We start from the raw sequence: 72,089 nt of genomic DNA, 5'->3' as shown, positions 1-72,089 counted from the left end.
GTGCCGCCCGCCAAATCGGACCCAGAGTGGCGCCACCCGCCAAATCGGACCCAGAGTGGCGCGCCCGCCAAATCGGACCCAGAGTGGCGCCGCCCGCCAAATCGGACCCAGAGTGTCGCCGCCCGCCAAATCGGACCCAGAGTGGCGCCGCTTGCCAAATCGGACCCGGAGTGGTGCCGCCCGCCAAATCGGACCCGGAGTGGCGCCGCCCGCCAAATCGGACCCAGAGTGGCCCCGCCCGCCAAATCGGACCCAGAGTGGCTACAACTACCAAACCAGCGCCTGAGGGGCACCCAAGTGTGAAAGTCTTGCTGGGGCAACCCGGGCACCATTCCAAAGCACTATCTGTAGTTCCTTCAGGAAATACCCATCTAGTATTCTATTTGCCATTCGTTTTATTTTGAGGCCTCACCAAAAAGGAAGAGAAAACAAAACACAAAAATAATGTTGGATACCATCTAACCTGCCTCTTCCACCTACACCACAATGTCCACCTACTGCTGGTCCACCTACACCACCTCCTCCCCCACTTAGACATCTGAATACTATATCTACATTGTTCTTTTTTATTTTATTTTCTACTATGATCTTTTAAGTGCTGTCCCTAAGAAAAGAAAAGTAATAACCCCTCCACAAAAACTGGGTTGAATACCTCATCCCCTGCCTCTTTTACCTTCATACAAATTTGTTTTCAGGGCTATTGTCCTGCTTGCCCCCATTTTGTTCCATTTTTCAGGTTTACCTCTTACTACCCCCATTTTATAGCATGAAAGTTCGAGACCACGTTGGCTTCTATTGGCTGTGAGCTGGTCTCATTATGCTGGGAAGGGCTCAATAAACATGAAACTTTTCAGCCTATTAGTCAGTCAACAGCTGTCTGCTTTTTCTTTGCTGGTTATTAAAAAATGGGTGGATTCCCCCAAAAAATTAATTGGGGTCCCCTCCATTTTCAATAACTAGCTAAGGCAAAACAGACAGGTAAGGGCTGATATTAAAAAGCTGTGAAGGTCCATGGATATTGGCCCCTTCCCACACTAATAAGACTAATCCTCAGCCACACGAGAAATGGAGCATCTATTAGATACGCTAATTATTGCGCTTTCCCTCAGCTATTCCTGATTGCTTTTGTGCAGTGGCAATTGGGGTAATATATACGTATAATTACAGCAGTGATTTGTCAAAAATCACAGCTGACATCAAGCCCAGGGTTAGTAATAGAGAGGTGTCTATGAAACACCCCGATTACTAACACTGTAAGTAAAATAAAGAAACACAGATTAAAAAAATGTATTTTAAATATAAAAACAGACACCCTCTTTCATCCATTTACCAAAAAAAAAAACACCTGCAGGTCCAATGTAATCCACAAGGTGCCGTGTAATCCACATCGAGGTCCCAAGACTATCCCCGGCTCCAATACATACAGAAGCCACAGTGACATCATAAAACGTGACCTCTCCTCGTGTTCACCGTACACACAACTAAGGGTGGCATGGAAGCCGCCACCTGTGAGGTCACCGGAGATTACAGTTTGCGTTATCAAAGTACCCTCTGTGTGAGCCACCAACTGTCACTTGAGGTGAACTCAAGGAGCACAGCGACACGAGTAACCTGGTGGAATTACTGTAGTAGATTGGATTGGTGAACTGCCCCCTGCGGTCACAGCAGCACTACAGTATGGATGTCCGACAGTGAACCGGTGGAATTATTAGAGTACATCAGATTGATGAATCACTGTTGGACTGCATTGCCCACTAGAATTTGTTATATAAAGCAAGCTAAATCTAAGTGGGCAGAAGGACTTGGTCCTTTTGTCCACTAAGTCTGGTATTAAACCACTGGGTCCTTTAGCCCACTTGGATTTAGCTTTCTCACAGTGAGCAGGCTAAATCCAAGTGGCCAGAAGGATCTAGTCCTGTAGCTTACTAAGTTTGGTATTAAACCACTCCAAGGGAACTGGTCCTTTTGCCCACTAAGTCTGGTATTAAAACAGTGTATAGCAGCAAGGTAAATATACAGGTTTCAAAATTTAAAAATTAACCTTTATTAGATCCCACTAAAATACCGTTGGGTATAAATATCCAGTCGGTCTATGAAAAAACAAATAGCAAAAAACAACACACCAAAGATAAATCAAACCGTTTTAAAATTCCACATAACACCCCTCCTTTCAAAGTAAGTGGATGTCTGTCACAATAGCTTCAAGATTGTGCTCTATCATAGAAAAAAGGCCCAAAGGCCAAACAACACCTTGTAGCTCACAGGCCACAGAAATACCTCTATTTTATAGAAATAATAAATAACAGAACGATCTCACCCAGCGTTACTGTTTTTTCTTTCTTTTAAGAAGCATCCATAGGGCTCCAAGAATGTCCGTGAATTCCGGGGGAGGCTTTTAAAAAACATCCATACAGTACCCCGATCCTTAGGACAGATAGAGGGCCCTGATTATAAAATCCCCAGAAGTGTGGCTCCCGACGCGTTTCCCTTGGCTCTGTTCATCAGGGGAGACAAGCCTTTCATAATGTTATAGGGGATAGAGGCGCGGTATCCATAACTCCTCTACTATGAGCGAGCGGGCCTGTTTGTGCTGCTTTCAAATAGGACGCCAGATTGAAAAGCGAGTCGTTATATCCGATGCACCCCCATGTGGAGCGCACCGGTGACACGCACACGTCACCACCGCTGCGTCCCAAAAAGGGACGCCTCAGTGAAGCGCTGTTCTTAGAGGCGAGACGTCATATCCGGTGCGCCCTCCGTGGAGCGCACTGGTGACGCGCACACGTCACTACCACCGTGCCCCAACCTGGGACGCCTCAGTGAAGCGCTATTCTTGCTCCCTGTTTGAAAGTGGTCATGTGATCATTATTATTCTGCCGTCACCAGCCGGTCCGTGACAGATGAGATACATAGTATTACATAGATGTAATTTATAATACAACACATGTTAGAAATCCGGTATGTTTGTAAAATGTTATAATGTGGGCTTTGCAGCCCATTCAGAGTAATTACTTAAAAATTTATAAGGTAATGCAATCAACCTTCACTAATATTTAACCCCAGGATGGCAGATTCATTTCATCGACCATTTATTTAACCCATAAAGGGGGGACAAAAAGTATATAAAGTCCTACTACTTGTAATCATAAAGGAGGACATAAAAAAAGGGGCATTGGTAGTCTCATGGTCTCAAGCAGAAAAACCAGCATAATAGTGCCGCGGCTTTTAAGCCTCTATAAGATGGAGAATTCAATATAGTATGTGCGCAAATATATATGAAAATATAAAACAGAGGATTGGACATTGGAGAGAAGGTGGGGAAATGGGAGAACTAGCCGATTTCCTATCTGTACCTAAAATAAATTATCAATAACCCTGCCTAGACAGTGGGGGTTGGCACCCTAGAATAGAGACGAGAATGGCGCCCCCAACTCGGCGACGACTATCCCTAGGGGCCCTAAATATCCCTATTCTGAACAAATACTATCTAAGTGCAGGAAAAGAGAAAGATGTTTCTTGCTGCAAAGAAGGAACAAATAGAGAGGTGGTGTCCGTGGGACAGGGGATACATATCAATGCATGTCCTGCATGTCCTGAGGGAAACGCGTCGGGAGCCACACTTCTGGGGATGTTATAATCAGGGCCCTCTCTCTGTCCTAAGGATCGGGGTACTGTATGGATGTTTTTTAAAAGCCTCCCCCGGAATTCATGGACATTCTTGGAGCCCTATGGATGCTTCTTAAAAGAAAGAAAAAACAGTAACGCTGGGTGAGATCGTTCTGTTATTTATTATTTCTATAAAATAGAGGTATTTCTGTGGCCTGTGAGCTACAAGGTGTTGTTTGGCCTTTGGGCCTTTTTTCTATGATAGAGCACAATCTTGAAGCTATTGTGACAGACATCCACTTACTTTGAAAGGAGGGGTGTTATGTGGAATTTTAAAACGGTTTGATTTATCTTTGGTGTGTTGTTTTTTGCTATTTGTTTTTTCATAGACCGACTGGATATTTATACCCAACGGTATTTTAGTGGGATCTAATAAAGGTTAATTTTTAAATTTTGAAACCTGTATATTTACCTTGCTGCTATACACTGTTTTTTTGATTGGTAAAGACTTATTTGGGGTTTCTGGTATTAAAACACTCTTAGGGACCTGGTCTTTTAGCCCATTAGTTATAGTATTCATCCATTAACAAAATATGACGCAGTTAAGTCAGATGTCAAAAATATACATATAAAAAAAAAATTCAAATCCCCCTTTTGCACCATTTAAAAAATAAAATAAGAAAATACAAATATCAAATATCTGGTATTGCCATGTTCAGAAATGTCCGATCCATCAAAATAGAAAATAAATTAATCCAATTGGTAAATGGCGTAATGAGAAAAAATATCAAAACATGAGATTTACATTTTTTTGGCAGCCACAATATTGCAATAAAATACAACAAGAGCCGATCAAATCATTGTATCTACCCAAAATGGTGACAGTAAAATTGTCAGCTTAGGATGCAAAAAAATAGCCCTCATACAGTGATATGGATAGAATAATAAAAAAGCTATGGCTCTTGGTTGGAAGAATGGGAGGAAAAAGGAAAAGAAAAAAAAAACTGGAAAATCTCCCGGGGGTGAAGGAGGTGGGGGAGCTGCATAGAAAGATCTGCAGTCGTCTGATCCACAAAAATGATTAGTGGTAGGTGAGGCGGGATGCGGATGTAATGGGTGCAGTGTATTCTACACGCTGAAATCAGTGGGAAAATTTGGGTGTATTAAAGTAACCGAAAAATAAACATCGGTGATCAGACTTTATATCTAGTCGTTTATGTACTATTACTGTGGGGAAAAAAGACAATAAGTATGTACAATAAGTGTCCTATAGCCCACTGGGAAATAGCCGGCTCACTGTGAGAAAGCTAAATCCAAGTGGTGTAAAGGACCAGATCCCTCTGTCCACTGGGAAATAGCCACAACCCTGTGTATGCAGGACTCTGCTGTGCTGGTTGTCATGGTGCTGGATGAGGGGAAGTTTATGTGTGGGGTCAGGAGGGGTTTACAGTGTGGATGTAGCAGAGCCGTGTGTGTACAAAGTGTACGGAGCGGAGCCGCGTGTACGAGGTGTAGGGAGTGGAGTCGTGTGTGTACAAGGTGTACGTAGTGGAGCCGCGTGTGTATGAGGTGTACGGAGTGGAGCCACATGTGTACGAGGTATACGGAGTGGAGCCGCGTGTGTACGAGGTGTACGGAGTGGAGCCGTGTGTGTACGAAGTGTACGGTGCAGAGCTTCAGGTGTACGAGGTGTATGGAGCGGAGCCACATCTGTATGAGGTGTACGGAGCGGAGCCGTGTGTGTACAAGGTGTATAGAGCGGAGCCGCGTGTGTACTAGGTGTACGAAAAGGAGCCGCGTGTGTACGAGGTGTATGGAGCGGGGCCGTGTGTACGGAGCAGATTTTCAGCTACTAAACATGCACCGATTGCCTGACAAATCACAATAATGCTATATCCATGTTGGCTACTGGCAATACTGTGATTGGCCAGCAGTAAAGTATCATCGGGTATATATAAGACCCGGTGACGTCATGTTCAGCACATTGCACCCATAGTGTAAGGAGAGTTTGTGCTGCAGAACTGACAGTGTGTTGCATAGCTTTCCTGTTCCTGCTGGAGCAACTTTAAATCAACAGCGCTTTTCAGGGCTAATTCAAACATATTCTATTCTATAGTAAACCAGTGTGGCAATACTTTACTGAACCACAAAACAGGCTGATAACACATGAAACTGTCCCAGCACAGTCCCCTAGATGATGCACATTACAGAGTCTCACTCTTCCAGTGACTCGCCGAGATAAGAGCAGCTGCGACTTCAGAGCTTCCATAGCCGACTACCCCACCTGTGTCACACAGAGAGAGGAGGTATAAAGAAAAGCACAGGAAGATGACAGTCCATTCAGGTACAAGGGCCAGTTGACCATAGGGTCACAACCTGACTTCCATGGAGCTCAAGTGACCGGTGGGTCCAAATCCTGAATACCCCAAATATATCCAAGGATTTGCAATGGTCAATGAAACAGATCTGTAGGGTGCATGGGAATACACCAGAAAAAAGAGGAACATTTGATTTGGCTTTATGTTCAGCTGGCGTCATCTGCTGGGGCTGAGAAGTCTGGGCCAATCCAAGCTTTCTTCATTTGAGGTCAGTCTGTCAGCATTTGTAGTTGACAGGCGAATGAGCATATCAGTTATTATGCCCCCGATAGCAGTAAAAACCCACAGAATCAATAATTGTCTTCTACCATCTTAGCTTCATGTCTACCTCTATCTCAGTGAGAGTATAGTATGTTATTACAGCTCCCTATTATAATATAGGGGATCTGTAAGAGGCCGACAATATTAGTGAGAATTGTATGTATGATTATCCTGGAATGTGGTGGTGGTATGTAGTTAGAGATTTAGTAATAACTTACAGAACAAACATACGTACTTTAAAAAATTCCGAATTTGATCCAGGTGTATTTGCCTCTCATTCATATACAGCCAGCGAAGGGTGACTTCTGAATCTTGAATAAAGTGCACAATACCTCTGGCTACCACTCTTAACCTGGGACGGTATATCACTGAATATGGAATGTGCAGATCTCGCAGAGGTTTTTTTGTTATCAAGGAATCTGGCACTTTGTTTCTGCCCTTCTGTAGAATTATCTGAAAAGGTCGAGATTATGGATCCATTAATCATAAAATCTGAGTCATCCCTTGTCTGTCACAGGGGAATATCTCTGCCAAGGTAGTGTAAAATTTTAGCCAGCACAGGTCTTGGTGGAGGCCCAAGAGGAAGAGGATGGGTCGTTCTACAGCCTAAACTGAGGTTAGTGTTTCAGGACAGATTATTAATTTCAGCCAGCTTTTAAAGTTAACCTGTCAGCAGGATTGTGCTCAGTAACCTACAGACAGTATGAGGTTGGTGCTTTTATACTGGTTAAAGGGATACCTTGGTGGATGAAAATCCATCTTGTGGTTGTTGTTTAATCTTTATTTTTAAAAAACGGTGCGCGGCACTCCTCTGGGGATGGGTGTACGAATAGGATACTACTGCACAATAGTATAACAATTAGATTTGGCACTTCGAATTTAAATACAGAAAAATGAAAATACTTTATTAGTACAGGTATATCCGCTGTATGGAAGACATTGACGTTTCGGCCAACAACTAGGCCTTCATCAGAAATTCTCTTCTACTCTTGATGGCAATACATGCAGGTAATTTTCATCTGAGCAGTGGAAGCTTCCTTGAGCCAGTCTTAAAAGGCGCTAAGGTTATACACTGCTGTGCAGGGGATATGGCGCAGTGCATAACCACAGCTCCTTTATTTTCAGCTTTAATTTAATGATTTGCTTGTGTCCGGGGCGGCCTGTGGGGGTCTTCATGTGTTGCTCTGATTATACAATAAATAAATATAATCTATAATATAACACTGGGAGCGTCACTCTGTCGGAAGTCTTTATAGACTGCGGAAGCGCAAGCACCTGTGCAGGCTGGACCCCACAGAGTGACGCAGCCCAGGAGATCACGGTTTGCGTAAGCACTGAACGCATACCGTGATCTCTGACAGAGAAGCAGGGTCGTGCCAGGAGGGTGAGTTTGCTATATTCACCTGTCCCCGTTCCACCGCTGAGCGCCACTCTGTCTTCCGAGTCCTCTGGCTGTGACGTTCAGGTCAGAGGGCGCGATGACGTGGTTAGTGCGCGCCCTCTGACTGGACAGTCACAGCCAGAGGACCCGGAAGACAGAGCGGCGCAAAGCGGTGGAATGGGGACAGGTGAATATAGCAAGTGCCAGGGGCCTGAGCCAGCAGCGACTCCGGCACCTGACCCCCATAGCGCGCCGGTGTCCCCGCCTGCTCAGGCCCCCGGCGCCCAGCGATGAGAGGTGAGTATGTCTTTTTTTTTTTCATCACAGCAGCATACGGGGCATATTATACTATGGAGCATCTTATGGAGGCCATCAACCTTTATAGAGCAGCATACGGGGCATATTATACTATGGAGCATCTTATGGGGGCCATCAACCTACAGTGGGGCAAAAAAGTATTTAGTCATTCAGCAATAGTGCAAGTTCCACCACTTAAAAAGATGAGAGGCATCTGTAATTTACATCATAGGTAGACCTCAACTATGGGAGACAAACTGAGAAAAAAAAATCCAGAAAATCACATTGTCTGTTTTTTTATCATTTTATTTGCATATTATGGTGGAAAATAAGTATTTGGTCAGAAACAAAATTTCATCTCAATACTTTGTAATATATCCTTTGTTGGCAATGACAGAGGTCAAACGTTTTCTGTAAGTCTTCACAAGGTTGCCACACACTGTTGTTGGTATGTTGGCCCATTCCTCCATGCAGATCTCCTCTAGAGCAGTGATGTTTTTGGCTTTTCGCTTGGCAACACGGACTTTCAATTCCCTCCAAAGGTTTTCTATAGGGTTGAGATCTGGAGACTGGCTAGGCCACTCCAGGACCTTGAAATGCTTCTTACGAAGCCACTCCTTCGTTGCCCTGGCGGTGTGCTTTGGACCATTGTCATGTTGAAAGACCCAGCCACGTTTCATCTTCAATGCCCTTGCTGATGGAAGGAGGTTTGCACTCAAAATCTCACGATACATGGCCCCATTCATTCTTTCATGTACCCGGATCAGTCGTCCTGGCCCCTTTGCAGAGAAACAGCCCCAAAGCATGATGTTTCCACCACCATGCTTTACAGTAGGTATGGTGTTTGATGGATGCAACTCAGTAGTCTTTTTCCTCCAAACACGACAAGTTGTGTTTCTACCAAACAGTTCCAGTTTGGTTTCATCAGACCATAGGACATTCTCCCAAAACTCCTCTGGATCATCCAAATGCTCTCTAGCAAACTTCAGACGGGCCCGGACATGTACTGGCTTAAGCAGTGGGACACGTGTGGCACTGCAGGATCTGAGTCCATGGTGGCGTAGTGTGTTACTTATGGTAGGCCTTGTTACATTGGTCCCAGCTCTCTGCAGTTCATTCACTAGGTCCCCCCGCGTGGTTCTGGGATTTTTGCTCACCGTTCTTGTGATCATTCTGACCCCACGGGGTGGGATTTTGCGTGGAGCCCCAGATCGAGGGAGATTATCAGTGGTCTTGAATGTCTTCCATTTTCTAATTATTGCTCCCACTGTTGATTTCTTCACTCCAAGCTGGTTGGCTATTGCAGATTCAGTCTTCCCAGCCTGGTGCAGGGCTACAATTTTGTTTCTGGTGTCCTTTGACAGCTCTTTGATCTTCACCATAGTGGAGTTTGGAGTCAGACTGTTTGAGGGTGTGCACAGGTGTCTTTTTATACTGATAACAAGTTTAAACAGGTGCCATTACTACAGGTAATGAGTGGAGGAAAGAGGAGATTCTTAAAGAAGAAGTTACAGGTCTGTGAGAGCCAGAAATCTTGATTGTTTGTTTCTGACCAAATACTTATTTTCCACCATAATATGCAAATAAAATGATAAAAAAACAGACAATGTGATTTTCTGGATTTTTTTTTCTCAGTTTGTCTCCCATAGTTGAGGTCTACCTATGATGTAAATTACAGACGCCTCTCATCTTTTTAAGTGGTGGAACTTGCACTATTGCTGAATGACTAAATACTTTTTTGCCCCACTGTATATGGAGCAGTATACAGGGCATATGGATGGGAGCAGCACATGACAGAATGGGGCACAGGATACGGACAGCACATGACATGATGGGGGCGCAGGATGGGAGCAGCACATGACAGGATGGGGGAGCAGCACATGACAGAATGGGGGTGCAGGATGGGGGCAGCATATTACAGAATGGGGGCGCAGGATGGGAGAAGCAAATTACAGAATGGGGGCATAGGATGCATGCAGCACATTACAGAATAGGGCGCAGGATGGGAGCAGCACATGACAGGATGAGGGCTCAGGATGGGAGCAGCACATGACAGAATGGGGGCGCAGGATGGGAGCAGCACATGACAGAATGGGGGTGCAGGATGGGAGCAGCACATTACAGAATGGGGGAGCAGGATGAGAGCAGCACATGACAGAATGGGGGCGCAGGATGGGAGCAGCATACGACAGAGTGGGGGCGCAGGATGGGAGCAGCACATGACAGAATGGGGGCGCAAAATGGGAGCAGCACATGATAGAATGGGGCACAGGATGGGAGCTGCACATGACAGAATGGGGGCGCAGGATGAGAGCAGCACATAACAGGATGGGGGCGCAGGATGGGAGCAGCACATGACAGAATGGGGGCGAAGGATGGGAGCAGCACACGACAGAATGGGGGCGCAGGATGGGAGCAGCACATGACAGAATGGGGGCGCAGGATGGGAGCAGCACATGACAGGATGGGGCGCAAGATTAGGGCTCATGATGGAAGCAGCACATACCAGGATGGAGACCATATACCAACATAAATGCTCGCCACCTGGGCGTAGAACAGGTTCAATAGCTAGTAATATTACAATATAGTATATATACTGAACATGGACAAAACAGAATTCATCATCTTTCCCCCATCTCACTCTACCCCTCCACCAGACCTATCCATCAATGTCAATGGCTGCTCACTTTCCCCAGTCCCACACGCCCGGTGCCTCGGGGTGATCCTCGACTCTGCCCTCTCTTTCAAGCCACATATCCAAGCCCTTGCCTCCTCCTGCCGCCTCAAACTCAAAAACATTTCCCGGATCCGCGCATTCCTTGACCGTGACACCACAAAAACACTAGTGCATGCCCTTATCATCTCCCGCCTCGACTACTGCAACCTCCTACTCTCTGGACTCCCCTCTAGCACTCTGGCACCACTCCAATCCATCCTACACTCTGCTGCTCGACTAATCTACCTGTCTCCCCGCTATTCCCCAGCCTCTCCCCTATGCCAAGCCCTTCACTGGCTTCCTATTGCCCAGAGACTCCAGTTCAAAACCCTCACAATGACCTACAAAGCCATCCACAACCTATCTCCTCCATACATCTGTGACATGATCTCCCGGTACCTACCAACACGCAACCTCCGATCCTCTCAAGACCTCCTTCTCTACTCCCCTCTCATCTCTTCTTCCCACAACCGCATCCAAGACTTCTCCCGTGCTTCCCCCATACTCTGGAACTCTCTACCCCAGCACATCAGACTCTCGCCTACCATAGAAACTTTCAAAAAGAACCTGAAGACTCACCTCTTCCGACAAGCCTACAGCCTGCAGTGATCCTGAACCTACAGAACCGCCGCACAACCAGCTCTGCCCTCTCCTAGTGTATCATCACCCATCCCCTGCAGATTGTGAGCCCTCGCGGGCAGGGTCCTCCCTCCTTATGTACCCGTGTGCCTTGTTTTTTGCTCATGTTTAATGTATTTGTCTATATTTGCCCCGTATTTCACATGTAAAGCGCCATGGAATAAATGGCGCTATAAAAATGAATAATAATAATAATAATAATATTATATATATATATATATATATATATATATATATATATATATATACATATACATACATACAGTACAGACCAACAGTTTGGACACACCTTCTCGTTTAAGGATTTAAAAGTGTGAAACAGTTGAAATTATGTCTTATATTCTAGGTTCTTCAAAGTAGCCACCTTTTGCCTTGATGACTGCATTGCACACTCTTGGTATTCTCTTGATGAGCTTCAAGAGGTAGTCACCGGGAATGGTCTTCCAACAATCTTGAAGGAGTTCCCAGAAATGCTTAGCACTTGTTGGCCCTTTTGCCTTCACTCTGCGGTCCAGCTCACCCCAAACTATCTCGACTTGGTTCAGGTCTGTTGACTGTGGAGGCCAGGTCATCTGGCGTAGCACCCCATCACTCTCCTTCTTGGTCAAATAGCCCTTACACAGCCTGGAGGTGTGTTTGGGGTCATTGTCCTGGTGATGATGGTCCAACTAAACGCAAACCGGATGGAATAGCATGCCGCTGCAAGATGCTGTGGTAGCCATGCTGGTTCAGTATGCCTTCAATTTTGAATAAATCCCCAACAGTGTCACCAGCAAAGCACCCCCACACCATCACACCTCCTCCATGTTTATGGGAACCAGGCATGTAGAGTCCATCCATTCACATTTTCTGTGTCGCACAAAGACACGGTGGTTGGAACCAAAGATCTCAAATTTGGACTCATCAGACCAAAGCACAGTTTTCCACTGGTCTAATGTCATTCCTTGTGTTCTTTAGCCCTAACAAGTCTCTTCTGCTTGTTACCTGTCCTTAGCAGTGGTTTCCTAGCAGCTATTTTGCCATGAAGGCCTGCTGCACAAAGTCTCCTTTTAACAGTTGTTGTAGAGATGTGTCTGCTGCTAGAACTTTGTGTGGCATTGCCCTGGTCTCTAATCTGAGCTGCTGTTAACCTGAGATTTCTGAGACTGGTGACTCGGATAAACTTATCCTCAGAAGCAGAGGTGTCTCGGTCTTCCTTTCCTGGGGCGGTCCTCATGTGAGCCAGTTTCTTTGTAGCGCTTGATGGTTTTTGTCACTGCACTTGGGGACACTTTCAAAGTTTGCCCAATTTTTCGGACTGACTAACCTTCATTTCTTAAAGTAATGATGGACACTCGTTTTTCTTTACTTAGAATTTGTATTATGGCAAGAAAAATGCAGCTAACAGTCTATTCAGTAGGACTATCAGCTGAGTATCCACCAGACGTCTGCACAACTGATGGTCCCAACCCCATTTATAAGGCAAGAAATCCCACTTATTAAACCTGACAGGGCACACCTGTGAATTAAAAACCATTCCAAGTGACTACCTCTTGAAGCTCATCAAGAGAATACCAAGAGTGTGCAAAGCAGTCATCAAAGCAAAAGGTGGCTACTTTGAAGAACCTAGAATATAAGACATAATTTCAGTTGTTTCACACTTTTTTGTTAAGTATATAATTCCACATGTGTTAATTCATAGTTTTGATACCTTCAGTGTGAATGCACAAATTTCATAGTCATGAAAATACAGAAAAATCTTTAAATGAGGTGTGTCCAAACTTTATATATATAAATAAAAGGGAAAATGAAGACAGCAATCCATAGTATCCAGGCTATCAATTTGGATACTATGGAGTGCTGCCTTCATTTTCCCTTTTTTGTCTGATTTTGGGCAAGTGTTGGACTCTGTTGCCTGGGAGGCCTGGCACCCGCTGGTGAGCATTGTGCTGTTTCAATTTTCTGTATATATGTGTATATATGTGTATAAATATATATGAGCAAAAAAGGAAAACAGCACACAAAAAAATAGAAAAAAGTGGGCTTTTAATGCCTGAATGGCGTGGCAACGTTTCAGATATGGTATCCTTTTTCAAGCTTGAAAAAGGATACCATATCCGAAACATTGCCACGTCGTTTAGGTATTAAAAGCCCACTTTTTTCTATTTTTTTGTGTGCTGTTTTCCTTTTTTGCTCATATGATTGAAGCCATTGGACCACTGGTTTGGAAAGCTCTGCACTACGATTGCGGTAATATTTGATACTGTTCCCATTTTGTTCTCTCTCTCTCTCTCTCTCTCTCTCTCTCTCTCTATATATATATATATATATATATATATATATATATATATATATTTATTTATTTATTTTTTTAATCGCCTTCTGCAAAAGAATGGTCAACGGACCTAAGGGAAAAGGTAGTTGAGCTGTATAAAACAGGAAAGGGATGCAAAAACATATCCAAGGAATTGATTATGCCAGTCAGCAGCGTTCAAACTGTGATTAACAAATGGAAATTCAGGGGCTCTGTAAAAACAAAACCACCGTCAGGTAGACTAGCAAAAATGTCATCCACAACTGCCAGGAAAATTGTTTGAGAGGCAAAAAAAAACCTACATATAACTTCAGCTGAAATACAGGACTCTTTGAAAACTAGTGGTGTGGCTGTTTCAAGATGCACAGTAAGGAGGCACTTAAAGAAAAATGGGCTGCATGGTCGAGTCGCCAGAAGAGAGCTATTACTGTGGAAATGCCACAAAGTATCTCGCAAACAATATGCAAAACAGTACACAGAAAAGCCTCAAAACTTCTGTAACAAGGTGATTTGGAGGGATGAGACCAAAATTTTACTTTTGGCAACAACAAGGCCTATGATTAAAGGAACACCATTCCTACTGTAAAGCACGGAGGAGGATTGCTGATGTTTTGGGGATGTGTGAGCTAAAAAGGCACATACAACTTGTGAAAGTTGAAGGAAAAATGAATGCAGCACGTTATCAGCAATTACTGGAGGCAAATTTGCACTCATCAGCCCGGAAACTGCGCATGGGGCGTATTTGGATGTTCCAATATGACACACAAGGCCAAGTCGACCTGTCATTGGCTACAGCAGAACAAAGTGAAGGTTCTGGAGTGGCCATCTCAGTCTCCTGGCCTCAATATCATTGACCCACTCTGGGGAGATCTCAAGCGCGCAGTTCATGCTAGACATCCCAGGAATTAACAGGAACTGGAGGCTTTTTGCCAAGAAGAGTGGGCAGCTTTACCATTTGAGAAAATAAAGAACCTCATCCACAATTAGAACAAAAGACTTCAAGCTGTCACTGATGTTAGAGGGGGCAATACACGGTATTAAGAAATGGGGTATGTGAACTTTTGATCAGGGTCATTTGGATGTTTTGGATTGTCATTATGATTTAAAATGAGAAAACACAGTAGTTTGACAGTAAATGGCTTCACCCAACCACTAAACATGAGAGGAGAAAAAGTTGTGGTGTTATCATTCATATTCTCTGAAAAAAGACCAAGAAAGGAAAAATTCTGCTGGGGTACGTAAACTTTTGAGCACAATTGTATATATTTTGAAACCTTTTATCATAATTTCTTCTTAAATTATTTACAATGTTAAACTGCCCGAGATGAACTCTTGACATATCATGTGGTCTTTTTTGGTGCCACATTTTTTCAACTTCACCAGTGCATGTATATATGGCTACGTTCTGTCACTTTCCATATTTTTTTTTTGTCCTGAGGAGGAAGCATGATACTTCAAAAACGTGCAAACAATAAAAAAAGCATATTATTAGTGTGGACTTAGATTTGCTGTTATATACCAGAAGCGTAGATTTTCGTCTTTTCTTTCCTTTCCACATACTACTGGTTCGGGAAACCAACTGCTCGGCAGCCGGTACCAAAGTCATAACTACAGATTGTAGAACAGAGCTTTGGGAAGCACTCATAGTTCTAGAAAACCGACCCTGAAGATCCTAGTTTCTGGTATTCCCTTGCCAGATTCACCACCTGATCAGAGAGTGTACAAACTGGATCCATTGGTGGTGGAAAAAAAAGTATAGGCCAGACATAATGTGACGCTAGTCACCATTCAGACGTTCTGGGGTCAGATACCAAGAGAACACGTACAAAAACTAAAGTGAAAAGATGAAGGCGAAGTCAAGTCATGTTCTGAGGTCAGAATATCAAGAAGAGAGCGGATTAGAGAAAAGGGGCTAGGGCAGATGGATGGTCAAAATGATCTCCAAGGTCAGCAAAGGATCAACAGAGCACAGAAATATAAGGCCAACCACTGAGCAGATGCTATTTCTGTCAGAGGTCTGAGACTGACAGCTTAGCTAAGTAATTGGGTAATCATCTGGAAAAGGGAACACCTGAAAGCACCACAGCACCTATTAGACTCAGATTGGATGGCTGAACTGTCTAGCAAAACGCTGACAGCTCAGCATACCCCTGCACCAGATTGGATGACTGAGCTGTCAGTCACAGCGTCCAAGACACACCAAGCAGAGGAATCGTGACACTCTGTTTATTAAGCAGTTGTTTATTAAGAGTTGATTTTCGAGTAAAACATTTCCCACATTAAGAATATGAAAAAGGCTTCTCCCCTGTGTGACTGCTCTGGTGGCTAAGAAGAGATGATTTCTTCACAAAACAGTTCCCACATTCTGAACATGAAAAAGGCTTCTCCCCTGTGTGTGTTCTCTGGTGTCTAACAAGATGTGATTTATAGCTAAAAGATTTCCAACATTCTGCACATGAAAAAGGTTTCTCCCCTGTGTGATTGCTCTGGTGACTAACAAGAGATGATTTCTTCACAAAACATTTCCCACATTCTGAACATGAAAAATGCTTCTCCCCTGTGTGCGTTCTCTGGTGTCTAACAAGATATGATTTATGGCTAAAACATTTCCAACATTCTGAACATGAAAAAGGCTTCTCCCCTGTGTGAATTTTCTGGTGATGAGCAAAATTTGATTTCTGTGCAAAATACCTCCCACATTCTGAACAAAAAAAAGGCTTCTCCCCTGTGTGGATTCTCTTGTGCTTAACAAAATCTGATTTCTGGTTAAAACATTTCCCACATTCTGAGCACGAAAAAGGCTTCTCCCCTGTGTGAGTTCTTTGGTGTGTAATAAGATTCCATCTATGTATAAAACATTTCCCACATTCTGAACATGAAAAAGGCTTCTCCTCTGTGTGAATTTTCTGGTGCCTAACAAAATTTGAGTTCTGTGCAAAATACCTCCCACCTTCTGAACAAAAAAAAGGTTTCTCCCCTGTGTGAATTCTCTGGTGCTTAACTAGATCTGATTTCTGGTTAAAACATTTCCCACATTCTGAACACGAAAAAGGCTTCTCCCCTGTGTGAATTCTTTGATGAACAACAAGATCTGATTTCTGCTTAAAACATTTCCCACACTCAGAACATGACAAAGGTTCTTCCCCTGTGTGTGTTCTCTGGTGACTAACAAGATCTGATTTCTGGTTAAAATATTTCCCACACTTGAAACAAGAAAATCTATTTTCTTCTGTGTGAATTGTTTGATGTTTAAGAAAAGACTTTTTGTTGGGAAAACTATTTCCATATTCTGAACGTGAAAACAGCTTCTTTGCTTGATGAGCAATTTGTTTTTTAATGCTTATATGGTAACTTTGATTTTCCTTAGTAGTCGATAATGAATCAGAAGACAGTACCAGATTTAAAGGACCAAATGACAGATCTTTGCTGTGAAGGGATGATGGTATATCTGGAGTACTGGCATTCACTTCAATTGTAATCTGTGGGATCTCAAGATCATCTGATATAAAAATTGAAGATGTTAGAGGTCCCTCTGGTCCGGTTGTACAATCATCTGCTAAGAATAAAACCAATTATTATTTTTGAATAAAATGTTCTTGAATTGTATATTTTTGAGCATTTCTACTTAAACTGTCTGCAAAAATGGTAAATTATGTAAAAAAAAAATGGATTATTCACGAAGACAATGACAGTTCACACCAAGTATTAGAAAAGACAACGCCTCAAACGTTGGTGAAAAAGAATCACATTTTATTCCGCCTCCTGTGGCAACGTTTCGATCGAACAGATCTTTCTCAAGAAAAATCTTTTGGATCAAAACGTTGCCACAGGAGGCGGAATAAAATGGGAATCTTTTTCACCAACGTTTGAGGTGCTGCCTTTTCTACTACTTGGTATGGACATTTTTCCAGGATGAACTACCTGGTTGTGACGTGCATCCTAAATAGTGTCCTGTAGGACTCTGGCTATATGAGGTGCGGTTTAACTTATTATTTTTTGATTGAATGATGGTTCACAGTCTAATAGAAAACCTCATAGGGTGAACCTGTAGAGCGTAGTGTTAAACTGTTTGTTAATTCTGCCTCCGAAATGTGTAATAAAAAGCAAACAAATCATGTTATGTAGTTAAAAATAATACTAATAAAAAGTTCTACTCATCTCACAAAAACAAGTCTTAATAAGGTCCATCATTGGTCAGTGGAAAAATAGGTCTCCACATTATTAGTGGCTCAAAGGCTCTTGAAAAACAACAAGGCTTCCATAAACCAATCCAGCAATATCCGCTCTCCCAAAGTCAAATACCCCCCTCACTAAGCCTTTCAGTGTATACAAACCACATTTAGCATCCATGTATTTGGCATTACCATAGTGAGAAGAACCCACATAATGCACAATCTGGGCACTATGTGTTGAGTAATAAAATGGCAAATGTGCAATTTTCACTTTTCAACATCCACTGGTTGCTAATTTTCAGAAAGTGGCTGTGGAGTCAAAATAGTCACTACCAGGGCTGTGGAGTCGGAGCCCATTTTGATGGAGTCGGAGTTGGAGTCGGTATACAATGGACCGTCTCCAACTCCTAAAATATATAATAAATTGGGTACAGTACTTCAATGCAGTTTGTGGGGAATATTTTTTTCATAAGAATTTGGGAAACTTATGAAATGTCCTAAAATTGTCTGTCCTATTCCTTATGTAAGGTCTAGAATTTTAGCTGAGATGAATCTGTGCTGCAGTTTATGTTCATAAGAAGTAGTGAAGCTCCTCCTCTACAGATAAGGGGAAAAAATATCAAAACACACTTCATCTCAGAACTTCTGGAGTGAACATGAAAGCAGGATTAAGGCAAGTACTTCTTAAAGCATATCTAAACTTTCAATAAACTGTGCATAAAACAATAGTTCAGTATATGTTGTCTCTGTATGCTTGATGTTTTTGTTTGTTTCCCTCTTAGCTCTTGTTTGGAGAAATTAGCTGCACTGATGACTTACTGTATATACACTATATATAGAATATACTGTAGGAGGAAAAAACTGTTTTCTATCATCTCAAATTTGGAAATGCAGTAACAGGATCGATGAGGACATATATACATTTGTGTGTGTGTGTGTGTGTGTGTTCTGGAATATAATTCTGCACAAACATGCTCCCTCTCTCCTCCCCTCTTCATAGACTGTGAAGAAATATGATGTGAAGCATTTAGTGAGCAGTACCCTGAGACAAGCCTGACATTGAAAGTTCAGAATAAAGCTATCTAACAACATATTTTAAAAGCTCTATACTTTTTTGTCCTACTGATTTATACAAAGAGGACCAAACAGATAATACTACAGAAGAACAGCAAAATGATTCTTCACAATTAGATGATCTTGTTGAAGCTGCTTCGCACCTCTTTCCTATTCATCACATGCGCTGTGTTGTGCACATGCTGCAGCTGGCAATAAAAGACAGCCTGCAAGAGGGACATGCTGGAACTATGACTAGCAAAGTGAGGAAATTGGCTATTGCTGCCAGAACCGCAAAAATTAATTCTATCTTGAAGAGACATGCTGGAAAAGGGGCAAATGTGGTTCAAGCCACTGACTCGGTGGGGCAGCACCTATTTAATGATTGAGTGATTGCTTGAGCTGAAATCCTTCCTTGTAGATAAGGCCATCCCTTAGGTAACACTACATGAAGGTCAATGGACGCAGGTGGCTGAATTGAAGGAATTGCTTCATCACCCATTTACTGTGACTAAAAAGTTACAAGCTGAGGATTTAACTCCTGGCATTTTTATAAAGAAGTGTAAGAACTTGTTGTTTTGTCTGTCCTAAAGAGGAGGTTTAATCGCATATCGCATTGCTGCTTCAATGAAACGGAGAGAGACTCTGCTATTAAAAAATAAAATTCTTCTGGCAGCTGTTTATGTAGACCTGAGTCATCGTATATTGCAGGATGATCAACAGCTTACTAAAGGAAAAGAGGTAGCAGGTAGGATGAGTAGGCTACAGGACGGCCAAGAGCAAGAGGACTCGGGTCCTGCCAGCGCTGCTGCTGCTGTTTCTTCATCCTCATCAGATGAGGAGTTCGATTTTGAAAAGTATTTGGACGACATGGAGCAGGCAAAGCATTGCCGCAGGGAAAAAGATTCCACTCCCATAGAAAACAGAGTGACTATATTTCAGCAACATTTTTCACTTGCTCTCATAGAAGTAGAAGAGTTCAATCGTTCATCAAAACTGACTGTGCACAAGGCAATTCCTTTAGACCCAGAAATTGATAGAGATGTTGCCTATGTGGTTACTGCTTTGCCACCAACCCAAGTTAGTGTAGAGAGGTTGTTCTCTAGCCTTAAAATAATTTCTCAGAACAAATACATAGACTGCACAAATGTTATTCTGTACTTTTTTTTGTTGAAAACTGTTTTTCCTACATACTGCAAAGTGTCTAATAAATTGTAAATATGCAAAAAAAAATTGTTCCAAAGTTGTATTCCAATAAATATATTTTATTTTCTATCTAAGTGGCTTGATTATTGTATCATATAAATGCCTGATGTTACCATTTTACTACAGTAAATTTATCACAAACTTAAACATGAGCCCTGTGTGAGGGAGTCAGTGTAATGGAAACAGAGGAGTCCGAGTCAAAAGTTTGGCTTACCGACTCCACAGTCCTGGTCACTACCCCTATAGACTATTTCCCGGAGGGTTATAATTTCCAAAATGGCGTCAATTTATGGGGATTTCTAATCTGATTTTCCACCATTTTGTCATATTAAGTCTTCTGCATATGGTGTGATCCATTTTCTCTGGGATCTGCTTCTATGACGTTGGCTTATGTCAACAGGAGCCACCTTATTCATTTTGCAGGCACCGCTAGTGATGAAGGAGATGTCGAAACCAGAAGCTCTGGATGGCGCAGGCTCTGTCCCACCACTAGAATTAGGGTGCCTGAGACCATTAGCAACATCCAGTCTGGCAGAATGGGTGTGTGTGCTGTCAAGCTGAAGTAATCTGATCCCTACTTCAGGAAATTGTACAGCACCACGCCCTTCTGAAGCTTGAAGCATATTGCTGGAGCTGCAAGATACAGCCCTGTTCTCCTCTGTTTCAGTCCTCTGTGCTCAGCTCTCACCTTGTGTATTTGTTTCCTGTTGTGACCCCGACCCGTTTACTGACTACTCTTGTGTCTTCTGATTTTCGATTTTCTCTGCTCTAATGGTTATGGTCCGGCTACCTGACTATTCTTCTTCCCAGCTCACACCAACAGAGAGGCAGGTAACAAAATGGCCCAAGCCTAAGGGTGTCTGTGTAAGTCCAGATCCATGTAGGGGGATTAAAGGGTGATTGTCAAAACTGTGACTACAGACAATAACAGATCTACTGAAATGATCATGTTGAACAGGATGCTTCATTAAATAAATGAGTAACTGGTGGTAAAACCTCTCAAGTAATTATGTGGCTCAGTGGCCGATGGCAATTTAAACTATTTTTTAAATTAGCAAACTAGAAACGCATCAGAGTGTTCTATTGCCCACATGTGGAAATTTTACTCTTCCTTTTTAAACATGAAATAAAGTTTTGAAGATTTTTTAATCAGGGGTGCCTTCCTATTTTGTACATGTTGGTGGATTTCACTGCAGTTCAGCAGCTTTGGATATGGCACTCTGCAAGATTGAAACAGGCATGCAATGATTTAGTACAGTGATATCACTCCCTTTTTGTCACAACCCATTTTTTGATTCGTGGCAGCTCTGGTTCCACTCTGCTTTAAATGTAGCTATTTCCCTTTCAGGCCAGCAAGGATTAATGTCAGTTTTTTCTTCACTGGAAATCTTCTGCAGTTGCAGAGTTGCTGGGTCAGCTGATGTGAGTGGGTGACCACTCCCACCATCCTTGAAATGGTCACCTGATGCATCAGCTGACTGTTGGGGATATAGTTTCTCTATGGAGACCAGCCTTGCAGTGGCAGCTCTCTGGTGTCTACTGTTTCTGGAGTTTGGAGTCCAGCTTCTGAGTCATCTGCGGTGTGGAGCTTGGCAGTGGAGACTGGAAGCCAAGTGTGTTTTCTCCTCTTCCCTTTCGTGTTTGTCACTGTCCCCTGAGTGATACTATCTGCAGTGGTGAGGCTAGAGCTCCTTTCCGGCCAGTGCTAGGTGACAGCGAGGGACCAGGTTCCTGACATCGATTGAGGGGAAGGACCCACTTTGGGCACTAGGGGAGTGCAGGGACAGGCTCACCTTTGAGCTGAGGTGGTGACCATCCCCCGTTTCCCAATCAGTAGGGCATTCCTCTCCCCATTTCCATCCCATTGTGTGTGTGTTGCGCCATCCGCTGACCGACCCCCTGTTGGGTCGTGTCACTTTGTGACTTTTTTTTTCTTACTATTTTTTAAACTAAGGATCAATATTTTCTGTCAGATGACATTCAAAGAGAACTGTTTATAGTACTGCAGGGCTGAGGCGTCTTAAATTTAGATCTTGGACATTTAGAAGAGGAAATGGAGACCTTTATAAAAATATTATCATGGAGATACAGACTCACATAAGTGAGCCAGTACAATCCCACCACAATCAATCAATCATACAGAATGAACCTGTAAGAAAAAAAAAGACCTAGGAAAAAAATATGTTATATTCCCAACAACGTGTATATATATGAAGTGAGAACTCCAACACTAAACCATGAGTTGTACTCATTTATGGTGGACCATTGGGGCTACTATGAGTCCTGACAACAAGAGTAGAGTAAGTATTAGTGCTCCCCATTTCAGGAGAGATTGTGCAATAATCTGAATTCCTTAGGATTAAAAACATAATGTAATTTATGACGTGGAATGAATCCATGAAACCCGGGCTCGAGCCATGCCAACACATCTCCTGCAGACGTGAATAAATGTACTGTATATTACAGCCATCAGCCACACACAGCTTAGAGATATATCATGGCACAGGTGTAATGTTTTTTGTGTAGTTTACCACAATTCTCCTTGAAGTTAGTCGGTTTTAAAAGAAAATTAAAAGTCAGGATAAAGGGAAACTGCTGTTATTGTACAGAATTTCACTTGGTCCTCACTGCACATTTAATGCTGTTGATCATAAAAACGAAGTTTCTAGGAAGCCAACAGCATCATTACCCTCCTCTTTCTCATAGAGGCCCATCATATTTTTCTTCAAGTGATTTTTTTAACTTGTCAGCACATTCTACATAAGCTGTAATTTGGCTTTGTAGTGTACAGATCTGGGCAGGTAACGGTCAGCGTCTCCAGGGTGCAGGTGGATCATTCAAGTTGTAAGTTCTATAGTAAAGGGCTTTCAATACCCAAAGTAATTTGAACACTTTTGGATGGAGAAGAATGTTGTGGTCTAGAGGCAAAATGGTGATCACACAATTGTGATACCCCCGGACTACACCGATAAAGCAGCCACAGCCGGTGACTGAAAAGAATCTGTGACGTCTCTGTATTTAGTGGTTATCACTCACCTGGGCAGTCATATGTAGGAATCTCCTCTTTACATTGATCATCACCCCTCACATATGTCTCTGTAGTATTAATATGGGTCAGATCTTCACCCTGAAACAAATATTGTAAAAGTCACAGAGAGATGGAGAAGTCACGTGTATGATCAGCTCTAATCCTGCCATCTCCGTCGTTCTCATTACACAAGTATAAAACATAATAATTCTGGTGGCTAAAACAAGACTGAGCACAAGACCTTCACAGACATCTACACATCATAGGGGAGATCTCATGACACCTTCTCTCCATCTACCTGATTATCCAGAGGAACATTGGGATCTTCTTGTTTACAGTCCTGTGGAAGAGGACGGAGACATCTTTCTATTGTCCTCTTACTGGATAGATCTGGAGGAAACACATACAGGGACTGAATTCATTCTTTTACAGATAATTATAGGCCATGCGTATTTAGTCCTGTCCATTACCTGGTGATGTGAGGGGCTGAGGAACCTCTGTCATAATGTCCTTGTATAGCTCTTTGTGTCCTTCTAAATACTCCCACTCCTCCAGGGAAAAATAGACAGCGACATCCTGACACCTTATAGGAACCTGACACATACAATGATACCGTCATCCCCCTGATCCCTTCATATCCTTACTGTACAATGTCCCAGCAGTGTCACCTCTCCGGTCAGCAGCTCAATCATCTTGTAGGTCAGTTCTAGGATCTTCTGGTCATTGATTTTATCATGTATCAGGGGTTGAGGTGGAGGCCCCATGATTGGGCTCAGGGGTCTTCCCCATCCTTCAGACACAGGGTCCTGATAGCGCTCACTAGAGGTCTTCTTCACTACTGTGTAATCCTGATTATGGAGAGACACATTTATAAATTTCATTACAGACATTCCCATAGTCCTCACCTATCCAGTTCTGTCCATCTGTTATCCCCATAGATAATCATGTAATGTGACGTCATCAGAATCTCTCACCTCTCCAGTAAGACGGAAGAGGATCTCTAGGGTGAGGTGTAATATCCTCTCCGCCATCTTGTCTCTGTCCATATTCATTGTATTTTAGGGACCTGATTGAGAAGATGAGCCGATGTGAGATCATAAAGAATTCTGTGTAATAATACAATTACTGGAGATAATAAGGGAAACATATGAGGAGATTTATTATTTTACACTTTTTAGTTTTCTTCTTTAACCCCTTTACCCCCAAGGGTGGTTTGCATGTTAATGACCGGGCCAATTTTTACAATTCTGACCACTGTCCCTTTATGAGGTTATAACTCTGGAACGCTTCAACGGATACCGGTGATTCTGACATTGTTTTCTCGCGACATATTGTACTTCATGAGAGTGATAACATTTCTTTGATATTACCTGCGTTTATTTGTGAAAAAAACAGAAATTTGGCGAAAATTTTGAAAATTTCGCAATTTTCCATCTTTGAATTTTTATTCAATAAAATTACAGAGACATGTCACACAAAATACTTAATAAGTAACATTTCCCACATATCTACTTTACATCAGCACAATTTTGGAACCAACTTTTTTTTCTGTTAGGGAGTTATAAGGGTTAAAATTTGATTAGCAATTTCTCATTTTTACAACATTTTTTTTTAGGGACCACATCTCATTTGAAGTCATTTTGAGGGGTCTATATGATAGAAAATAACCAAGTGTGACAACATTCTAAAAACTGCACCCCTCAAGGTGCTCAAAACCACATTCAAGAAGTTTATTAACCCTTCAGGTGTTTCACAGGAATTTTTGGAATGTTTAAATAAAAATGAACATTTAACTTTTTTTCACAAAAAATTTACTTCAGCTCCAATTTGTTTTATTTAACAGGAGAAAATGGAGCCCAAAAGTTGTTGTACAATTTGTCCTGAGTACGACAATACCCCATATGTGGGGGTAAACCACTGTTTGGGTGCATGGTAGAGCTCGGAAGCGAAGGAGCACCATTTGACTTTTCAATGCAAAATTGACTGGAATTGAGATGGGACGCCATGTTGCGTTTGGAGAGCCCCTGATGTGCTTAAACATTGAAACCCCCCTCAAGTGACACCATTTTGGAAAGTAGACCCCCTAAGGAACTTATCTAGATGTGTGGTGAGCACTTTGACCCATTAAGTGATTCACAGAAGTTTATAATGCAGAGCCGTAAAAATAAAAAATCATATTTTTTCACAAAAATGATCTTTTCGCCCCCAATTTTTTATTTTCCCAAGGGTAAGAGAAGAAATTGGACCCCAAAATTTGTCCTGAGTACGCTGATACCCCATATGTGGGGGTAAACCACTGTTTGGGCGCATGGGAGAGCTCTGAAGGGAAGGAACGCCGTTTGACGTTTCAATGCAAAATTGACAGGAATTGAGATGGGACGTCATGTTGCGTTTGGAGAGCCACTGATGTGCCTAAACATTGCAACCCCCCACAAGTGACACCATTTTGGAAAGTAGGCCCCCTAAGGAACTCATCTAGATGTGTTGTGAGAGCTTTGAACCCCCAAGTGTTTCACTACAGTTCATAATGCAGAGCCGTGAAAATAAAAATTATATTTTTTTCCACAAAAATTATTTTTTAGCCCCAGTTTTGTATTTTTCCAAGGGTAACAGTTGAAATTAGACCCTAAAAGTTGTTGTCCAATTTGTCCTGAGTACGCTGATACCCCATATGTGGGGGGGTAACCACCGTTTGAGGGCATGGCAGAGCTCGGAAGGGAAGGAGCGTCATTTGGAATGCAGACTTAGATGGATTGGTCTGCAGGCATCACATTGCGTTGCAGAGCCCCTAATGTACCTAAGCAGTAGAAACCCCCCACAAGTGACCCCATATTGGAAACTAGACCCCCCAGGGAACTTATCTAGATGTGTTGTGAGAACTTTGAACCCCCAAGTGTTTCACTACAGTTTATAACGCAGAGCCGTGAAAATAAAAAATCTTTTTTTTTTTCCACAAAAATTATTTTTTAGCCCCCAGTTTTGTATTTTCACAAGGGTAACAGGAGAAATTGGACCTGAAAAGTTGTTGTCCAATGTGTCCTGAGTACGCTGATACCCCATATGTTGGGGTAAACCCCTGTTTGGGCACACGGGAGAGCTCGGAAAGGAAGGAGCACTGTTTTACTTTTTCACCGTAGAATTGGCTGGAATTTAGATCGGACGCCATGTCGGGTTTGGAGAGTCCCTGATGTGCCTAAACAGTGAGAACCCCCCCAATTCTAACTGAAAACCTAATCCAAACACATCCCTAACCCTAATCCCAAAGGTAACCCTAACCACACCCCTAACCCTGACACACCCCTAACTCTAATCCCAACCCTAATCCCAACCGTAAATGTAATCCAAACCCTAACCCTAACTTTAGCCCCAACCCTAACTGTAGCCTTAACCCTAGCCCTAACCCTAGCCCTAACCTTAATGGGAAAATGGAAATAAATACATTTTTTTTATTTTTTTATTTTTCGCTAACTAAGGGGGTGATGAAGGGGGGGTTGATTTACTTTTATAGTGGGTTTTTTAGCGGATTTTTATGATTGGCAGCCGTCACACACTGAATGACGCTTTTTATTGCAAAAAATATTTTTTTCGTTACCACATTTTGAGAGCTATAATTTTTCCATATTTTGGTCCACAGAGTCATGTGAGGTCTTGTTTTTTGCGGGACAAGTTGACGTTTTTATTTGTAACATTTTCGGGCACATGACATTTTTTGATCGCTTTTTATTCCGATTTTTGTGAGGCAGAATGACCAAAATCCAGCTATTCATGAATTTCTTTTGGGGGAGGCGTTTATACCGTTCCGCGTTTGGTAAAATGGATAAAGCAGTTTTATTCATCCGGTCAGTACGATTACAGCGATACCTCATTTATATTATTTTTTTATGTTTTGGTGCTTTTATACAATAAAAACTATTTTATAGAAAAAATAATTATTTTTGCATCGCTTTATTCTGAGGACTATAACTTTTTTATTTCTTCTTTGATGATGCTGCATGGTGGCTCTTTTTTTGCAGGACAAGATGACGTTTTCAGCGGTACCATGGTTATTTATATCCGTCTTTTTGATCGCGTGTTATTCCACTTTTTATTTGGCGGTATGATAATAAAGCGTTGTTTTTTGCCTCGTTTTTTTTGTTGTTGTTTTTTTTTTTACGGTCTTCACTGAAGGGGTTAACTAGTGGGACAGTTTTATAGGTCGGGTCGCTACGGATGCGGCGATACTAAATATGTGTGCTTTTATTGTTTTTTTTATTATTTAGATAATTAAATGTATTTATAGGAACAATATATATATATTTTTTTGCTTTTTTGGGGGGAAATTATAATTTTTTTTTTTACACATGTGAAAATTTTTTTTTTTTACACTATAACATTGCCCCGGGGGGGGGAGCATGATGTTATAGTGTAAGATCGCCGATCTGACACTTTGCTGTGCACTGTGTCAGATCGGCGATCTGACGTGCACAGCTCCTGGAGGCTTCCTGGCGCCTGCTCTGAGCAGGCGCAGTGAAGCCACCTCCCTGCAGAACCCGGATGCCGTGGCCATCTTGGACCGGGCCTGCTGCAGGGAGGAGGAGGTAAGAGACCCTGTAATCGCGTTGCTCTGGGGGTCTCAGGGAAGCCCGCAGGGAGCCCCCTCCCTGCGCGATGCTTCCCTATACCGCCGGAACACTGCGATCATGTTTGATCACAGTGTGCCGGGGGTTAATGTACCGGGGGCGGTCCGTGACCGCTCCTGGCACCTAGTTCCGGATGTCAGCTGCGATAGTCAGCTGACACCCGGCCGCGCTACCCCCGTGAACGCGGCCGATTGCGCTGGACGTACTTTCCCGTCGGTGGTCATACGGGCCCACCCCACATCGACGGGATAGTACGTCCGATGTTAGAAAGGGGTTAAGTCTACTAATAAAACCTATATATTTTAGGCCACAGATAACAAGCAGTTTCTTCCTCGGAGTCGGCAGCTGAATACGTTTCTCATAGACTCTTCTTCCACAACGCTAATTCTCGTCTCATTTACCGAATCGGCATTAGCAATACTGCAGGAGATATTCATTACACGTGACATGAGAAAAAACTACTTCATGATGAGGACGACATCTTCATCTTCTACTACGGCTCTAGAAACATATTTGGCCAGAGTCCGTCACTGACTCCATCACCACCGGCCGTCTATATGAATGTGAATACTGTGTCTGGCGGAAGGGATGTTGGTACTGGGGAATGTTATACTGTGTGGAGGCCAAGAAAGGGGCACTGTGCTATGAGAGTGAGGCCGGCGTCACACTAAACGTATGGAAAATCGGTCCAAGTCTCCCTGCCGAGAGTCGCACAAGTGTTCTCCTATGGTCATCCGTGTGTAATGCGATTTTCTCCCACCCATGTATCCGTATGACATGCGTATGGCTTTACATTTCTCACTGATTTTCTTAATTGAATTAATTTGCACAATGGGTTGAAATTAGGAAAATGTGTGCGTATTTGTCGAATGCTACACAAATGTTCCATGTGGTGTCCGATTTTTTCTTGCACCCATAGACTTGCATTGGCGAGTCTCAGACAATGTACGAGTACAATCACAGCACGCTGAATACTCCTGAGAAAATAAACGCTGATGGGAGCTGCCCCACAGATTAACACTGGTCCGAGCACTATGCGATGTTTTCTTACATAGCACTTGTCCGTATTCTACGGTAGTGTGACGCCGGCCTAATACATGTTTCCTTGGTTTTTCATAGGTGGGTCATTTGTATCTATCAGCGGAAAAGGAACAAAACCATTGTGATTTTTATAAGGAGGCAACACAAAACCCCCTAAATCTAACATATTTATAACATCCCCACCATTTGTGAGTCTTCAGGGTGAGTCGCTATCTCACCATTGGATTACAGCTGATACTATGAAGCGAAAGTGACTAAACAGACTTTCTGTCACATCCATAAAGGGGCACTTTTCCGTGTTTGTCAGAACTGCCCGAGGATTATTAGAGGTGAGTTTCCCCCAATTAGAAGGGACACCTGTGGATACTGGGGTCTTTACCTGCTACAGTTTCTCCCAAAGGGTTAAACGCCGTCTGTAACTTCAGTGTCTTTCTATGAAGCTTCTTCTCTGAACTTTCTTCCTGTTTTCTGCCGTATTTCTATTACTCTCCGGAATCAGGAATGTATTAAGTCCTATAGAAACTGCGGAGAAAGAATCATTTCTAATTCTGTGTTTCCAGGATTCTTCTTGTGGGAATTGGCTGCGATATCCCCTGTGCAATATATTACTAGTATTAATGCGCCAGTAATGGGGAATCTCCACATCCCTCCACCTGCAGAGCCGCACACCACATATACGGCTGTTCTGTGCGCACAGGACCTGTGATGAGGTCACAGGAGGGGAGGAGTCAGGGGTCACATGATCAGGGGCCTCAGTGTATGGTAGAGGCTAAATCCAAGCGGCTAGATGGACCTCTGCTGATGCCATGCCCATGTGACCATGTGTGGGAATGATGTCACAGGAAGGGGCGGTGCCTTTCCCTCCATACTGCAGTGGCTAGTTCCCAGTGGACAGAGGGATCTGGTCCTTTACACCACTTGGCTTTAGCTTTCTCACAGTGAGCCGACTTTTTCCCAGTGGGCTATAGGACTTATTGTATAGAAATATATAGGAATCCGGTATTTTTTTCTTTCACAGTAAGGGTAAGTTCACACAAGGCGTATTTGCTGAATTTTTTTCTGCAGCAAAACCTTGGCAGAAAAGATGCGTTTTTGGTGCGGTTTTTTTTTTGTCGTGCTTTTTTCATGCGTTTTTTTCTCTTTGTGCATGCTAATAAAGTTGAGTGCACACAGAGAAAAAAAACTTCTTGTAGATAGAATGAATAGATAGAATAGATACATTTCAAAAAACTGACCGTCACATCCAAACATAGACTAAGTGTGAACAGGTGCTGAACCTAGAGTAACCAACTCATATACAGTCAAGTAAATAAGGCAGCACACTGCAGCGCTGAAACATGCAAACATGAAACATGAAAACTGAACTGCATTACTGCATTAGAAATATGAAAAATGAGAGCGTTTAGCGCATAAAAATGGCCAATATTATGTGTACCTGGTAGCCACTTTAGGGCATCTCTCGTATACCAGGTCCTACGCTTTCCTTTCCTCGCTGAGAATAAACGTCTCCATCTGAATGGGTACCTGTGAAACCTCTTCTTAGACTAACATTCTCTCTTTCTGTGGAGGGGTAATGGACCTGTTGCGATTAAAACACCTGTGGCTAAGAGGCGGAGTGATCGGTCAGAAGGCTAAAGAATACATTTCAAAAAACTTGACCGTCACATTCAAACATAGACTAAGTGTGAACAGGCGCTGAACCTAGAGTCACCAACTCGTATACAGTCAAGTAAATAAGTCAGCACACTGCAGCGCTGAAACATGCAAACATGAAAACTGAACTGCATTACTGCACTAGAAATATGAAAAATGAGAGCGTTTAGTGCATAAAAATGTCCAATTTTATTTGTACCTGGTAGCCACTTTAGGGCGTCTCTCATATACCAGGTCCTACGCTTTCCTTTCCTCGCTGAGAATAAACGTCTCCATCTGAATGGGTACCTGTGAAAACCTCTTCTTAGACTAACATTCTCTCTCTGTGGAAGGGTAATGGACCTGTTGCGATTAAAACACCTGTGGCTAGGAGGCGGAGTGCTCGGTCAGAAGGCTAAAGAATACATTTTAAAAAACTGACCGTCACATCCAAACATAGACTAAGTGTGAACAGGTGCTGAACCTAGAGTAACCAACTCATATACAGTCAAGTAAATAAGGCAGCACACAGTGCTGAAAGATGCAAACATGAAACATGAAAACTGAACTGCGTTACTGCACTAGAAATATGAAAAATTAGAGCATTTAGCGCATAAAAATGGCCAATTTTATGCGTACCTGGTAGCCACTTTAGGGCATCTCTCGTTTACCAAGTCCTACGCTTTCCGTTCGTCGCTGAGAATAAACGTCTCCATCTGAATGGGTACCTGTGAAAACCTCTTCTTAGACTAACATTCTCTCTCTCTGTGGAGGGGTAATGGACCTGTTGCAATTAAAACACCTGTGGCTAGGAGGCGGAGTGCTCGGTCAGAAGGCTAAAGAATACATTTCAAAAAACTGACCGTCACATCCAATCATAGACTAAGTGTGAACAGGTGCTGAACCTAGAGTAATCAACTCATATACAGTGAAGTAAATAAGGCAGCACACTGCAGCGCTGAAGCATGCAAACATGAAACATGAAAACTGAACTGCATTACTGCACTAGAAATATGAAAAATGAGAGCGTTTAGCGCATAAAAATGGCCAATCTTATGTGTACCTGGTAGCCACTTTAGGGCATCTCTCATATACCAGGTCCTACGCTTTCCATTCCTCGCTGAGAATAAACGTCTCCATCTGAATGGGTACCTGTGAAAACCTCTTCTTATACTTTCAGCAAGGAAGGACTGTAGTTAAATAATATAATAAAAAATAACTTTTAATAAATACTCCTAAAAAGAGTCACTCGGACTCATAAGACAACATGAATCACAACATTTAGTTGCTGGCAAATGACACCATTGAGCTCAATGTGATGCTCTAAAAAACCAGCACGGTGGAAATACACCACCTATTTTTTATACAAACTACCACTGTGTACCAGGCATCATCACTCGTAGAGCCCCTATTCCAATACACATCATGGAAAAAACAAAACAATTCAAACCGGGGTTATTTTGATTGCTGTATATAATTGGAACAATCTCACCCAGAGTGAAGGTCGCTTCATAGAGACGCTGTGGTCCAGAAATCCAAATACATGAGGTGGCACCTTACGTGCCCTTTCCAAACCTCATTCCCATAGATTCAGCCACTTGCTACTCCTATCCCTCATTAGCAGTTTCTCCCGACGCGTTTCCTCGTGGCAATGTCATCAGGGGAGAGGCCACATCACAGAGTTCATTAAGGTGCGTGTCGTCCACCCGGCACAGCACAGAGGGTCGGCTTTCCCGTGTGCAGTTCATACCTTTATGCCCGGCGCCATCATCACTGCATGTGTGACGCATCAGGCGCTACATCCGGGTTCCGGTTTGTGTGCGATCACATGATCCTGCATACGAGGACCATGTGCGCATGAAGCGCATAGTGACACGCAAGGGTCACTTCCGGTCACCACAGAAGGGTGGAAACCACACCCCCCGGAGAAAAATTTAGCGTTGTGTGCATGTACGGACAACCTCAGTGTCTAAATAAAAGTTAGAGAAAGTTTTAACCCCTAAGGTACCCGTATCAACGGGATTATGGACCTTATTCTCAAAGGGAAAAATAGTTTTTTACAAAGTAAAAATACGTCCTACAACCTCAAAATACCGGAGGGAGAACACAAAAGGCATTGGCAGTTCCTAAACATAAGGGGAGAACAAAACTAACTACGACCGAGAGGCATAATGAGTTGCTCTATATAATCAGAAGACCAAAATTGCCCTCATTTAGAGAAGACCACTACTTCTGTCACAAAATTATTTGTGTTGCCAATAAAACAATTAATTACCATTCGGGATAAGTAATTCTTGCCAGTTCCTCAATATAAAGGGGGAAAAAAATATCTGCAACCGAGAGGCATAATGAGTTCATCCATAAAGACCAAAATTGCCCTCATTTGGAGAAAATCACCACTTATGTCACGAAATTATTTATGTTCCCAATAAGAAAATTGATTACCATCCGGGATAAATAATTGTTACCATAACAGGAGTATATTGATTCATACAAAAAAATGAAATGAAAAAATGAAAAAATGATGAGCATTGGTGACCTGGTGGGGGAGGGCTGGCTATTTGCCCTATGAAGGTCCTACCAAAAATGCCTGCCTAGCCAGTGGAGGTTGGCACCCTAAATACGAGAATCGGCGCCCCCACTCCGCGGCTGCTATCCCTAGAAAACCCTAGCAATCCCTGGATTGTATAGTACACTATTTAAGTGCCCGAAAAAGGAACTACATAAATCAGATAGAGAAGACAAAGCAGAAAGAGGGGTTGTTGGGAAAGATACCAGGAGGATAACTGTCAATGTCTATAAGCCCTGTATATTCATAAAAAACAAGCAAAAGTCAAACTCTCATTTAGGCCCAGTGGTTGTTGTGTTTTGAGTCGAAAAATCCACCTCGTCTCGCATTGCAGTATCCTCCTGTCCCAGTTGCCTCCCCTTATTGGTGCCACTACCTTATCGATCCCCATGAACTTCAGGCCCGATGCATCCCCGTTGTGTGCAATGGTGATATGTCTGGCCAATGGTGTATCCCTTTTCAAGGCAATATCTCTCAAATGTTCACCTACTCTTCTCCTAAATTCCCGGATGGTCTTTCCGACATATTCCATGCCACATTCGCAGGTTGCCTTATAAACTATACCCTTAGTCCGGCAATTGATGAAATGGCGGATCTTATATTCTCGTTCGGTGACATTGCTTTTGAAGCTTGAACCTGTCTCCATCACTGGACAGCCCACACAACCACTACAACGGTAGCAGCCTTTAGACCCATTGGTCAGCCACATTTCATTTTTTGGAGGGGAGAAGTGGCTGTGTACAATTCTGTCTCCTATCGATCTTCCTTTTTGAAAGGTGATCAGGGGATGCGGCCCCACCAGGTCACCAATGTCATCATCCATCCTTAATATCGACCAGTGTTTATTTAAAATTGATCTCACTTGGTCTGCTCCTGAGTTAAAAGTAGTAATGAACCGACTAGTGGCCGAGTCCCCTTCCCGTGGAGGTGGGTTCAACAAGGCAGTTCTGCTCAGACACTTCGTTTCTCTATAGGCTTTTCGAAGGACACCATCAGGGTAACCCCTATCCTGAAAACGCTGACGAAGGTCAGTTACCTGTTCTTGATAATCAAACTCCGAAGAGCAGTTACGTCGAATCCTCATGTACTGTCCCTTGGGGATGCCCTTTTTCAGCGGGTGGGGATGTTGACTCTCCCACCTCAACAGGGCATTAGTAGAGGTGGGTTTTCGGTATGTTTTGGTATTCACATGACCATCAGGGGTCTTTTGAATCAGAATGTCTAAAAAAGAAAGTTTTTCTCTGTGAAATTCAAAAGTGAATTTCAAGCCCAAGGGATTTACATTCAATTTGGTTACAAAACTCTCCAACTCAGAGACCTCACCATTCTGAGTTGGAGAGTTTTGTAACCAAATTGAATGTAAATCCCTTGGGCTTGAAATTCACTTTTGAATTTCACAGAGAAAAACTTTCTTTTTTAGACATTCTGATTCAAAAGACCCCTGATGGTCATGTGAATACCAAAACATACCGAAAACCCACCTCTACTAATGCCCTGTTGAGGTGGGAGAGTCAACATCCCCACCCGCTGAAAAAGGGCATCCCCAAGGGACAGTACATGAGGATTCGACGTAACTGCTCTTCGGAGTTTGTTTATCAAGAACAGGTAACTGACCTTCGTCAGCGTTTTCAGGATAGGGGTTACCCTGATGGTGTCCTTCGAAAAGCCTATAGAGAAACGAAGTGTCTGAGCAGAACTGCCTTGTTGAACCCACCTCCACGGGAAGGGGACTCGGCCACTAGTCGGTTCATTACTACTTTTAACTCAGGAGCAGACCAAGTGAGATCAATTTTAAATAAACACTGGTCGATATTAAGGATGGATGATGACATTGGTGACCTGGTGGGGCCGCATCCCCTGATCACCTTTCAAAAAGGAAGATCGATAGGAGACAGAATTGTACACAGCCACTTCTCCCCTCCAAAAAATGAAATGTGGCTGACCAATGGGTCTAAAGGCTGCTACCGTTGTAGTGGTTGTGTGGGCTGTCCAGTGATGGAGACAGGTTCAAGCTTCAAAAGCAATGTCACCGAACGAGAATATAAGATCCGCCATTTCATCAATTGCCGGACTAAGGGTATAGTTTATAAGGCAACCTGCGAATGTGGCATGGAATATGTCGGAAAGACCATCCGGGAATTTAGGAGAAGAGTAGGTGAACATTTGAGAGATATTGCCTTGAAAAGGGATACACCATTGGCCAGACATATCACCATTGCACACAACGGGGATGCATCGGGCCTGAAGTTCATGGGGATCGATAAGGTAGTGGCACCAATAAGGGGAGGCAACTGGGACAGGAGGATACTGCAATGCGAGACGAGGTGGATTTTTCGACTCAAAACACAACAACCACTGGGCCTAAATGAGATTTTGACTTTTGCTTGTTTTTTATGAATATACAGGGCTTATAGACATTGACAGTTATCCTCCTGGTATCTTTCCCAACAACCCCTCTTTCTGCTTTGTCTTCTCTATCTGATTTATGTAGTTCCTTTTTCGGGCACTTAAATAGTGTACTATACAATCCAGGGATTGCTAGGGTTTTCTAGGGATAGCCGCCGCGGAGTGGGGGCGCCGATTCTCGTATTTAGGGTGCCAACCTCCACTGGCTAGGCAGGCATTTTTGGTAGGACCTTCATAGGGCAAATAGCCAGCCCTCCCCCACCAGGTCACCAATGCTCATCATTTTTTCATTTTTTCATTTCATTTTTTTGTATTAATCAATATACTCCTGTTATGGTAACAATTATTTATCCCAGATGGTAATCAATTTTCTTATTGGGAACATAAATAATTTCGTGACATAAGTGGTGATTTTCTCCAAATGAGGGCCATTTTGGTCTTTATGGATGAACTCATTATGCCTCTCGGTTGCAGATATTTTTTTCCCCCTTTATATTGAGGAACTGGCAAGAATTACTTATCCCGAATGGTAATTAATTGTTTTATTGGCAACACAAATAATTTTGTGACAGAAGTAGTGGTCTTCTCTAAATGAGGGCAATTTTGGTCTTCTGATTATATAGAGCAACTCATTATGCCTCTCGGTCGTAGTTAGTTTTGTTCTCCCCTTATGTTTAGGAACTGCCAATGCCTTTTGTGTTCTCCCTCCGGTATTTTGAGGTTGTAGGACGTATTTTTACTTTGTAAAAAACTATTTTTCCCTTTGAGAATAAGGTCCATAATCCCGTTGATACGGGTACCTTAGGGGTTAAAACTTTCTCTAACTTTTATTTAGACACTGAGGTTGTCCGTACATGCACACAACGCTAAATTTTTCTCCGGGGGGTGTGGTTTCCACCCTTCTGTGGTGACCGGAAGTGACCCTTGCGTGTCACTATGCGCTTCATGCGCACATGGTCCTCGTATGCAGGATCATGTGATCGCACACAAACCGGAACCCGGATGTAGCGCCTGATGCGTCACACATGCAGTGATGATGGCGCCGGGCATAAAGGTATGAACTGCACACGGGAAAGCCGACCCTCTGTGCTGTGCCGGGTGGACGACACGCACCTTAATGAACTCTGTGATGTGGCCTCTCCCCTGATGACATTGCCACGAGGAAACGCGTCGGGAGAAACTGCTAATGAGGGATAGGAGTAGCAAGTGGCTGAATCTATGGGAATGAGGTTTGGAAAGGGCACGTAAGGTGCCACCTCATGTATTTGGATTTCTGGACCACAGCGTCTCTATGAAGCGACCTTCACTCTGGGTGAGATTGTTCCAATTATATACAGCAATCAAAATAACCCCGGTTTGAATTGTTTTGTTTTTTCCATGATGTGTATTGGAATAGGGGCTCTACGAGTGATGATGCCTGGTACACAGTGGTAGTTTGTATAAAAAATAGGTGGTGTATTTCCACCGTGCTGGTTTTTTAGAGCATCACATTGAGCTCAATGGTGTCATTTGCCAGCAACTAAATGTTGTGATTCATGTTGTCTTATGAGTCCGAGTGACTCTTTTTAGGAGTATTTATTAAAAGTTATTTTTTATTATATTATTTAACTACAGTCCTTCCTTGCTGAAAGTATAGTTTTTTGATTGGAGGCATTCTATTTTGAAAACCTCTTCTTAGACTAACATTCTCTCTGTATACTTGACTGTATATGAGTTGGTTACTCTAGGTTCAGCACCTGTTCACACTTAGTCTATGTTTGGATGTGACGGTCAGTTTTTTGAAATGTATTCTTTAGCCTTCTGACCGAGCACTCCGCCTCCTAGCCACAGGTGTTTTGATCGCAACGGGTCCATTACCCCTCCACAGAGAGAGAGAATGTTAGCCTTAGAAGAGGTTTTCACAGGTACCCATTCAGATGGAGACGTTTATTCTCAGCGAGGAAAGGAAAGTGTAGGACCTGGTATACGAGAGATGCCCTAAAGTGGCTACCAGGTACACATAAAATTGGCCATTTTTATGCGCTAAACGCTCTCATTTTTCATATTTCTAGTGCAGTAATGCAGTTCAGTTTTCATGTTTCATGTTTGCATCTTTCAGCGCTGCAGTGTGCTGCCTTATTTACTTGACTGTATATGAGTTGGTTACTCTAGGTTCAGCACCTGTTCACACTTAGTCTATATTTGGATGTGACGGTCAGTTTTTTGAAATGTATTCTTTAGCCTTCTGACCGAGCACTCCGCCTCCTAGCCACAGGTGTTTTAATCGCAACAGGTCCATTACCCCTCCACAGAGAGAGAGAATGTTAGTCTAAGAAGAGGTTTTCACAGGTACCCATTCAGATGGAGACGTTTATTCTCAGCGAGGAAAGGAAAGCGTAGGACCTGGTATACGAGAGATTCCCTAAAGAGGCTAGCAGGTACACATAAAATTGGCCATTTTTATGCGCTAAACGCTCTCATTTTTCATATTTCTAGTGCAGTAATGCAGTTCAGTTTTCATGTTTGCATGTTTCAACGCTGCAGTGTGCTGCCTTATTTACTTGGCTGTATATGAGTTGGTTACTCTAGGTTCAGCACCTGTTCACACTTAGTCTATGTTTGGATGTGACGGTCAGTTTTTTGAAATGTATTCTTTAGCCTTCTGACCGAGCACTACGCCTCCTAGCCACAGGTGTTTTGATCGCAACAGGTCCATTACCCCTCCACAGAGAGAGAGAATGTTAGTCTAAGAAGAGGTTTTCACAGGTACCCATTCAGATGGAGACGTTTATTCTCAGCGAGTAAAGGAAAGTGTAGGACCTGGTATACGAGAGATGCCCTAAAGTGGCTACCAGGTACACATAAAATTGGCCATTTTTATGCGCTAAACGCTCTCATTTTTCATATTTCTAGTGCAGTAATGCAGTTTAGTTTTCATGTTTCATGTTTGCATCTTTCAGCGCTGCAGTGTTCTGCCTTATTTACTTGACTGTATATGAGTTGGTTACTCTAGGTTCAGCACCTGTTCACACTTAAGGTACCTTCACACGAAGCGACGCTGCAGCGATAGCGACAACGATGTCGATCGCTGCAGCGTCGCTGTTTGGTCGCTGGAGAGCTGTCACACAGACCGCTCTCCAGCGATCAACTATGCCGAGGTCCCCTGGTAACCAGGGTAAACATCGGGTAACTAAGCGCAGGGCCGCGCTTAGTAACCCGATGTTTACCCTGGTTACCAGCGTAAAATCTAAAAAAAACAAACAGCACATACTTACATTCACGTCCCCCTGCGTCCACTTCCTGACTGACTGAGCGCCGTACAGTGAGAGCAGAGCGGTGACGTCACCGCTGTGCTGCTTTCACTTTCACTTTGCGGCGCTGAGTCAGAGGAGGAAGCAGACTGCAGGGGACGCAATGTGAGTATGTGCTGTTTGTTTTTTTTACATTTTACGCTAGTAACCAGGGTAAACATCGGGTAACTAAGCGCGGCCCTGCGCTTAGTAACCCGATGTTTACCCTGGTTACCAGTGTAAAATATCGCTGGTATCGTTGCTTTTGCTTTCAAACACAACGATACACAGCGATCGGACGACCAAATAAAGTTCTGGACTTTATTCAGCGACCAGCGACATCACAGCAGGATCCTGATCGCTGCTGCGTGTCAAACGAAACGATATCGCTAGCGAGGACGCTGCAACGTCACGGATTGCTAGCGATATCGTTATAATGTCGTTTCGTGTGAAGGTACCTTTAGTCTATGTTTGGATGTGATGGTCAGTTTTTTGAAATGTATTCTTTAGCCTTCTGACCGAGCACTCCGCCTCCTAGCCACAGGTGTTTTAATCACAACAGGTCCATTACCCCTCCACAGAGAGAGAGAATGTTAGTCTAAGAAGAGGTTTTCACAGGTACCCATTCAAATGCAGACGTTTATTCTCAGCGAGGAAAGGAAAGCGTATGACCTGGTATACGAGAGATGCCCTAAAGTGGCTAACATGTACACATAAAATTGGCCATTTTTATGCGCTAAACGCTCTCATTTTTCATATTTCTAGTGCAGTAATGCAGTTCAGTATTCATGTTTCATGTTTGCATGTTTCAGCGCTGCAGTGTGCTGCCTTATTTACTTGACTGTATATGAGTTGGTTACTCTAGGTTCAGCACCTGTTCACACTTAGTCTATGTTTGGATGTGACGGTCAGTTTTTTTTAAATGTATTCTTTAGCCTTCTGACCGAGCTCTCCGCCTCCTAGCCACAGGTGTTTTGATCGCAACAGGTCCATTACCCCTCCACAGAGAGAGAGAATGTTAGTCTAAGAAGAGGTTTTCACAGGTACCCATTCAAATGGAGACGTTTATTCTCAGCGAGGAAAGGAAAGCGTATGACCTGGTATACGAGAGATGCCCTAAAGTGGCTAACATGTACACATAAAATTGGCCATTTTTATGCGCTAAACGCTCTCATTTTTCATATTTCTAGTGCAGTAATGCAGTTCAGTATTCATGTTTCATGTTTGCATGTTTCAGCGCTGCAGTGTGCTGCCTTATTTACTTGACTGTATATGAGTTGGTTACTCTAGGTTCAGCACCTGTTCACACTTAGTCTATGTTTGGATGTGACGGTCAGTTTTTTTAAATGTATTCTTTAGCCTTCTGACCGAGCTCTCCGCCTCCTAGCCACAGGTGTTTTGATCGCAACAGGTCCATTACCCCTCCACAGAGAGAGAGAATGTTAGTCTAAGAAGAGGTTTTCACAGGTACCCATTCAGATGGAGACGTTTATTCTCAGCAAGGAAAGGAAAGTGTAGGACCTGGTATACGAGAGATGCCCTAAAGTGGCTACCAGGTACACATAAAATTGGCCATTTTTATGCGATAAACGCTCTCATTTTTCATATTTCTAGTGCAGTAATGCAGTTTAGTTTTCATGTTTCATGTTTGCATCTTTCAGCGCTGCAGTGTTCTGCCTTATTTACTTGACTGTATATGAGTTGGTTACTCTAGGTTCAGCACCTGTTCACACTTAGTCTATGTTTGGATGTGATGGTCAGTTTTTTGAAATGTATTCTTTAGCCTTCTGACCGAGCACTCCGCCTCCTAGCCACAGGTGTTTTAATCACAACAGGTCCATTACCCCTCCACAGAGAGAGAGAATGTTAGTCTAAGAAGAGGTTTTCACAGGTACCCATTCAAATGGAGACGTTTATTCTCAGCGAGGAAAGGAAAGCGTATGACCTGGTATACGAGAGATGCCCTAAAGTGGCTAACATATACACATAAAATTGGCCATTTTTATGCGCTAAACGCTCTCATTTTTCATATTTCTAGTGCAGTAATGCAGTTCAGTTTTCATGTTTCATGTTTGCATGTTTCAGCGCTGCAGTGTGCTGCCTTATTTACTTGACTGTATATGAGTTTGTTACTCTAGGTTCAGCACCTGTTCACACTTAGTCTATGTTTGGATGTGACGGTCAGTTTTTTTAAATGTATTCTTTAGCCTTCTGACCGAGCTCTCCGCCTCCTAGCCACAGGTGTTTTGATCGCAACAGGTCCATTACCCCTCCACAGAGAGAGAGAATGTTAGTCTAAGAAGAGGTTTTCACAGGTACCCATTCAGATGGAGACGTTTATTCTCAGCAAGGAAAGGAAAGTGTAGGACCTGGTATACGAGAGATGCCCTAAAGTGGCTACCAGGTACACATAAAATTGGCCATTTTTATGCGATAAACGCTCTAATTTTTCATATTTCTAGTGCAGTAATGCAGTTCATGTTTCATGTTTGCATGTTTCAGCGCTGCAGTGTGCTGCCTTATTTACTTGACTAGATAGAATAGATAGATATATAGAATTATTGAATAGATAGAATGAATCTATATATAATTGTCTAAGTGGTACTTCCGTCTTTATGTCTGCAACTTCCGTCACGGAAATCCCGTGTCGCTGATTGGTCTTGCCAGCTGCCTGTCATAGCTGCCGCAACCAATCAGCGATGGGCACAGTCCGATTAGTCCCTCCCTACTCCCCTGCAGTCAGTGCCCGGCGCCCGCATGCTCCCCTCCATTCACTGCAGTCAGTGCCCGGCGCCCGCATGCTCCCCTCCAGTCACCGCAGTCAGTGGCCGGCGCCCACATGCTCCCCTCCAGTCACCGCTTAAAAATAATTAAAAAAAAATAAAAAAAACCTGCTATACTCACCCTCCGTAGTCCGCCGAGCCGCGGGCGGCCTCCGCCATCTTCAGTTCCCAGAGATGCATTGAGAAATTACCCAGATGACTTCTGGTCTCGCGAGACCGCTAAGTCATCTGGGTAATTTTGCAATGCATCCTGGGGACGGAAGATGGTGGCAGCCGCGCGCTCATTGCCTGTGCCACAGCTTCGCTGGATTGGATCCCGGCAGGTGAGTATATAACTATTTTTTATTTTAATTATTTTTTTTTAACAGGGATATGGCGCCCACACTGCTGAATACTACGTGGGCTGTGTTATATACCGCATGGCTGCTATATACTACCTGGCTAGTGTTAGATGCTATGTGGGCTGTGTTATATATTACGTGGCCAGTGTTAGATACTGCGTGGGCTGTGTATTATACCGCGTGGCTGCTATATACTACCTGGCCAGTGTTATATACTGCGTGTGCTGTGCTATATATTACGTGGCCAGTGTTATGTACTGCGTGGGCTGTGTTATATATTACGTGGGCTGTGTAATATACCGCGTGGCGGCTGTGTAATATACCGCGTGGCTGCTATATACTACCTGGCCAGTGTTATATACTGCGTGGGCTGTGTTATATATTACGTGGCCAGTGTTATATACTGCGTTGCCTGTGTTAAATATTACTTGGCCAGTGTTATATACTGCATTGCCTGTGTTATATATTACGTGGCCAGTGTTATATACTGCGTGGCCTGTGTTATATACTACGTCGCCTGTGTTATATACTGCGTGGCTGCTATATACTGCATGGGCTGTGTTATATACTGTTTGGGCTGTGTTATATATTGCGTGGCCTGTATTAACGCATCAGGCATTCTACAATATGTATGTATGCTTGTATATAGCAGCCACATAGTATATAGCACAGGCCACATCGTATTTGTCTGCTATATACTACATGGCTCCTATATACTACGTGGCCTGTGCTATATACTATGTGGCTGCTATATACATACATATTCTAGAATACCCGATGCGTTAGAATCGGGCCACCATCTAGTAGATAGAATGAATAGATAGATTGATAGAATAGATAGAAAGAATAGATAGAACTAGATGGGCATTTCCTGAAGGAAATACATGGTGCTTGAACAGCGCTGCCAGCAGTGTATCAGGTGTCGACTGTAAGAAAGTAAAGTTAGAATATGAATGTTGTGTATAGCGATGGCTTGGGATGGGATGGGTTGTATATGCAGCCAATGGGAGTGATGTAGTGATGTCACCATCATATAATATTGAGTGCAGGCTAAGGCCTCTTTCACACTTCAGTTGTTTGGCGTCAGTCTAAATCCGCCATTTTCCTCAAAAAACGGATCCGTTTTTTTTTTTCGACGGATCCGTTTTTTTTCCCCATAGACTTGCATTAGCGACGGATTGTGACGGATGGTCGTCCGTTCCATCCGTCATGCGACGGATCCGTCGAAATTTGGCGGACGTTGTCTAGACATTGACGGTCATTGCAACGTTTTTTGTCTCCGTTGAAATGACGGATCGCGACGGATCCGTCGCGTCCGTCATTCCATAGAATGGCCACCTATGGGCGACGGATCCGTCGCAACCGTTATTTCGACGGATCCGTCGCCCCAATCCGTTTTTTCAATTTTTTTCAATTGCGCATGCTCCAAAAAGTATATACAACCCCCGAGTAACGGATCCGTCAAAAAAACGGATCCGTTACATCCGTTTTTTCAACAATTGTGATGGATCCGTCGATCCGTCACTTTGTCGGAAGTGACTGACGCCAAACGACTGAAGTGTGAAAGAAGCCTAAAGGACCTGTGTGGTGTCACGACCATTTGCTTCAAGGGGACGCTGAGACCCACAATGATGAAATGAACGGGGTCCTGACACTTGTGAAGAACGGGCAGACTGTCCTAGGCAGAGTCTGTATGTAAGAAATTGTAGTCTATGTGTCCACTGTGTCACTGATTTTTGCAGTCATGCAGAGACCCCGTTCAGGCGGCGTTTCGAAGCCCTTGGTGGGGACAGGTGTGCTATGTATTTTTGGAGTCAATCCGATTTGTAGTTTTTAAAAAATCGCATTTTAAGCAAAAATTTTCGCATAGGAATTAATGGCGACCTGAGTATATTGAGTATAATGAGCTGAGTATACTTTTGCTTTTTTATTTTTTTTTTATTACAGAAGATCGATGGCTTCGCTTGGAATGGCAGAAAAATAAAAAGATTGTCAAAACTGTGTGGTGTTTTATATCATTAAAATACTTTTTTCTGCATATGTGTGTTTTTATTTAACCCTTTAATTACTATAGGATTAGTAATGGATAGGTGTCTTATTAATGCCTCTCCATTACTAAGCCTGCTTAATGTCACCTTACAATACCAAGGTCGCATTAACACCTTATTATCCACTTGCCACCACTACAGGGCAAGTGGGAAGAGCCAGGCAAAGTGACAGAATTGGTTCATCTAATAGATGGCCTTTTCTGGGCAGTTGCGGGCTGCTATTTTTAGGCTGGGGGGGGGGAATCAATATCCATGGCGCCTTACCAGCCTGAGAATGCCAGCCTCCAGCTGTGAGCTTTAGCAAGGCTGGTTGTAAAAAAATGGGGGGGACCCCAGTCTGTTTTTTTAATTATTTATTGAAATAATAAAAAAAAAGCATGAGGACCCCTCTATTCTTGATAACTAGCCTTGCTGAAGCTGACAGTTGGGGGTTGCAGCCCCCAGCTGTGAGTTTTGTCTGGCTGGTTATCAAATTTAGGGGGGAACCAACGCCTTTTTTTTAATTATTTATAGCGCAGGAGCCGCAGATGAAAACTCCCATCCACCACTCCTGCTCTCACTGTAAATAGCATTAGCAGGTGTCTGATGATGGGATCAGTAGTCCCATCAGCTGACACCAGTGATCGGAGGTGAAGTTTACACCTCTGATCACAGCTGAGCGCTCTCACTGTCTTCTGAGGATTTCCCCGCCAATCAGAAGCGGTGTTTGCTGTGCTGTCATTCATATGACAGCGTGTCAAACACTGTATTGTCGGACCCCCCATTCAAGTGAATGGGGATCAGGTCCGCTCTGCTGGATGACAGGCTGTATGAACGAATCATGCAGCCTGCCATCTATATGTAGCAGAGCCGAATGTGACATCACATCCGGCTCTCCTTGACTTTTCTGCACCAAATACACTGCAAGAAAAGTCAACCTGCGTATTTGCAGTGTTTTTTCACCACCCATTCAAGTCAATGGGTGAAAAACGCTGAAAGAAGTGACATGCCCTATGTCAAAAAACTCTGCAATTACAATCTATACTTCCTAATATCTTCATCACATCCCAAACAGGCTTTGTCCATGGCCGATCAATCGCCTACAATATTAGGACGGCATTAGCTGCTGTTATTCATAGTCATCAAACCAAAGCTAAAAGTAACATCTTAGTTAGCCTTGACGCCGATAAGATTTTTGACCGGGTATCTTGGTCCCACCTCGTCCGAACTCTTAAATACAGAATGTTTGAATTTTAATTTTTCAATTTTATCCAGACGATTTACACCACTCCTCAGTGGAGGAGATAGAGCGGGCGTTCAGTGGTATGAGCCCTGATCCATGCAGTCTTGCTAAAGAGAGCCAGGCCAGCGGACGAGAGCACCCACTGACCCTGTTTCTCCACAACCCTTATGGTTCAATATTGCCCTAGACCGTCTACTTATATATCTGGAGATGATTCCTTCCTTTGAGGGAATTGGGATAGGCCACCTTACACTCAAGTCCTTGGCATTCGCCGACAGCTTTCCATGAGTTTGGAGAAATCTCGGGATTCCGCATAAATTTTTACAAATCCAAGGCTTTAGCGATCTTCAGGGATGCTCGACAAAGGTGGCCCTTTCCTTTTAAATGTCAGTGGGGACATGGTTCTTTACGATATCTTGGTATTCTTCTACCCTCCAACCCACATACTATTTACCAACGAAATATCCGACCCTTAATATCTGCCATTACTCGGGAAATACAATCTTGGGCATCTTTTAAATTATCTTTTGTGGGTAAAGCTCACCTTATTAAAATGGTTTCCTTCCCTAAAATACTCTTCCCTTTACAAACAATACCTATTCTATTATCTAAAGCTGATGATCAACTCCTAACTATGATTTTTCGACAATTTATATGGGGTTCGAGGGGGAGATCTAGAATCAGTATTTTTAAATTGCAACAGGCTAAATCTTTGGGGGGCCTCAATTTTTCAAATTTAAGATTGTATAGCGTTGCAGCCATTTTCAGACATTCTCTTGACAGGATTTGTGCCCAAACTAAATTTACCAACACCCCATTAGATGAAGCAATGTCTGGACCGATCAGTCTTCCTGCCTTGCTCCATTTACAACAAAATAGAGTTCAGGGATAATCCTCTGCTATGGTCCAAGGTATTTGCATGGTGTCATGCTAGAAGGATCAGTGGACTAGACCCTTATACCTCAGTTTTCCTTCCCTTTCAAGGTAACCTTTTCTTTTTACAAGGCAGACCACCCCCAATTTATCGAATGCTGGGGGAGAGAGGTTGCAGACTGGTCTGCGATCTTCTGACAACTACTCAATGTGCTCTTTCTCTGGAGGGTATTTTCTCTAAGTATCCAATCTTAGTGGATAATATTTTCATTGCCACTCAGATTAAGCATTAGGTTGACTCGGTCTTCCGAGGCATACCAGAGAGGGTCAGAACCTGTCCTCTCCATCTGATCTCCCTTGGTGCTCGTGCAGGAGTTTATTCGCTAAGTCTTATCTATAAATCAATCAAAGCTTCTATTTCATGGTCAGATTCTTCACCAGGCCCGGGCAGATGGGTATCACAACTATCTAATTATAGACTGACTGATCTTTTGAAAGCCACTCTACATTTAAACTCTTTACTACGATATGGCAGCTACTCAACTATGGCCCTCAAGATTTTCCATAGGGCTTACATCTAGGATGTCTCTATCGGCTAATCCCTCTTGTCCCAAATGTTTACACTCTCCAGCTGACATCTTTCATTGTCTCCGGGATTGTCCGAAGATACAGGAGGTTTGGGATATGATTCTTCGCCATCTCACCAACACCTTCAGCATTCGCATTACATTATCTCCGGAATGGGCGTTATTTAATATTTTCCCACGGGATCAACTACTCGGACTCTCTGCTCAGCAACGACCTGTTTTAACTATTTGGGCAGCGGTTACCCTCAAGAGTATTCTGCATCTGTGGGCACAGGACGCAACCCCTTCACTAAATCTAATTTCTTCAAATGTAACATATTTGTTTAAAATGGATTGGATTGAGTCCATACTTCATAAAGAAAGTCATACGGAAAATTTTTTCCTCACATGGTTCTCCTTTATTGATCTGCAGCCACTATCAGTTCGTCAAGCATTACATAGTTGCTTTCAATTCACCGATTGGTATATGAGAGAGCTTATATCTGGTAACACACCTATTAGGCCAGCATCACACTAGAGAGTTTTACGGACGTATGAGAGGCGCAAAAACAACACATTGCACACAGACCAATTATTCTCTATGGGGAAGCTCCTATCTGCCGTACATTTTGCAGCCGTATTTTATGGGCTGAGAATATCACAGCATTCTGCGCTTGTCAGCGTATTGCGCAAAAAATCCGCCAATGAAAGTCTATTGGGGCGAGAAAAATACAGATTACACTTGGACCATCAGTGTGACTTGCGAGCAATACGCAGCGGTGTTCTATAGAAAAGCTGGTAATTCAGTGCGGTGTACTGTAAAATCACACTGACAGGTTAGATTAGAATCTACAACCCCTGGCAAAAATTATGTAATCACCAGCCTTGGAGGATGTTCATTCAGTTGTTTAATTTTGTAGAAAAAAAGCAGATCACAGACATGGCAAAAAACTAAAGTCATTTCAAATGGCAACTTTCTGGCTTTAACCCCTTTACCCCCAAGGGTGGTTTGCACGTTATGGACCGGGCCAATTTTTACAATTCTGACCACTGTCCCTTTATGAGGTTATAACTCTGGAATGCTTCAACGGATCCCAGTGATTCTGACATTGTTTTCTCGTGACATATTGTACTTCATGATAGTGGTAAAATTTCTTTGATATTACCTGCGTTTATTTGTGAAAAAAACGGAAATTTGTCGAAAATTTTGAAAATTTTGCAATTTTCCAACTTTGAATTTTTATGCAATTAAATCACAGAGATATGTCACACAAAATACTTAATAAGTAACATTTCCCACATGTCTACTTTACATCAGCACAATTTTGGAACCCAAATTTTTTTTTGTTCGGGAGTTATAAGGGTTAAAAGTTGACCAGCAATTTCTCATTTTTACAAAACCATTTTTTTTTAGGGACCACATCTCATTTGAAGTCATTTTGGGGGTCTATATGATAGAAAATACCCAAGTGTGACACCATTCTAAAAACTGCACCCCTCAAGGTGCTCAAAACCACATTCAAGAAGTTTATTAACCCTTCAGGTGTTTCACAGGAATTTTTGGAATGTTTAAATAAAAATGAACATTTAACTTTTTTTCACCAAAAATTTACTTCAGCTCCAATTTGTTTTATTTTCACAAGGGTAACAGGAGAAGATGGACCCCAGACGTTGTTGTACAATTTGTCCTGAGAACGCCGATACCCCATATGTGGGGGTCAACCACTGTTTGGGCGCATGGCAGAGCTCGGAAGGGAAGGAGCGCCGTTTGACTTTTCAATGCAAAATTGACAAGAATTGAGATGGGACGCCATGTTGCGTTTGGAGAGCCACTGATGTGCCTAAACATTGAAACCCCCCACAAGTGACACCATTTTGGAAAGTAGACCCCCTAAGGAACTTATCTAGAGGTGTGGTGAGCACTTTGACCCATTAAGTGATTCACAGAAGTTTATAATGCAGAACCGTAAAAATAAAAAATCATATTTTTTCACAAAAATGATCTTTTCGCCCCCAATTTTTTATTTTCCCAAGGGTAAGAGAAGAAATTGGACCCCAAACGTTGTTGTACAATTTGTCCTGAGTACGCTGATACCCCAAATGTGGGGGTAAACCACTGTTTGGGCGCATGGGAGAGCTCGGAAGGGAAGGAGCGCCGTTTGACTTTTCAATGCATAAATTGACAGGAATTGAGATGGGACGCCATGTTGCGTTTGGAGAGCCACTGATGTGCCTAAACATTGAAACCCCCCACAAGTGACACCATTTTGGAGAGTAGACCCCCTAAGGAACTTATCTAGATGTGTGGTGAGCACTTTGACCCACCAAGGGCTTCACAGAAGTTTATAATGCAGAGCCGTAAAAATAAAACAAAAATTTTTTCCCACAAAAATTATTTTTAGCCCACAGTTTTGTATTTTTCCGAGGGTAACAGGAGAAATTGGACCCCGAAAGTTGTTGTCCAATTTGTCCTGAGTGCGCTGATACCCCATATGTGGGGGGGAACCACCGTTTGGGCGCATGGGAGGGCTCGGAAGGGAAGGAGCGCCATTTGGAATGCAGACTTACATGGAATGGTCTGCAGGCGTCACATTGCGTTTGCAGAGCCCCTAATGTACCTAAACAGTAGAAACCCCCCACAAGTGACACCATTTTGGAAAGTAGACCCCCTAAGGAACTCATCTAGATGTCTTGTGAGAGCTTTGAACCCCTAAGTGTTTCACTACAGTTTATAACGCAGAGCCGTGAAAATAAAAAATATTTGTTTTCCCACAAAAATTATTTTTTAGCCCTCAATTTTCCCAAGGGTAACAGGAGAGCTTGGACCCCAAAAGTTGTTGTCCAATTTGTCCTGAGTACGCTGATACCCCATATGTTGGGGTAAACCCCTGTGTGGGCACACGGGAGAGCTCGGAAGGGATGGAGCACTGTTTTACTTTTTCAACGCAGAATTGGCTGGAATTGAGATCGGACGCCATGTCGCGTTTGGAGAGCCCCTGATGTGCCTAAACAGTGGAAACCCCCCAATTATAACTTAAACCCTAATGCAAACACACCCCTAATCCCAATGGTAACCCTAACCACACCTCTAACCCAGACACACCCCTAATCCCAACCCTATTCCCAACCATAAATGTAATCCAAACCCTAACCCTAACTTTAGCTCCAACCCTAACTTTAGCCCCAACCCTAACTGTAGCCTTAACCCTAGCCCCAACCCTAACCCTAGCCCCAACCCTAACCCTAGCCCTAACCCTAACCCTAACCCTAGCCCTAACCCTAACCCTAATGGGAAAATGGAAATAAATACGTTTTTTTAATTTTTTAATTTTTCCCTAACTAAGGGGGTGATGAAGGGGGGTTTGATTTACTTTTATAGTGGGTTTTTTAGCGGATTTTTATGATTGGCAGCCGTCACACACTGAAAGACGATTTTTATTGCAAAAAATATTTTTTGCGTTACCACATTTTGAGAGCTATAATTTTTCCATATTTGAGACCACAGAGTCATGTGAGGTCTTGTTTTTTGCGGGACGAGTTGACGTTTTTATTGGTAACATTTTCGGGCACGTGACATTTTTTGATCGCTTTTTATTCCGATTTTTGTGAGGCAGAATGACCAAAACCCAGCTATTCATTAATTTCTTTTGGGGGAGGCGTTTATACCGTTCCGCGTTTGGTAAAATTGATAAAGCAGTTTTATTCTTCGGGTCAGTACGATTACAGCGATATCTCATTTATATCATTTTTTTATGTTTTGGCGCTTTTATACGATAAAAACTATTTTATAGAAAAAATAATTATTTTGGCATCGCTTTATTCTGAGGACTATAACTTTTTTATTTTTTTGCTGATGATGCTGTATAGCAGCTCTTTTTTGCGGGACAAAATGACGCTTTCAGCGGTACCATGGTTATTTATATCTGTCTTTTTGATCGCGTTTTATTTGTTTTTTGCCTCGTTTTTTTTTTTTTTTCCTTACGGTGTTTACTGAAGGGGTTAACTAGTGGCACAGTTTTATAGGTTGGGTCGTTACGGACGCGGCGATACTAAACATGTGTACTTTTATTGTTTGTTTTTTTATTTAGATAAACAAATGTATTTCTGGGAATAATATTTTTTTTTATTTATTTATTTAGGTTTTTTTTTTTTTTTTTTTTACACATGTGGGAATTTTTTTTACACTTTTTTACTTTGTCCCGGGGGGGACATCACAGATCGGTGATCTGACAGTTTGCACAGCACTCTGTCAGATCACCGATCGGACTTAGAGCACTGCAGACTTACCAGTGCCTGCTCTGAGCAGGCACTTGGTAAGCCACCTCCCTCCCTGCAGGACCCGGATGCCGCGGCCATCTTGGATCCGGGACCTGCAGCGAGGAAGGAGGTAGGAGACTCTCGGAGCAACGCGATCACATCGCGTTGCTGCGGGGGTCTCAGGGAAGCCCGCAGGGAGCCCCCTCACTGCGCAATGCTTCCCTATACCGCCGGCACACCGCGATCATGTTTGATCGCGGTGTGCCAGGGGTTAATGTGCCGGGGGCGGTCCATGACCGCTCCTGGCACATAGCGCCGGATGTCAGCTGCGATAGGCAGCTGACACCCGGCCGCGATTGGCCTCCCTCCCCCGTGAGCGCGGCCGATCACGCTGGACGTACTATTCCGTCCTTGGGAATTAGGGCCCACCCCACATGGATGGAATAGTACGTCCAATGACAGAAAGGGGTTAAGAAACACTAAGGCTTGGTTCACATTGCGTTAACAGCAGCCCGTTAAACACATGTGTTAACGGGCTGCTGTTAACGCAAGTGCCAATTTGTCATCGCGCTAGCGCTAGTGTGGGCATGCGCTAGCAATGCGTCTGTCATAGGAATTAATGGCGGCGTTAACGGACTACGTTACACCGCGTTATGCCGCGGTGTAGCGTAGTCCATCTAACGGACGCCAATAACGCAGTGTGAACCCAGCCTAAAAGAAATCAATTCGCGATTCATCACTGAAAATGACTTCTCATCCAGTCATCCACAGTCCACGATTGCTTTTCCTTAGCCCATTGTAACCTTGTTTTTTTTCTGTTTTCGGTGTTAAAGATGGCTTTTGTTTAGCTTTTCTGTATGTAAATCCCATTTCCTTTAGGTGGTTTCTTATAGTTCGGTCACAGGCGTTGACTCCAGTTTCCACCCATTCATTCCTCATTTGTTTTGTTGTGTATTTTCTGTTTTCGAGACATATTGCTTTAAGTTTCCGGTCTTGACGCTTTAATGTCTTCCTTGGTCTACCAGTATGTTTGCCTTTAACAACCTTTCCTGTCATGATCTCTGCAGGCAGAGATCATAGCAAGCCTATAGAGGGACAAGCTCTCGGAAGATGGAACTATACTGACCATGAACTAAGCCTGCCGCGCAACTAGAAATAGCCAGGTAGCATTTCCTATTTATCGCTAGATGCCCAGCTCTGGCCTAAGACCTAAATGGCTAGCAGAGGGAAATATAAGACCTGGCTCACCTCTAGAGAAATATTCCAAAGAAGACAGTAGCCCCCCACATATAATGACGGTGAGTTCAGATGAAACAACAAACGCAGCAGGAAAATAGTCTTAGCAAATTTGAGGTCCGCTTACTAGATAGCAGAAGACAGATAGTATACTTTCATGGTCAGCAGAAAAACACTAACAAAACACCATCCAGAGATTACCTTAAACTCTGGCATTAACTCATAACGCCAGAGTAGCAATCCCTGATCAACGAGAGCTTTCCAGACACAGTAACAAAACTTCAGCTGTGAACTGGAACAAATAGGCAAAACAAAACATGGACAAAAGTCCAACTTATCTAGTAGTTGTCTAGAAGCAGGAACAAGCACTGAGAGGCATCAGATAACATTGTTGACCGGCAAGAAACCACCAGAGAAATGAGCTTAAATAGCGACACCCACTACTGATGGAACCAGGTGAAACAGGAAAGAGGATGACAAGTCCAATTCCACAAGCGGCCACCGGGGGAGCCCAGAATCCAAATTCACAACAGTACCCCCCCCTCAAGGAGGGGGCACCGAACCCTCACCAGATCCACCAGGGCGACCAGGATGAGCCCTATGGAAGGCACGAACAAGATCAGAAGCATGAACATCAGATGCATTGACCCAAGAATTATCCTCCTGGCCGTAACCCTTCCAGTTGACCAGATACTGGAGTTTCCGTCTGGAAACACGAGAGTCCAAAATTTTCTCCACAACGTACTCCAACTCACCCTCAACCAACACCGGAGCAGGAGGCTCAACTGAAGGTACAACAGGTACCTCATACCTGCGCAATAACGACCGATGAAAAACGTTATGAATGGAAAAGGACGCAGGGAGGTCCAAACGGAAAGAAACAGGATTAAGAATCTCCAATATTCTATAAGGGCCGATGAACCGAGGTTTAAACTTAGGAGAAGAGACCCTCATAGGGACAAAACGAGAAGACAACCACACTAAATCTCCAACACAAAGCCGAGAACCAACACGACGATGACGGTTGGCAAAACGCTGAGTCTTCTCCTGGGACAACTTCAAATTGTCCATAACCTGCCCCCAGATGTGATGCAATCTCTCCACCACCGCATCCACTCCAGGACAATCCGAGGATTCCACCTGACCGGAGGAAAATCGAGGGTGAAACCCCGAATTACAGAAAAACGGGGACACCAAGGTGGAAGAACTGGCCCGATTATTGAGGGCGAACTCTGCCAATGGCAAAAAAGCAACCCAATCATCCTGGTCAGCAGAGACAAAACACCTCAGATATGTCTCAAGGGTCTGATTAGTCCGCTCGGTCTGGCCATTAGTCTGAGGGTGAAAAGCAGATGAAAAAGACAAATCTATGCCCATCCTAGCACAGAATGCCCGCCAAAATCTAGACACAAATTGGGTACCTCTGTCAGAAACAATATTCTCAGGAATACCGTGCAATCGGACAACATTCTGAAAAAACAGAGGAACCAACTCAGAAGAAGAAGGCAACTTGGGCAGAGGAACCAAATGGACCATTTTAGAGAAACGGTCACAGACCACCCAGATGACAGACATCTTCTGGGAAACAGGCAGATCAGAAATAAAATCCATCGAGATGTGTGTCCAAGGCCTCTTAGGAATAGGCAAGGGCAACAGCAGTCCGCTAGCCCGAGAACTACAAGACTTGGCCCGAGCACAAACGTCACATGACTGCACAAAGACTCGCACATCTCGTGACAGGGAAGGCCACCAGAAGGATCTTGCCACCAAATCCCTGGTACCAAAAATTCCGGGATGACCTGCCAATGCAGAAGAATGTACCTCAGAGATGACTCTGCTGGTCCAATCATCCGGAACAAACAGTCTATCAGGCGGACAACGATCCGGTCTATCCGCCTGAAACTCTTGCAAGGACCGCCGCAGATCAGGAGAAACGGCCGACAAAATTACTCCCTCCCTAAGGATACCTGTGGGTTCAGAATTACCAGGAGAGTCCGGGTCAAAACTCCTAGAAAGGGCATCTGCCTTAACATTCTTAGAACCCGGTAGGTATGACACCACAAAATTAAAGCGAGAAAAAAATAAAGACCAGCGCGCCTGTCTAGGATTCAGGCGTCTGGCAGTCTCAAGATAAATCAAATTTTTGTGGTCAGTCAATACCACCACCTGATGCCTAGCCCCCTCGAGCCAATGGCGCCACTCCTCAAACGCCCACTTCATGGCCAAAAGCTCCCGATTCCCAACATCATAATTCCGCTCTGCGGGCGAAAATTTGCGAGAAAAGAAGGCACAAGGCCTAATGACGGAGCAGTCGGAACCTTTCTGCGACAACACTGCCCCAGCTCCGATCTCCGAAGCGTCAACCTCAACCTGAAAAGGCAGATTCACATCAGGCTGACGCAACACAGGGGCAGAGGCAAAACGGCGCTTAAGCTCCTGAAAGGCCTCTACAGCATGAGGGGACCAATTAGCAACATCAGCGCCTTGTCTGGTCAAATCAGTCAGTGGTTTAACGACATCCGAAAAACCAGCAATAAATCGGCGGTAAAAGTTGGCAAAGCCCAAAAATCTCTGAAGACCCTTAAGAGAGGAGGGCAGAGTCCAGTCACAAATAGCTTGCACCTTGACGGGATCCATCTCAATGGAAGAGGGAGAAAAAATATACCCCAAAAAGGAAATTTTCTGGACCCCAAAAACGCACTTAGACCCCTTCACACATAAAGAATTAGACCGCAGAACCTGAAAAACTCTCCTGACCTGCTGGACATGAGAGTCCCAGTCATCAGAAAAAATCAGAATATCATCCAGATATATTATCATAAATTTATCCAGAAAATCGCGGAAAATATCATGCATAAAAGACTGGAAAACTGAAGGGGCATTAGAAAGACCAAAAGGCATGACCAAATACTCAAAGTGGCCCTCGGGCGTATTAAATGCGGTCTTCCACTCATCCCCCTGCCTGATCCGCACCAAATTATAGGCCCCACGAAGATCAATTTTAGAGAACCACTTAGCACCCTCTATACGAGCAAACAAATCAGTAAGCAATGGCAATGGGTATTGATACTTAACAGTGATCTTATTCAGAAGCCGATAATCAATACATGGTCTCAAAGAGCCGTCTTTTTTTGAGACAAAGAAAAACCCAGCTCCCAAGGGAGAAGAAGATGGACGAATATGTCCCTTTTCCAAAGACTCCTTTATATATTCCCGCATAGCAGCATGTTCCGGCACAGACAAATTAAACAAACGACCCTTTGGATATTTACAACCCGGTATCAAATCTATGGCACAATCGCACTCACGGTGCGGAGGTAACGACCCAAGCTTGGGTTCGTCAAAGACGTCTTGATAATCAGAGAGGAACTCAGGGACTTCAGAGGGAATGGACGACGAAATAGAAACCAAAGGTACGTCCCCATGAATACCCTTACATCCCCAGCTCAACACAGACATTGCTCTCCAGTCCAAGACTGGGTTGTGAGACTGCAACCATGGCAATCCCAGTACCAAATCGTCATGTAAATTATACAGCACCAGGAAACGAATAATCTCCTGGTGATCCGGATTGATACGCATGGTTACTTGTGTCCAGTATTGTGGTTTATTATTAGCCAATGGGGTGGAGTCAATCCCCCTCAGAGGAATAAGAGTCCCCAAAGGCTCTAAATCAAAACCACAACGATTGGCAAAGGACCAATCCATAAGACTCAGAGCGGCGCCAGAGTCAACATAGGCGTCCGTGGCAATGGATGACAAAGAACAAATCAGGGTCACAGACAAAATAAACTTAGACTGAATGGTGCCAATGGAAACAGACTTATCAAGCTTCTTTGTACGCCTAGAGCATGCCGATATAACATGAGTAGAATCCCCACAATAGAAACACAATCCATTCTTCCGTCTAAAATTCTGTCGCTCGCTCCTGGACAGAATTCTATCACACTGCATACTTTCTGGCGTCTTTTCCATAGACACCGCCAGATGGTGCACCGGTTTGCGCTCCCGCAGACGCCTATCAATCTGAATAGCCATTGTCATGGACTCATTCAGACCTGCAGGCAAAGGGAACCCCACCATAACATCCTTAACGGCATCAGAGAGACCTTCTCTGAAAGTTGCCGCCAAGGCGCACTCATTCCACTGAGTAAGCACAGACCATTTACGGAATTTTTGGCAGAAAACTTCAGCTTCGTCTTGCCCCTGAGATAGTGCCATCAAAGTTTTTTCTGCCTGAAGTTCCAAATGAGGTTCCTCATAAAGCAAGCCCAAGGCCAGAAAAAACGCATCCACATCGCGTAACGCAGGATCCCCTGCTGGCAATGAGAAGGCCCAATCTTGAGGGTCACCCCTGAGCAAGGAAATCACAATCCTAACCTGCTGAGCAGGGTCTCCAGCTGAACGAGACTTCAGGGACAAATAAAGCTTACAATTATTTCGGAAATTCGGGAAGCTAGCTCTATTCCCTGTGAAGAACTCCGGCAAAGGAATTCTCGGCTCAGATACCGGAGCATGTACCACAAAATCTTGTAAATTTTGTACTTTCGTGATGAGATTATTCAAACCCGCAGTTACACTCTGGAGATCCATTATTGTCAGGTGCACACAGAGCATACAGAGATTAGGAGGAGAGAGAGAAAAAAGACTGCAGCAAGGCAGACTGGAGGAAAAAAAAAAAAAAAAATTCCAGCAGACTTCTTATAACTCTCCTTTCTCAACCTGGGTCTTTGACACTTTATTGGCCGGTCAAACTGTCATGATCTCTGCAGGCAGAGATCATAGCAAGCCTATAGAGGGACAAGCTCTCGGAAGATGGAACTATACTGACCATGAACTAAGCCTGCCGCGCAACTAGAAATAGCCAGGTAGCATTTCCTATTTATCGCTAGATGCCCAGCTCTGGCCTAAGACCTAAATGGCTAGCAGAGGGAAATATAAGACCTGGCTCACCTCTAGAGAAATATTCCAAAGAAGACAGTAGCCCCCCACATATAATGACGGTGAGTTCAGATGAAACAACAAACGCAGCAGGAAAATAGTCTTAGCAAATTTGAGGTCCGCTTACTAGATAGCAGAAGACAGATAGTATACTTTCATGGTCAGCAGAAAAACACTAACAAAACACCATCCAGAGATTACCTTAAACTCTGGCATTAACTCATAACGCCAGAGTAGCAATCCCTGATCAACGAGAGCTTTCCAGACACAGTAACAAAACTTCAGCTGTGAACTGGAACAAATAGGCAAAACAAAACATGGACAAAAGTCCAACTTATCTAGTAGTTGTCTAGAAGCAGGAACAAGCACTGAGAGGCATCAGATAACATTGTTGACCGGCAAGAAACCACCAGAGAAATGAGCTTAAATAGCGACACCCACTACTGATGGAACCAGGTGAAACAGGAAAGAGGATGACAAGTCCAATTCCACAAGCGGCCACCGGGGGAGCCCAGAATCCAAATTCACAACACTTTCCATGTTGTTTGTGTTTGGTCCAGATGTTAGACACAGTTGACTGTGAACAACCAACATCTTTTGCAACATTGCATGATAATTTACCCTCTTTTAAGAGTTTGATAATCCTCCCCTTTGTTTCAATTGACCTCTCTCGTGTTGGAGCCATGATTCATGTCAGTCCACTTGGTGCAACAGCGCTCCAAGGTGTGATCACTCCTTTTTAGATGCAGACTAACGAGCAAATTTAATTTGATGCAGGTGTTATTTTTGGGTATGAAAATTTACAGGGTGATTCCATAATTTTTCCTCAGAAATGAGTGATTACATAATTTTTTCCCCTGTGCTTGATTAATAAAAGTAACCATTACTGACTACCACATTTTTTTGTTCTTGATTTCTTTTACTGTTTCTTAAAGCCAGAAAGTTTGTGCACCCATCCCCAGAGGAGTGCCATGCAGCCTTTTTTTGGAAAATAAATATTAAACAACAACCACAAGATGGATTTCATCCACCAAGGTATCATTGTAATTAGTATAAAAGCGCCAACCTCACACTGTCTGTAGGTTACTGAGCACTATCCTGCTGACAGGTTAACTTTAAAAGATGGCTGAAATGAATAATCTGGTCTGAAACACTAACCCCTGTCTAGGCTGTAGAACGACCCATCCTCTTGCTCCTGGGCCTCCACCAAGACCTGTGCTGGCTAGAATTTTACACTACCTGGGCAGAGATATTCTTCTGTGACAGGTAAGGGATGACCCAGATTTTAAGCTCAATTGATCCATAATCTCGACCTTTCCAGATAATTCTACAGAAGGGCAGAAACAAAGAGGCTGATTCCTTGATAACAAAAATCCCCTGAGAGATCTGCACGTTCCATATTCAGTGATATACCGTCCCAGGTTAACCCCTTTCTGACCTCGGAAGGGATAGTAGGTCCAAGGTCAGAACCCCCGCTTTGATGCGGGTTCCGGCGGTGAGCCCGCATCAAAGCCGGGACATGTCAACTGTTTTGAACAGCTGACATGTGCCCACAATAGCGACGGGTGGAATCGTGATCCACCCGCCGCTATTAACTAGATAAATGCTGCTGTCAAATGCTGAAAGCGGCATTTAACCGGCGCTTCCGGCTATCGGGCTGGAAATGAGCGCATCGACGACCCCCGTCACATGATCGGGGGTCAGCGATGCATCAGGATAGTAACCATAGAGGTCCTTGAGACCTCTATGGTTACTGATGCCGGTTTGCTGTGAGCGCCACCCTGTGGTCGGCGCTCATAGCAATGCAGGAATTTAGCTACATAGGAGCGATCTGATGATCTCTCCCATGTAGCTGAGCCGATCGAGTTGTGCCAGCTTCTAGCCTCCCATGGAGGCTATTGAAGCATGACAAAAGTAAAAAAAAAAAGTTAGCAGAGGGGGCAGATAAGATACTTTACTGATCCCCTATGGAAAAGGAGACCCAGCTTTTACCAACATATAGCGCTACATATAATAAAGGGACATTGAAGTAAATGACATAGATGTTAGAATAACAATTATTAAAGATGATAATTGACAATTGTTGATAATATGTAATTTCCACCAAAATCTGTGAACCCCATTATAACCAATGGGGATTCAAGCTGCACATGGCAAGTAGTATATGTATATAATAAACCCTATAGAGAACTTTTTAACTATGAGGGCTTTGGGGCAACTGCAGGTGGCTATATACACCAAACCATTGGTCTTACAGTTCGAAAAGTCACGTAGATAGAATTCTCTACCATCAGAGAAGCTAGTGACGGATCTACACGGTTTCATAAATTTACAGTTAACACAATTGCCACATCTGAAAAAAACACGTTTTACAGTCCAACCAGGTGCCCATCGGAGCTTATCTTTTAAAATAACTATGCACTAGATTGTCTTTAACTGAGTGACCCTTTTTGTAGGTTACTAGTGGCTGTGGTCCTACAATCTTTACCAAATCTGGGTCAGCTGTTAGAATATCCCAGTACTTTGAAAGGACGCTCATTACCTTATTATTCTGGCAGTCATAAGTGTCGATGATCCTGGTTGTAGTTGTACTTTCCCTCCGACCTTTAACCTGTGTTTGTAGTAGAGAATTCCTATCCTGTGAAAGGGCATGATTGTATTCTGCCTCTATTCCCCCTCTTGGATATCCCCTCTCAGTGAACCTTTTCTTCATGTCCACTGATTGTTGCAGGAAGGCACCCATGTCCGAGCAGTTCCTCCTTAGCCTCAAGAATTGACCCTTGGGGGTGCCACTTTTTAAAGCTTTAGGATGGTTGCTCTCCCATCTGAGTAAACTATTTGTACTTGTGGGTTTACAAAAAAACTGTGTTTTTATCGATCCATCCACATTTTTATGGATCTGAACATCCAGGAATGCCAATGTAGTTTGGTTAAGCTCAAAAGTGAACCTCATCCCAAATGCATTGTTGTTGAGTTCTCTGATGAAATCAGTAAATTCCTGGTGTGTTCCCTGCCAGATGACAAAGATGTCGTCAATAAATCTGTACCAGACACCCACATGTTGATGCCACCACTGTGTGTCATCAGCGAAGACAATGGTTTCCTCTCACCAGCCAAGGAACAGGTTCGCATAGGAAGGGCTGCAGGGGCTGCCATGGCCGTGTCCCTGAGCTGGTGGAAGTACTTCCTGTCAAAGAAGAAGAAATTTTTGGTGAGTGTGAATCGCAAGAGGTCAAGTACAAATTGGCTATGGGTCTTGCACTGTACTGCTCTTGATCTAAGAAAATTTTCTACTGCTCGTAGGCCCAAATTGTGTGGTATGTTACTATACAGGGTCTCTACATCTATAGAGGCCAAGAAGGAACCCTCAGTGACATAGATGCCCTCCAGTTTGAGGAGGTCTGAGGTGTCTCTAATATAAGAAGGAAGGGTAAGTACAAAGGGACGGAGTATTTCATCAATATAAACACCACAATTCTGTGTTAATGAGTCAGAACCCGAAACAATGGGGCAACCCTTTATCGGGTCCAATCCCTTATGCACCTTCGGTAAGGTGAAAAAAGTGGCAATCAGGGGATATGCTGGTAGGCGAAAATCAAACTCATTTTTGGAGATAAGATTTTACATTTTCGCTGTCTCCAATATAGATATTCACTCATTCCTATAAGTAACTGAGGGGTCAGATGGCAGGATTTCATAAGTGTTCATCAGGATCTCTCAGAATGGTATTACAAATCTTTATATAATCTAATTCTGTCATAATTACCACGTTTCCCCCTTTATCGGAGGATTTTATGACCAAGCCATTATTTTTCATAAGTTTAGACAGTGCCTCCTGTTCACCCTCTGTTAAAGGGAATCTGTCACCTGAATTTGGCGGGACCAGTTTTGGGTCATATGGGCGGGGTTTTCGGGTGTTTGATTCACCCTTTCCTTACCCGCTGGCTGCATGCTGGCCGCAATATTGGATTGAAGTTCATTCTCTGTCCTCCGGAGTACACGCCTGCGCAAGGCAATATTACCCCTCAAAATTAGTGACAAATATAGCCTCCTTTCTTTATGATCACACTCAACAGCCTTCCATCCATAGATTCTGTCAGTTGCTTGATCTGTTTACGATCAACATTGCGTGCAGCAGCCACCACAGCCTCCCAGACACTGTTCCGAGAGGTGTACTGTTTTCCCTCCCTGTAGATCTCACATTTTATGAGGGACCACAGGTTCTCTATGGGGTTCAGATCAGATGAACAAGGGGGCCATGTCATTATTTTTTCATCTTTGAGACCTTTACTGGCTAGCCACGCTGTGGAGTAGATGGAGGCATTCTTCCTGTACCACTGCTTGAAAAAGTTGTCTTCCAGAAACTGGCAGTAGGTCAGGGAGTGGAGCTTCACTCCATCCTCAACCCGAAAAGGTCCCATAAGTTCATCTTTGATGATACCAGCCCATACCAGTACCCCACCTCCACCTTGCTGGCGTCTGAGTCGGAGTGGAGCTCTCTGCCCTTTACTGATCCAGCCTCCGGCCCATTCATCTGGCCCATCAAGAGTCACTCTCATTTCATCAGTCCATAAAACCTTTGAAAAGTCAGTCTTAAGATATTTCTTGGCCCAGTCTTGACGTTTTATCTTATGTTTCTTGCTCAAAGGTGGTGGTTTTTCAGCCTTCCTTACCTTGGCCATGTCCCTGAGTATCGCGCGCACATCTTGTGCTTTTTGTTACTCCAGAAACATTGCAGCTCTAAAATATGGCAAAACTGGTGGCAAATGGCATTTTGGCAGCTTCACGCTTGATTTTCCTCATTTCATGGGCAGTTATTTTGCGCCTTTTTTGCACAACACGCTTCTTGCGACCCTGTTGGCTATTTGCCATGAAATGCTTGAATGTTCGGTGATCACGCTTCAAAAGTTTGGCAATTTCAAGACTGCTGCATCCCTCTGCAAGACATCTCACAATTTTGGACTTTTCAGAGCCCGTCAAATCTCCCTTCTGACCCATTTTGCCAAAGGAAAGGAAGTTGCCTAATAATTAAGCACACCTTATATAGGGTTTTAATGTCATTAGACAACACCCCTCCTCATTACAGAGATGCACATCACCTGATTTACTTAATTGATAGTTGGCTCTCAAGCCTGAACAGCTTGGAGTAGGACAACATGTATAAAAAGTATCATGTGATCAAAATACAACTTGCCTAATAATTCTGCACACAGTGTAGTTATTATGGTCACTGTTTGGGCCTAATATATGGTACAAAAAAGAAGAGAATGTCCAGCTTCACCGAGTCCGTAAAAAAGAGTTTTCTTTATTCACAAACTTTAAACATGGAGGATACAGACTTGAGCACGAACCATATGGGTACGAATCTCAACGCGTTTCTGGAGACTAAGCTCCCTTAATCATGACATGTCCCAATATTTTATTTACCTTTGTAGCAGCTGCCTGACACTGGCCACTAAATGTGAGTTTGTCATCCACCCATACACCCAGGTCTTTTTCATTGACGGTTTTGCCCAGAGTTTTAGAGTTAAGCACATAGTTATACATATTATTACTTCTACCCAAGTGCATGACCTTACATTTATCCCCTTAAAGCTCATTTGCCATTTATCAGCCCAAGCCTCTAGTTTACATAAATCATCCTGTAATATAAAATTGTCCTCCTCTGTATTGATTACCCTGCAGAGTTTAGTGTAATCTGCAAATATTGAAATTCTACTCTGTATGCCCCCTATAAGGTCATTAATAAATATGTTAAAAAGAAGAGGGCCCAATACTGACCCCTGTGGTACCCCACTGCTAACCGCGACCCAGTCCGAATGTGCTCTATTAATAACTACCCTTTGTTTCCTATCCCTGAGACAGCTCTTAAAACTCTTACACATATTTTCCCCTATCCCCATTATTCTCATTTTATGTATCAACCTTTTGTGTGGCACCGTATCAAAAGCTTTTGAAAAGTCCATATACACTACATCCACTGGGTTCCTTTGGTCCAGTCCGGAACTCACCTCTTCATAGAAATTGATCAGATTAGTCTGACAGGAACGGTCCCTAGTAAACCCGTGCCGATACTGGATCATGAGGTTATTCCTCTTCAGATACTCCAGTATAGCATCCCTTAGAATACCCTCCAGGATTTTACCCACAGTAGAGGTTAAACTTACTGGCCTATAATTTCCGAGTTCAGTTTTTGTCCCCTTTTTGAATATTGGCACCACATTTGTTATATGCCAGTCCTGTGGTACAGAAACAAAAAGAAAGCGTTCCGGCTCCATAAAACAATGTTTCTTTATTCTTTCTTTAAAATTCCTTCAATTCCATAATTCCTTGCTATTATGCAAATGCTTAGGTACAAAAAAATGCATTTTTTTGTACCTAAGCATTTGCATAATAGCAAGGAATTATGGAATTGAAGGAATTTTAAAGAAAGAATAAAGAAACATTGTTTTATGGAGCCGGAACGCTTAATTTTTGTTGCTGTATCTTCTCTCGTCGTGGTCCTGGACGAAGTTCCGAGCACCTGCATCTGATCGGTGAGCTGGCTGAGGTTTATATAACCATAAACCTTTTTTTTTTTGCTTATTGCCTGTGGTACAGACCCTGTTATTATGGAGTCTTTAAAGATTAAAAATAATGGTCTATCAATGACTGTACTTGATCCCTGCAGTACTCGGGGTGTATCCCATCCGGGCCCGGAGATTTGTCAATTTTAGTGATTTTTAGACGCCGCCGTAGTTCCTGCTGGGTTAAGCAGGTGACACTTAATGGGGAATTTTTGTTATCACTGATCATATTGTCTGCCATGGGATTTTCTTGTGTAAATACTAGTGTTGAGCGATACCGTCCGATACTTGAAAGTATCGGTATCGGAAAGTATCGGCCGATACCGGCAAAGTATCGGATCTAATCCGATACCGATACCCGATACCAATACAAGTCAATGGGACTCAAGTATCGGACGGTATTCCTGATGGTTCCCAGGGTCTGAAGGAGAGGAAACTCTCCTTCAGGCCCTGGGATCCATATTAATGTGTAAAATAAAGAATTAAAATAAAAAATATTGCTATACTCACCTCTCCGACGCAGCCTGGACCTTACCGAGGGAACCGGCAGCGTTGTTTGCTTAAAATGCGCGCTTTTACTTCCTTCCGTGACGTCACGGCTTGTGATTGGTCGCGTGCCGCCCATGTGGCCGCGACGCGACCAATCACAGCAAGCAGTAATTTCAGGTTCTGAATGCAGAAATAGGCATCAGGACCTGAAATTACGTCACGGCTTGCTGTGATTGGTCGCGTCGCGGTCACATGGGTGGCACGCAACCAATCACAAGCCGTGACGTAATTTTAAAAATGCACGCGTCTCCTGCCTCCCGTGACGTCACGGCTTGTGATTGGTCGCGTCACCCATGTGACCGTGACGCGACCAATCACAAGCCGGAACGTAATTTTAAAATCATGAATGCCTAGAATTAGGCATTGAGGACCTGAAAATTACGTCACGGCTTGCTGTGATTGGTCGCGTCGCGGCCACATGGGCGGCACGCGACCAATCACAAGCCGTGACGTCACGGAAGGAAGTAAAAGTGCGCATTTTAAGTAAACAACGCTGCCGGTTCCCTCGGTGAGGTCCAGGCTGCATCGGAGAGGTGAGTATAGCAATATTTTTTATTTTAATTCTTTATTTTACACATTAATGTTATTTCGATACCGATACCCGATACCACAAAAGTATCGGATCTCGGTATCGGAATTCCGATACCCGCAAGTATCGGCCGATACCCGATACTTGCGGTATCGGAATGCTCAACACTAGTAAATACTGATTAAAAAAAAGTCATTTAGCGTATTGGCTTTTTCCTCATCCTCATCCACCATTTCACCCAGACTATTTTTAAGGGGGCCAACACCATCATGTTTTAGTTTCTTACGATTTATGTAGTTAGAGAATATTTTGGGATTATTTTTACACTCTGTGACAAGGAGTCTCTCTGTCTCAATCTTTGCTGCCTTGATTTGATTTTTACAGAATTTATTTAATGTGCTGCATTTATTTAATGCCTTCTCACTACCTACTTCCTTTAATTCTCTAAATGCTTTCTTTTTGTCACTTATTGCGCTGTCACGGGGAGACTAGGTGGGCGAGAGCTAATAACCCGGGCCCCTGCAATTTCCCTCAGACTAGGGAAATCCTGACTAACCCTCTACCTGGAGTTTACACTGATGGTGTGCATGTCCAGGCCTCGAACCTCACCCTGCCTCCTGTCTCAACTCTAGGCTGAAACCTCCGCCCACCACCCAGTGAAGAGGTAATACACCAATACCCACAGTTAGCACAGACAAGGATAAAGGAAAATATACACCACGCCGCAGTCACTCAGGAATACACTATAAATGTGCAGGGCAAAATAAATACAAATATAGGAAGGAGTAAATAAGACAAAGGAAAATACACCACCAGCAACGAATCTTTAACAAACAGCTCACCACTCCAGACCGAGATAACAACGCACAAGACAGAAGCTATAATCGGTGATGCCCAATGATCAGGAGAACTATTTAAAGGCAATGGGCATGGCCCAGCTTCCAATCCGAGGATAAGGTAAATTAACCCCGGAACAGCTAGATAACATCTAGCCGACGCCAATGAGCAAATAGTGGTCAAAAGCGGAATTACCGCTGTCTGTCGAACGACCTGGTCTGAACAGCGTCCGACATGACAGTACCCCACCTTCTACGAGGGACCCCAGGGCCCTCACGGCTTATAGGACCCGGCTTGTCTGGATGGCGACGATGAAAAAACCTGACCAGCCGATCCGCATGAATGTCCGAGGCTGGTACCCAGGACCTCTCCTCAGGCCCATAACCACACCAGTGTACCAAGTACTGTAAAGTGCGGCGCACTACACGAGAGTCAACCACCTTGGAGACTTCAAACTCCAAATTACCATCCACCAAGACTGGAGGTGGCATAGGCGCCGCGTCCATAGAACCCACCACCTTCTTTAGAAGAGACCTGTGGAACACGTTGTGTATCTTATACACCGTAGGGAGCTCCAATCGGTATGCTACTGGGTTAATGACGGCGGTGACCCTAAATGGACCAATAAACCGTGGACCCAATTTAAGGGACGGTATTTTGAGTCTTATGTTTTTTGTGGATAACCACACCCAGTCATCCACACTCAGGTCCGGACCTGGCACATGCCTACTGTCAGCCACACGTTTGTACCTAGCACCCACACTCAACAGGCGCTGTTTAACTCTCCTCCAGACTGATGACAATTGTGCTCCTAACTGGTCCTCCTCCGGAACGCTGGAAGAGCCCCTCTGACTCAAAGTACAAAATTGAGGATGTAGCCCGTAAACACAAAAAAACGGAGACTCCCCAGACGACTCCTGGCGGTGATTATTGATGGCAAACTCAGCCAAAGGAAGAAAGGTAGACCACTCCTCCTGGTTATCAGAGACAAAGCAGCGTAGGTACTGTTTCAAATTTTGGTTCATACGCTCAGTCTGACCATTTGACTGAGGATGAAACGCCGAAGAATGAGACAACTTGATCCCCAGCCGTGACCAAATGCTTTCCAAAATTTTGCTACAAACTGAGACCCCCTATCAGACACGATGTCAGACGGAACCCCATGAAGTCTGACCACCTCCTGCACAAATACCTGAGCCAGAGTCTTAGCGTTAGGCAACGAAGGCAAAGACACAAAGTGCGACATTTTAGAAAACCGATCAACAATCACCAAGATGACCGTGTTCCCAGCTGATGAGGGCAAATCAGTGATGAAATCCATGGAGATTTCCGTCCATGGCTTACTAGGTACCTCAAGAGGAAGTAGTGTGCCAACAGGACGGGAGCGGGGCGTCTTAGCCCTAGCGCACGTGGTACAAGCTGACACATATGAGACCACGTCCTGTCGGATCTTGGGCCACCAAAACCGACGTGACACCAACTCCAAGGTACCTCTAATCCCTGGGTGGCCAGCCAGGACAGCATCATGATGCTCCGCCAAAACCTTTAAGCGGAGATGAAGCGGTACAAAAGATTTGTTGATGGGAAGCTCAGATGGTACCTCCTCCTGAGCCTCGGCAATCTCAGCCTCAACCTCGGTAGTGAGAGCCGAAACCACAACACCCTTTTGGAGGATGGGTACTGGATCCTCCCGAGGTTCTCCCCCCGGAAAACACCTGGACAGAGCATCCGCCTTAGTGTTTTTAGACCCCGGTCTGTAAGTGACAACAAAATTGAACCGCGTGAAAAACAATGCCCAGCGAGCCCGCCTGGGGGACAGACGCTTGGCTGACTCCAAATACAGCAGATTCTTATGATCAGTAATAACAGTTACCTGATGTACCGACCCCTCCAAGAAGTGTCGCCATTCCTCAAAGGCCAACTTAATTGCCAACAACTCCCTGTTGCCGATATCGTAGTTACGTTCGGCGGACGACAGTTTCTTGGAGAAATAGGCGCACGGATGCAAACCACTCAAGGATGAGCCTTGACATAGTACCGCCCCCACACCAACCTCAGACGCATCGACTTCCACAACAAAGGGTTTTGATGCATCTGGCTGCACAAGTATGGGGGATGAAACAAAACTGTTCTTAAGAAATTCAAATGCGCGCACAGCAGCCTCAGGCCAAACGGAGAAATTGGTACCCTTTTTAGTCATGTCAGTTAGCGGTTTAGCAATGATGGAAAAATCCTTGATAAATTTCCTATAGTAGTTAGAAAACCCAAGGAACCGCTGACGTGCTTTCAGGTTATCAGGACGTTCCCAATGCAGCACCGCTTGCACCTTAGCGGCGTCCATTTTAAAACCAGAAGCAGACACAATATAACCCAAGAAAGGCAACTCCTGAACAGAAAATACACATTTCTCAAGTTTAGCATACAGCTTATTCTCTCTGAGAAGCTGTAACACCTGCCTGACATGATCTAAATGAGTATCACGGTCGCAAGAATATATGAGAACTAGATGGCAGCCCGATTCTAAAGAATCGGGAGTCTAGAATCCATATATACTTTATTTATTCAAATGTAAGAATAATACAATTAATAAATAATAGTAAGAAAGAACAAAAAATGGCTGCACTCACCAGCTCTTGACAATTCTTGTTATTTAAGGTACAGTTACACAGGATCCATGAACATGCTTATGAGGGGAATGATGAAAGACATCAGACAACAACTTTGCGTGTTGTGGCAAATGCCACAACAACGGTTCTTTGCTTAAGAACAATAATGTAAATAATAAATAATATGTATCAATAACTATGTATATTGGTATGTTCTATGACATTTTAAAATATTTCATTATTATGTGGAAAAGCTCTTAGTACCCATACTGGCGCATACTTGTGTGCCCATCAGGTATTTTCACAGTAATTTTACATCTGATGGGTTGGTATGAAACGTTTTTAATCATCTCTTGGGCTTAGCTAAGCCTTCATTTTAAATAATTCTAATAAGTACAACAGAAATAAAAGCCTTTTTGTGTATCCAAATTTTTTGTGTTTATTTTTACAGAAGTGTAAAATTTAAGAAATCAACGTTCATAGTACACCGATGGGCTAATATAAGCATGCCCATCAACCACGTCACGGTAGCCTTTGAACTGATGGGTCCTAACTAACTGATTCCTATTTCTTAATACTCAAACCTCTTTCACATCTGCATGTTTCTGATATTTGCAGAAGTAATGTTAAAAACAATACAACTTCCACACTTGGCACCAAAGAACTGACCTACAACACACTTTCAGCAAGTGCCATGCAATGTAGATGAAGCTTGGAGTTAACTTGCAGTAAATGCGGCAAACGCGGCTTCGACAATTGCATTAAATGCAGCCACAACAAAAACACTGGTAAGTGGAGATTTTGTGGCGAAAACTGCAGAAACCACATGTGCCGCACCTGCCGCAAATGAAGTACAAATTCCGTATACATTGCATGCAACTTACAGCAAGAGTGGCGTGGGTCAGCCCTTAGGCAGGAAGTGCAGAAATAGCCTTTTTTCCACCATAAATTCTCCAAATAGCAGAAAAATGTTGATGTGAAAGCAAAATCTCTATTCTTTCCCTATCTATCTAAATATGTACCTATCTATATATCTATTTCTATGTACAGAACACACCTGGAGATAGAGATGTGTGTGAACAGCCATCCCACCCGTCTCTTACCTGTTCACAAAAACCTCACCCTTTTTAAAAACAAAATGAAATCTCTCAGCAGCTATACTGCTGGAGCTTCAAATACAGGTTCCTATCACCAAATACAGGCATTTGGATGATACACATCTTACATCTTGTACTTAATGTGTGTTCTACTTACCTATAAAAATATGTATTGATATATCATATTTCTAAATTTATGTAGATATGATATAGAGTTATTAACCCTATATGCTAATGAGTACGTATGTTATATACGTATCTATATATATAATTGTCTAAGGGTTTTTCCGTCTGTCTGTCTGTCTTTCTGTCTGTCTGTCTGTCCTGGAAATCCCGCGTCTCTGATTGGTCGAGGCCGCCAGGCCTCGACCAATCAGAGACGGGCACAGCATGGCGACGATGATGTCATAAAGGTTGCCTCGACCAATCAGTGACGGGCACAGTCTGCCGTGAATTCGCCTCGACCAATCAGCGACGGGCACAGTATCGACGTAGATGTCATAATGGTTGCCATGGCGACGATGTCATAAAGGTTGCCTCGACCAATCAGCGACGGGCACAGTCTGCCGTGAATTCTGGAATCATCATTGTCCATATACTACGGGGACATGCATATTCTAGAATACCCGATGCATTAGAATCGGGCCACAGTCTAGTTTCCTACATAAGTACTTAAAATCTATATATCTATATGTTTGTTTTTTGTTTTTTTTCCTTATCTCTATACATAGAATTTGCCTATTGCTGTCTATGTTATTAGAAAAACTGAATAATGAAAAAAAAGAAAAGTAACTTTAAACTAAAATATTTTTGTAGATAATATTACGTGTGAAGACTTTAGTACTATCAGCCAATAATTGTCCTTGAAGTGGTGTATTAACCACTTTAACCCTCACATTGCAACATTGCTTCACCCTGGAAAAAGCAACATACAATTGACCATGGGCAAAAGCAGGTTCTGGTAGATAAATGCCAACTCGATGGAGGGTCTGGCCTTGAGATTTATTTATGGTCATTGCAAATGCGGGCTTGATGGGAAATTGTCTCCGTCTTAATTTAAAAGGTAATCCAGTCTCTGATGGACACAAATCAATTCGTGGAATGAATACCACATTTCCTGCTGCTGACCCACTAATTACTTTAGCCAGTATGATATTGGCATGTAAGGCAGTGACAATGAGCCGCGTACCATTGCAGTGACCTTTGTTCGTGTTCAGATTACGTAATAACATGACAATGGTGCCAATTTTAAGTTTCAGCCGATGTGAAGGCATTCCAGTTGGTGTTAGTGAATTCAAAAACTCAAGTGGGTATTGATCGAGGTCATCAGCTTCATCAGGATCGATGGAATCATCACTGATATATTGAGTATAGTCACCTATAAATAAATCCATGACTTGGGAATTGACTTTCTCAACGTCCTCATTTTTTGGACATAAAATTGCATGAGATGCAGCTGTATTTATGCTTTCGGTGTCATTCACATCAATACAAAGATTATCTCCAAAAATTTCAATTATTAAAGAGCCAGTGCATACCATGTCTGGAGGAATTTCAATTACATCATCTCCAAGGTTATGTTCATTAGATAGTTCACCATTTCCCAGTTGAAGCAACCAACTGCTGTAGTGAGGATCAATGGAGCGCATGTTGTTAATAAGTGGCAGGCGAGTAAAATGTTGCCAGTGTTGTGAATATTTTATACAGCTCTCTACAACATCAGTTCTTGTCCCATGAGGGATGACAGGAAGACATTGTCTAAAGTCGCCTCCAAAAACAATCACTTTACCTCCAAACGGTGTTTTTTCTTTGTGAGCTACATTTGTTGTCATGACATCACGTAAAACTCTATCAATGACATGCAATGCATATTTGGATAGCATTGTGCACTCATCTAATATATAATTGCCTAGAATACTACTTCCTGCAATTTGTGCCAACTTCCGTGGCTTTGTCCGGAGCTAATGTCCGGAGCTAATGTCCGGAGCTAATGTCCGGAGCTAATGTCCGGAGATAAGTGACGTCACCAGTGTCCTACACCCAGGCAGAGCACAGTGGCCCCAGGCAGAGCACAGGGGCCCCAGGCAGAACATGGGGCCCCAGGCAGAGCACAGGGGCCCCAGGCAGAGCACAGGGGCCCCAGGCAGCATATGGGGCCCCAGGCAGAGCACAGTGGCCCCAGGCAGAGCACACACCAAATCGGAGGCCGAGGGGCCCCGCCAACCAAATCGGAGGCCGAGGGGCCCCGCCAACCAAATCGGAGGCCGAGGAGCCCCGCCCACCAAATCGAAGGCCGAGCGGCCTCGCCCACCAAAGCGGAGGCCGAGGGGCCCGGCCCCGCCCACCAAAGTGGAGGCCAAGGGGCCCCGACCACCACATCGGAGGCCGAGGGGCCCCGCCCACCAAATCGGAGGCCGAGGGTCCCCGCCCACCAAATCGGAGGCCGAGGGTCCCCGCCCACCAAATTGGAGGCCGAGGGTCCCCGCCCACCAAATCGGAGGCCGAGGGGCCCCGCCTACCAAATCGGAGGCCGAGGGTCCCCGCCCACCAAATCAGAGGCCGAGGGTCCCCGCCCACCAAATCGGAGGCCGAGGGGCCCCGCCCACCAAATCGGAGGCCGGGGGTCCCCGCCCTCCAAATCGGAGGCCGAGGGGCCCCGCCCACCACATCGGAGGCCGAGGGACCCCGCCCACCAAATCGGAGGCCAAGGGTCCCCACCCACCAAATCGGAGGCCGAGGGTCCCCGCCCACCAAATCGGAGGCCGAGGGTCCCCGCCCACCAAATCGGAGGCCGAGGGTCCCCGCCCACCAAATTGGAGGCCGAGGGGCCCCACCAACCAAATCGGAGGCCGAGGAGCCCAGCCCACCAAATCGAAGGTCGAGGGGCCCCACCCATGAAAGCGGAGGCCGAGGGTCCCCGCACACCAAATCGGAGGCAGAGGGACCCCGCCCACCAAATCGGAGGCCGAGGGTCCCCGCCCACCAAATCGGAGGCTGAGAGTCCCCGCCCACCAAATCGGAGGATAAGGGGCCCCGCCACCCAAATCAGAGGCCGAGGGTCCCCGCCCACCA

General features: G+C 43.7%; 1 protein-coding gene across 2 annotated transcripts; it reads right to left on the bottom strand.

Annotated features, from left to right (window-relative positions):
* Positions 1-15,796: 15,796 nt before the first annotated feature.
* On the bottom strand, positions 15,797-29,397 carry LOC143764686 (uncharacterized). Of its 2 annotated transcripts, none has more exons than XM_077250518.1 (7): positions 29,070-29,397; positions 24,005-24,096; positions 23,699-23,878; positions 23,501-23,624; positions 23,329-23,420; positions 23,039-23,129; positions 15,797-17,127 (listed from the first exon to the last, which is right to left on the bottom strand). In XM_077250518.1, exons 2-7 carry the CDS (start codon positions 24,080-24,082, stop codon positions 15,851-15,853), a joined length of 1,842 nt encoding a protein of 613 aa, XP_077106633.1. In that variant the 5' UTR covers positions 24,083-24,096; positions 29,070-29,397; the 3' UTR covers positions 15,797-15,850. The 2 variants fall into 2 exon arrangements, with proteins under 2 accessions (XP_077106633.1, XP_077106634.1); XM_077250519.1 differs by having other exon boundaries at positions 15,797-17,124.
* Between the last annotated feature and the right edge of the window lie 42,692 nt (positions 29,398-72,089).

The sequence above is a fragment of the Ranitomeya variabilis genome, chromosome 4 (genome assembly GCF_051348905.1).
Source record: "Ranitomeya variabilis isolate aRanVar5 chromosome 4, aRanVar5.hap1, whole genome shotgun sequence".
NCBI classification, from domain to species: Eukaryota; Metazoa; Chordata; class Amphibia; order Anura; family Dendrobatidae; genus Ranitomeya; species Ranitomeya variabilis.
Note: the sequence above shows the minus strand (reverse complement) of the source record. Positions and strands in the feature narration are given on the sequence as shown.

Coding starts and splice junctions, on each gene's coding strand:
- LOC143764686 (XM_077250518.1), bottom strand. CDS start 24,082: ATGAATATGGACAGAGACAAGATGGCGGAGAGGATATTACACCTCACC. Junction 23,879..24,004: donor TCTTCCGTCTTACTGGAGAG/GTGAGAGATTCT, acceptor CTCCATAATCAG/GATTACACAGTAGTGAAGAA. Junction 17,128..23,038: donor TCCTACATATGACTGCCCAG/GTGAGTGATAAC, acceptor TTTTATTCTTAG/CAGATGATTGTACAACCGGA.